General features: G+C 62.4%; 1 protein-coding gene across 1 annotated transcript; it reads left to right on the top strand.

The window, feature by feature from the left end:
- Nucleotides 1-24866: 24866 nt before the first annotated feature.
- LOC117645903 (alkaline phosphatase-like) lies at nt 24867-65608 on the top strand. The gene is made up of 11 exons (XM_034386456.1): nt 24867-25010; nt 30031-30205; nt 30279-30457; nt 48583-48779; nt 48852-48874; nt 59576-59716; nt 60949-61143; nt 63364-63608; nt 63694-63837; nt 64182-64308; nt 65601-65608. Exons 1-11 carry the CDS (start codon nt 24882-24884, stop codon nt 65606-65608), a joined length of 1563 nt encoding a protein of 520 aa, XP_034242347.1. The 5' UTR covers nt 24867-24881.
- Nucleotides 65609-69443: the final 3835 nt, after the last annotated feature.

Here is a 69443-nt window from a genome sequence, read left to right as displayed (position 1 = left end):
CAAACACACCTACGCGCCGACACGCACCCTTACGCTTTCTCTCTCTCTCTCTCTCTCTCTCTCTCTCTCTCTCTCTCTCTCTCTCTCTCTCTCTCTCACACACACACATACACACACACACACACACACGAAAAGTACATACAGGTACACACGGAGTGTCGCCAACATGCTCAGCCCATGTTTACGTGAGACGCCGTTGATATTAACCACTGTTCCAGAAACTGGCGCTGAAGACGCAAACTCTGACAAGAGCACAAGCATTCGTACGCACACACCTCTTCGCTCACAGACTGCCTGCAGTGGTGTCCTCTTTCAGAGTGCGAGTGGCTGCAAATGCACAGGGGCTTCTTTTGACCAACGAGCTATGAAGAGAGGGCAGCTACCTCACTGTGCAAAAACAGAGAGCAAGTTAGGATTTTCTCTCGAGCATTCATGGACTGGTGAAATTGGGCCGGTAACTGTCGCTATGTTGTGCTGCAGCAGCTGGAGGCGTCCACCGCATTGCAAGTCAAGACAGCTCCCCATCACTGCGCTGCAGTTATATGCTTTACATGTCAAAGACGACCCGACCAGCGTTAGGCGACGACGACACGCCTGCTGGGGCGTTATTTCCGGCTCGACCGGCTTGGCACGGCGTCGCTCACAGGGACGCACAGGGCATTCACATCCCGCCGCCCACGGCTGCAATCACCTCCGCAACTTCTTGAACTAAAGCCCCGTCCCCTATCCCTCGCTCTCTGGTGCCAGCCAGAGCCGCATGGTGGGCCGCACGGCATGGCAGTGCCACCAGGTGCTGAATAAACTGCACCACCGCCATGATGCCTGCATGTGCACTGCACCCACACCAACACGGAGCAGACAATACGCAAAGCGAGCTTTCTTTCAACAGGTGATATGTCATTGTCGCGCGGCGCGTTGGGCGAGGCTGGATAAATCACGGGGAAATAGGAGCGCGGTGTGAAAGAGAGATGGCTAGAGGGAGGGATGGCTGGGAGACAAAAGGTGGGAGGGAGAGAGCGCGGCGGGCGGGAGGGGTATCAGTCAGTACCGTACTCGCGTTACGTTTGTATTTATCTACCCAGCGACGGCACTTGCTTTGCACCTCGGCCGCTACACTGCGGGTCGCCGAGATCACTGCCGTCACGTCCAGGGCCGTCGTGAGTACGCCTGGCTGTGACACGCTCGGACATGTCCATATCGCTGCGTTGGTGGAGCCCACAAATAATGCCGTTGTCCAGAAGGGTAGCCCCGTCCGTCGTGTTACCTGCGGGCCCTGGTGGTGGTGGGAAAGGGGGAGCGCTCCCGGGTGACTGCTATTGCTAGGTGTGGGGAGCGCGACAGGCCCGGATGCGGTGCGGGCAGCAGGCGTGGAGGAAGGCTGCGGACAGTGATTAGACAAGCGGTACTCTCCCGCACTCTGCCCTGACAATAACTGTGGTCTTCCTTTCTGTTTGCAGGTGAGTTCTGTCGAGGCAGATGCGCAGACAGGCAAGTTTCGGGGCTTAGCAACGTCGTGAGACGCAGAGCGATAGCCAGTTATTGTTTTCTTCTTTTTTTGGTTTGACCGATTTTCACTGGAATTTCGCCGAAACGTGTTTCTTGCGAGGGGCACCTCAGTGGCGTTATCCCACGGACGTTGTCCCTCTCTGACGTCGCCAGTGCCCCCTTCCCACGCCTCCCAGCTGACGTTTCGGAGCCGCTCTAGATCGGGCCGTCCCCCTCGTCCATCTCGGGTTTGTGCCAGAAGGCCGCCCGGCCCGCAGTAGCGGCGCTCGGCCAGGGATATTATTTATCGGCGGATCCACTAATGGTTCCTGGATACGCCTGCAGGGCCGAGCCTACCCGCCGTGCCTGGAGTTCCAGGAAGAGGTTTGCGGCCAAGGCACAGCCGGGCCAGCAAAGCATCCCACTCGTGCAAATTATGTCAGAATGCCAGAAAAATGTCTGAAATCCTAATCAAAATTCGCGCACCTCTAAAAGCTTCTGAAAACTTACTCTGATATTGATGGCGTGAGTTGTGAGTTCTACAGAATGTGAGGAGATGTTTTCAGCTTTCAGAGGTGCGTGAATTTTGATCAGGTTTTCAGACAGGTTTCTGACATTCTGACAAGATTTACACAAGTGCCTCGGTCCTCTTTCCTGGAAGTGCTCTCTTGGAAGCGACATGCTAGCATCGGGCCAGGGCGAGTCGATTCAGGTGGGTGCCTGACCTGACAGTGAAGCTAGTTTTACTCAAGGCGAACGCGAGCTTATTTGTTTGGCCAACTTGTGTAACAGTTTCAGACCGGCCGCTCGCTCGCAACCAAGGCCCCATTTAACATTCGGGGTTCATACACCAAACTATCGATTCATACACCGCCAAGCCTCAACTTGTCCCGCCCCGCTCCGTAGGGCTGCTTTAGCCTATACATCAATGTCCGCACTATCGCCCCTCAATCGTGTGGCGCATGGCCAAAACAGAAGGCGGGCTGCCCCCCGCGGGCCCCCGCCCCAGCCACGCGGTCCTGGCCCTATGGCCGGCTCGGAGGACGCGCCTGGGTCTGCTCGCTCATCAGAACAGACACAACACGCCGAAACAATAAAACTTTGGGTAGAGTATGGAAACGACTCACTGGAGAACAGCTTATATCCCAGACAACGTCTGGTCACCCCGTCTGTCCGGCAGCGCTGCCGCTCGGCCACGTGCCATTTAACCGGCAAGTCACTCCCAACTTGTATCATTTCAATGCTTTCCAGTGAGGGCGAGGGAGGGAGAGAGGAATTCGCAGCCGTCCTGCTCCAGCGTTATCCACATTGCCGTCCCTCTCCCATTTGTCTCCCGGCCGGGTAGGCAGCACTGCGAGCACGGCTAGGCATGAGTAATGTCTCCATGTTCCCTGCTGCTCAGCTGTCCGCTGGGCCGTCGGCGGGGAAGCGCGGCCAGCGGGGCAACGGGGCAGCGCCCGAAGCCGTTTAATTCCCACCCCAAGGCTTTAATGGCGTGGTGTGTGGCGGGGCGGTCAGGGCGCCGGCCGTCAACACCTCATTGGCCCGCAGTCTCGCCACTCGTCGAATTGATATCTTGATCCGCCGGGAAAGGCCGTCCCCAGGGTTACGATTACCCCGCCCCTCGAGACGCAATGGCATGGTGGCCGCCCCGCCCGCCAGCGAGCCAGCTAGCCAGCCCGGAAGCGGTGCGTCCGGGGGCCGGGACCCTCCGAATGGCCGAATGGGTGGCCGGCTTGGCCATGGCTTGGCCAGGATGTCGCAGTGACCAGCAGCTGTTTACGGCCGTCGTGCTCGAGGAGGGAATGGGCCTCAACGCCGTGATGCCGCGCACGACCTGCACCGCCAAACACTCGGCGAGTGACGGGTTTCCTGCTGCTGGTGTGCTGCGGGTGTCACGCTGTGGGTGTCACGCTGCGGGTGTCACTCTGCAGGTGTGCTGCACGTGTCAGGCCCCCAGAGCCAGGTGCAACGACACCGAGTCCTCCCCCCCCTTCCCCCTCTCCACGCAGACTCCGCTCTGACCCGTGCGGCTGGCTCACTCTCGGCCCGCAGGCATTGTCTCAAATCCCTAGCTAATCCTCTGACGGCCCTGAAGTGCTCCGTCCTCCCCGCGTCCTCTCTCCATGGCGCGGCGCTACGAGGCCCTCCGCCTAGAAACAATGTGGCCCCTCGACTCGTCTTTCAATCAGTTCGAACCCCGTCGTTCCGATGCGGTCCGATGTGTCGAGGCTCCGGACTGGATGCGTCGGCCGGCAGAACGGCCCGTCGTAACTTCGTCTTAACATCGCCCAATTTAATTCAACAACCGACCCCTCGTCTTGCGACTTCAGGCCATCTACGAACCTTCCTACGATCTTCTAAACCGTGTTGGTGGCCTTGAATAACTAACAGCAATCAACAGAACACGGCACGGATGTTTTTCTAAGAACTTTGTTATGCCTTTGTGGCTGTGGGACTCTTCTGCTCCATTGCAGCGTTGCAGTTCAATGTGTGGCGTGTTAACGAGGTCTCAAAATTTTTTGATGACTGAAACACAGCTCGAGTTAACAAGGTAGCTGTCGTATGCACGCGGCTACACCATCATGCACTCTGTACTGTCACACAAAATTATAAAATCCACGACCTCGTCGCTTCCCGCCCGCCTCCGCAAGCTGCCTCTCGCGGCACACCTGGAAGTTATTATTGCGGTGGCCAGAGTTGCTGATATAGGGGAACTTGTCGCGAGGAAACTGCACCGCAGAGGAGCGGCCTGTCGCCACGTCCTGAGGAACCAATTAAAACTTATTTAACTGCCGGGATTAGCGGCGGCATTACGGGGATTACCACGGATCAGCGGGAGCGTGCCACGCGACGGTGTCGGGACATCGGGCGCGTCCGCGTCTTGAAGTCACCAGGTTCCCGATGCGTCGAGAAATCGAACCTCGTTGCTGACGCGCGCTGACGCGTCGACACGGTGTCGCCCAGACGCCGAGCGTTAAATCCTGTTTCGCGATGCCGGCGGATAAGCCGCGGCCTAACTTGTGCGCGCACCCACCCAGTGGGCCACCCACCCACTTTACCTTAAGCCCCTCGCCTCCTCGCCCTCCCGGACAAGTTTGCTTTGAGAGCCGATGTCGCGGTGGAGCGAACCGCTGGCGCCGCTGGCCTCGAACAAAGGCCCATCCTGGTCCCTCCAGATGCCCGCAAGGCCGCCAAGGACGCCCAAGGCCCTGGGCGTCTCGGACACCGCCGTCTCCGCCTCGAGTGCGGTCCGCACGACCGCATTCAGCAGCAGCCGGCCGTATTTGCATGTTACGTAGCGGGCTGATGTATTCCCCGTGGGTGCGCCGCGTGCGTGTGCGGTGCTCCATCGGCCACAACAGCCGGCCGGCCGTAACTCCGGGACGTATTGCCACTGCCTAATGCGACGCGCCCGGCTATCTCACGGACCACCTGTGCGGCGCAGTGCGGCGCGGTGCAGCGCGAGCCTCCCCCGCAGCGCGCACTGGATCGGCGTCAAAGTGCGCGTCGCCGCGTCGCGCGTTCGGGGCGGCAAGTGGCCGCCTTGGCCGCCGACGTCCCGAGTGGCGCGGGGCCGGCGGGGCCGGCTCGTAAACAAGACCGGTATAAAAGCCTGCGGGGGCCGAGGCCGGCCGAGGCCGGGACCCGCGTTTGCACACGCCGCGGCGCGCCGTCTCCAAGTTGGCGGAGTGGAGGCCGTAGATCCGGCGTTATGGGTGACGGGACGAGCGTGGTGGCATGCATGGGGCGGCCCCGGCCCCGGCCACGGCCCCCGCCACGGCGAGTAGCGCTGCCGAAACCGGGGGCCTTTGTTTGCGCCAATTTCTCCCGGACGGTATTTGCCTTCCAGAGTGCTGCACATTCCGCAGCCGAGCGGCGGCCATTTTCGCGCCCGCAGCGCCGCACCGCACCAAGTGCCCGCCGGCCTGCCCGCCCGCCTTCGCGTTCCCGACGAACTCACTCGGCGACCAAGTAAAACCGCGGCGGGTGCAACGCAGCGAACGCAGCGCAGTGACTGCACCGCACCGCGCTGCAGTGTTCCAATCCAAACTTGGACGGGGTGCCAAACAGCACTAGCTTGCCACCAAAGCAAACCCCGCCCGGCCGGGCCCGGGGCTGTAGGCTGGCTGGGTATACCAACAGCACGGGAATGGGGCCGGGAACTATATTGCCATAGTATAGAACATCAACTGGATCCGCCAGGGCGCGCCACGCCCCAGCCGGGCCCGCCGCCCCTGCCAGCCCCGCCGCCCCTGCCGGCCCCGCCAGCCCCGACAGCCTCGCAGCTCTGCCCGGCTCTGCCCATCCGGGATCCACCACAAGTTTTATGACGGCCACTGTCCGGAGCCGCGTCTGCGTTCCCGAAAAAGGCACGAGAAACTCGACGCGGCTCCGATCGGCATTTCGCCTGCCGGTCCCGCTCCCTGTGTTCGAGAACCTCACTTTCGCGTCCCCTTTATCAAGTGCCGGGAAATCGCCTAACCTAACCTTGGCAGTCTCCTTGAGGAGATAGTGACTTAATGGGGAGCAGGATGGAGGCTGAGGGTACGTGGCTCGAGTTATGGCATACGGCGGCCCTGCGGCAGCCCTGCGGCACCCAGCCTGCCGCCGCCGGCGAGATAGGTGATCGTGGACCCCCTGGCCCCGCACCCCTCGCCGCCCCGCCTAAATACTTAGCCGCTGATCCGGCGATCGGGCTAGGGGCGCTAGTTGCGAGATTTGATCTGCAGCAGCAGGGCCGGCCGGGGCTGCTTGACCTTGGGGGTGGTCTTATCGCAGGCTGCCGAGTCGGGGCCACTGTGGGGTCGCGTACTTAACTGCCCTGCCGGCCTGCCGCGCCAAAAGTAATCCTCGCACAAAGCACCTGCATGAGGCGACCCAGTTGCCGCCCCCTGCCAGGCCAGCCCCCCGGAGTCTGGCTTTTGAAAGCAATAAGAGTAAGCGGCTTGCTCGCGGCCCCGGGGTGCAAAAGGACGGCAAAGTCCCCTCCAAAGCTGCTCGGCCCCCAGTGTGTTCGACCCGTTGTCACATCATTTCACCTTTTCATTTCACTGTGCCGCCATTAAAACTTTGTCTTGCCCTGCAAACACTCGTCAACGCGTCAAAGTTTTTCAACTTTTGTGTGGTGGCGGCCAGTCGGCGGGGGCATGCGCTGCCGCTGCACACAGGGCCTACTTTTTTCTCCGGTTCGGCGCATCCTGTTTGATGGGACAGGCTTTGTCGCTGGGCCGTTAGCGTCGCTGCGCCGAAATGCCTGGCGGCGCGGGCAGGCCGAGCTGGCGGGCAGGCAGGACGACGAGCCTCGCGGGCAGGCCGAGCTGGCAGGCAGGCAGGACGACGAGCCTCGCGGGCAGGCCGAGCTGGCAGGCAGGCAGGACGACGAGCCTCGCGGGCAGGCCGAGCTGGCAGGCAGGCAGGACGACGAGCCTCGCGGGCAGGCCGAGCTGGCAGGCAGGCAGGACGACGAGCCTCGCGGGCAGGCCGAGCTGGCAGGCAGGCAGGACGACGAGCCTCGCGGGCAGGCCGGCAAGCTGGCAAGGCGCACGAAGGAGGGCGTCGGCATGCCGCCGGGGAGCCGGTCGCTGACGTATTCATGAGGTGGGCCGGAGTGTGCTCTGCGCCACCCGGCTCGGCTCCGCCTCCGGCCTGCCCTGCCCAAGGCCCTGCCGCACGCACTTAAGACTTGACGGCCGGAGACTCGGCCGACCAGGAGAGGCAAGCCTGACCGCACCGCGCGCACCGCGCACGACGTTATTCCCATCACCGTGGGAAGTGGGCTCATTGTCGGACTTTGAACGAATAGGATGGAGCAGGGGCTGTGATTCTGGGGCCAGGTGACGCGCCTCCAAACGGGGCCTGGCGAGACTGCGCGGTGCCGGTGGGCCCACCAAGACCGCCGGACTCCGGCCGGAGTGGCGGGGTGTGGCCCCGCGGGCTGTGGCTGCACACATGCCGCAGTTTATGGCCCGAGCTGCGTTTTGCCTGAGCCGCGACGCGTCGCGCACCCCCTGCTTATCCGTCGCCCCGCCCCAAATGCGGGCGGTGTGTGATCGTGTGTGTGTGTGTGTGTGTTGCGCTGTGGTGTGAGTGTGTTGACGCGTGTGCGTGCGTGTGGCTTGGAATGCATATGTCGTTCACGCTGGTGCGTGAGCGTCGGCTGAGCGGTAGTGCATGCGTGTCGAGGTGTGTGTGTGTGTGTGTGTGTGTGTGTGTGTGTGTGTGTGTGTGTGTGTGTGTGTTTGCGGGTGTGTGGGCTGGAAGTGGGTTAGAGGCGCGTGCGGGCGTGCGCTGATCGTCAGGGCAAGTTGACGGGGAAAACAAGGTGAGCCCTGCGGATGGAAGGGTTGACGGAGGGTGACGGACGGACGGAGGGGAGCGGGAGAAAGAAAGAGGAAAAGACCACGACGCGCGTGGAAAGGAACGGAGCGCGGGGAATTGTTCAAAAACTGCTGCGGGAGCGGCGCGCGGCGCACCGGGTGAACGATAAATTCTGGTTGCGTGGGGCGCGGCCAGGACGCGGCCAGGGCGCGGCCAGGGCGCGGGCCGCGAGTCGGCGCGTTGGAGATAATAACAACGTGTCGATGCGCCTCTGGAACTTCTCTCCGGCAGCCAGGCACAGCCAGGCACACACACAGCTTGTTGCTGAGGGAGAGAGAAAGGTAGGGAGGGAGTGGCAGCGCGGCCCGGTGACTTACTGGCTTACTTTCTGGCCGCCGCGCTGCAGTTTGTGGCGGAGTGATATTGTTTCCGGAGAGGCAAATGCCGCTCGCGCCGCTCGCGCGGGGTGAATCAGTTTGGCGTGTTTTCGCTGGCTTTCATAGCAGACCGTTATTGTTCTTACGCTGCGGCTCTTGTTTTTGTTTTGCCGCGAGAATAAACAACAGCAGCAAAAATCGGTGGCATTTGTGGCAGGCGTTGCGGATGTGGCTCCTCGATGAAATATGCCGATGACTATGCACGCGACCGAGCCGCGACGCCGCGACGCGCCCGGAATGCGTTGCCATTAGCGCCTCGGGCGGCTGCACCGCGTCGCGTCGCCTCGCACCGCATCGGAACGCCGATCACGAGCGCAAGTTATTCCATTAAAAGCAACGCGGACGACTCGCTGTAGTGGCGGGACCCGAGTGTGAAGCGGCCGAGCCGAGGGCAGAGCCGGCCTAGAGCGGCCCGGAGCGGCCCAGAGCGGCCTAGAGCGGCCTAGAGCGGCCTAGAGCGGCCTAGAGCGGCCCAGAGCGGCCTAGAGCGGCCTAGAGCGGCCTAGAGCGGCCTAGAGCGGCCTAGAGCGGCCTAGAGCGGCCTAGAGCGGCCTAGAGCGGCCTAGAGCGGCCTAGAGCGGCCTAGAGCGGCCTAGAGCGGCCTAGAGCGGCCTAGAGCGGCCTAGAGCGGCCTAGAGCGGCCTAGAGCCCCCAGGGACGACTTCTCGCGGCCGCTTTCCTCGCCCTCCGACCTGCTGTCGGTGTGTGTATGTGTGAGTGAGGGGGAGGTGTGGTGGGTGGCTGCGCTGCCGCGGCGTGTCCCTGACAGGACGTACAATCACGCTGCGTGTGCACATAGAACAACAAAAATGGAACGAAAAGGACAAAACGCATGGAGAGGGGGATTTTTCTATCTCCGCTGTGTAAACGGCATCGCACTCCTGGCCGACACGCACGCGCGCAGACAAAGGGAGCGCGATAGAAACAGAGATAGAAGAGGGCGGGTGGGGGCGCCGGGGTGGAGACGGCACAGCAGCTTTATAAGGGGGCCCACATACAAGGCTTGAAACATTTCACGGCAGAGTGCGGGGTCAGAGTGTTCTGTGGCGGGTAGTGCTTCGTCTGGCTGGGCCGGGCTGGGCCGGGCTGGGCGAAGATGTTCGCCAGCAGCAACGAACGAGCTCGTCACGAACCACCGCGGGACGCTGGAAAGACTCCAGTCTTTGAGTGTGACGCCGTACGGCTCACACCGCCCAGTGGCATGGCGGCCGCTGGCGGCCCGTCGCCGTGGGGGCCCTTGGGTGCCTGCAGGAGACAGCCCTCGCCGCGGGGAGCAAATTCGGGCCGGTAGGGCGCCCCGGATTGGGCCAAGAACAGCGCGGTTTGCGTATTTTTCAGAACCGTCCTCCCGATCGTTCTTTTGCTTGGCGACGTTGTCTCGGAAGGGCCTTGCCGTCCAGCTGCTTTCCATCCCCAGCCTGCGCAGCACTGCGCGCCCGCAGAGAGCCGCTTAGGCTGCCCGCCCGACTGCACTGTGCGGCGGGCCAGGCTGCCGCCGCTCATTACCATTACCATTAAGGGCTAGCTCAGCAGCAAGGAGCGCGCTGGGCGAGGCGCGCAATTTTATACTTTGAAACTCGTCTTGATTTCATCCACTTTGATTCGGGTTAGTCGAGGAAAAAGCGAAAGAAGGGCTGAGAGGTATTGTTTGCTCTGCTCCGTCTTCTTCCTTCGGCAGTGTACACACGTCCCTAGTGGCGCGGCGTGCTAATGAGGCGGGTCGGTCTTGGAGGGCTGCACTGCAAGGACCGGAGTACGGTCGGAGTACCCGCAGGCCTGGGCGGCCCGCCCGGGCCCGGCCCAGCCCCGCCCGGCCCTCCAAGGGCCGGGTCCCTCTGTCATTCTGTCGAACGCAGCGACGCGGCGGAGCCATGGGCGGAGCCATGGGCGGAGCCATGGCGAGGCGCTCCTCGCCCCGCCGCCCTCTCCGCCTCCCTAGTTGCCGCTCTCTCGTTCCCCGGCATGCAGCAGCAGTGCCGGCAGTGCCCCGAGCCGTCTCCGTTTCAAAGCGCTTGAACCGTCGGCCCCTCTCAAAGCCCGCCGCTCACCTCGGTGCGTGCGTGCGCAGTGTCGCAGCGCGGACAGGAAACACATTGATTGAGCTTTTGGAGCTGTTGGACTATCCGGCGTTCGTGCACTGCAAATCCAATTGTGGGACAGGCATGTCCAAGGTAGCCTGGGACAGTGTTTACCCCACCCACACTTGTTTGTCAAACCGAAAACAGCTCGTAAGATTTTCGAAGTGCTGTCAAGTCCTAAAGAAGGCGTTTGCGGAAATATTTGCCCCTGGTATTCATACTAAACCGATACAGGTTCTGAGCTGCGGGGTTAGCGTGAGGCCGTGAGGTATGCCTTGTTTCTCCAGGCCAGCCGTTATGATTCAATTAATGGGTGGGGATTACAGTGGTGCGATCGGTAGCGCGAGGCTGCGGGCGAGCCATCGTCTTGGGAGATTTGGAGCACTGTGGGGGGATTACCGTGGAGGCAAGGGGAGGGGAGGGGTTTCTCACCGCGATGACAGCTACTCCGATAATCGTGTACACTTTAAAAACAGTCGCGAAACCAGGTCCGAAATGACCTTTTCGAGGGGGAAACGAGTTGCATGCTTCAGTACGTTTTCCATTGAAACAACGGGAAATAACGTCAAAATAACGGGAAATAAATAACTTAAATTTAAATTAACGGTGTTCATTCAAAAATTCTTTGAAGTTGTGTGTCCTTTGGACCTTTCCTGTTCACAAAATCGCCTCACTGGCTCCCGAAATAAAATCTCGTGGTGAAAACCCTTACAAATAAATTCGTTATTCCCTTTTGTGACTACCAGGATTTCACGCAATCGTATCCTTTCTACTGGCCCCCTTGCTGGACGCGGCTACGACGAGCGACTCGCGGAACGCCGAAAGGACTGCCGGGAAGGTCATTCCGGACGGAACGGATCCGATCCGTGCGCTTATCTATGCAAAACGCCACCTGGGCACCAGGGGGCGCGGCGGTCGCGCTCTGCCAAGGTAGCCCCGCCGTCGCCCCGCCCGGACAACATGGAGCCTCAAGGTGGAGCCCCATGGTGGAGCCCTGGGCAGCAGCGTCCGTTTCCGGAGCACCTGAAGAATGCCTCTCATGTTTCATCTTGGAGGCGAGCTTCCGTAATCCGAACTAATTCGAAGACGCCAGCACAGGATCAGAATCAAAAACAATTTAGAAACCAAATTTGCTAATTACTTTAAGGCCACGGGAGTATTTCTAGCCGCCGCGCCACCCCCCGCTCGGTGAGCGGCGAGGCGAGGCGGTGCGTGGAGCCAGACCGCCGCGGGGACTCCTCCGGGCGGGACAGACAGCCGCGAGAAGCACGTCGCCGTCAAGCGCTGCGTTTTCTCGACGCGGCGGCAAACTTAGCGCGGCGCTGGCCGAGGCACGCGGTGTGCCCCGCCCGCGCCACAAGTTGTTGCCGCCAAGGCTGCATAGGCCGAGGGCGAGGGCCGGCCCGGCCAATGATTGCTCGTCGCGCTCCACCTACAACCACGCCGCGCCCGTCGAACAAAGGCCGCGCACACCGACCGACCCGGGGCCTGCGGATCGCCGAGTCATTAGCCGACCCTCGTTTCGCGTTTTACCAGTGGCCTGTGTTCGTGTTCCCCGCAGTGAAGGCACAGTGTAGTGGCTGGATGCGGCTTGAGTTTGCTGGCAGTGGCGGTGGCGCGCTCTGCGGCCAGCCGTTAGAACCAAGAGCCAAGCAGGGGGCCCGCCCACCCCGCCCTGCTCCTCCAGCGATACCCACTCTGGAGGTCTCTAGCAAGTTTTACTCAGAAGTACGCGTTTATCGTTCGTCTTCCTTTCGCCAGCAGCGAGTCGCCTTCATGGGTCGCCACTAACTGCCGAGGCGGCAAGGCTGTCTGTCTGTCTTGATACCTGTCTGTCTGTCTGCCTGACTGAGGGAGGACGGCCAGCGACACAGAGCACGCTGGTGGGCGACGTCCCAGCAGCGCCCTATAAATATTTAAACTGCATGAAATTGGAGATGCAAAGAAATGATAAGCAATGACGGAGGGACCGTGGCCGAGGGACGGCAAACAAAGCAGTCTCCAGACGGACGGGCAAACACGCGGACGGATCCGCACCACCGGCCCGCATGGCCTCCAGCGACAGCAGCGACAGCCCGGCGCAGCGCCCCCGTGCCGGACCGTGCCGGACCGTGCCGGACCGTGCCGGACCGTGCCGGACCGTGACGGACCGTGCCGGACCGTGCCGGACCGTGCCGGACCGTGCCGGACCGTGCCGGAGCAGCGGAACAATTCGCGCGTCCAGTCAGACTCTTTTTAACTCCACAAAGACCAAAATCCAATACGCTCCTCAAGTCTTGGAGCTCTGTATGTTTTAAGTCGCCTGTTAGATCCACTTCGCCCTGAGACGTCGATACTCCAGGTACTCCAATATCTTGTTAATTTTTATTTTTGCCGCATCGTCTGGCTACTGCTTTTGAGCGTGCTTCCCGGTTCCTCGCTCCCGGACATGGCGGGGAAAGTTGCGGGGCCGGTGGGCCGGCCGGCGGGCCAGTGTGGCGCGGATGATCGAGTTCTAATAACGGCGAGTTAGCACAAACTGAGCGGCGTCGCGCGGCGCGCGTGGCCGGCCTGTGTGGCGCGCAGAGCCGCGCCGCCCTCCGCCGCCTTAGGCTTCCTCCAAGGATGACGAAAAAATCACCAGCGGAGCAAAAAAAATGTTCGACGAAGAGGAGCAGAGCAGGTATAAATATGAAGAATCTATAAAGTTTTTAGAGGGGTCCTGCTGGCGCTAAACGCGGCGCTCTTTAGCTCTCTGGCTCGGGGCGCGCACCTCGCCGATAGCGGCGCTGGTGGAGCGCTGGCAATCTTGTTTCGGAGCACTGTAGCCGGCGCAGCCAGGGCCCCGCCAGGGCCCCGCCAGGGCGCAGCCTAGTTTGGGAGGGCCTTGTGCTGGAGCGGGCCGCGCGCCCCTCGGCCCGCCGGGTCCCGATAATGACTCCTTCGCGGGCACCACCACGACGACCACCAGGGCGACCGCCACCCCCCGCCTCGTCGTCGACCCGCGCCCCGCCGCGCCCCTCCCCGCCAAGGCCCCCATCGGCACCACAGCGCCGGCCCGTGCGACGTTTTTCGCCAAACCGCTTCCTTCTGCCTCATCTCCCCCACTGCGGCGTGGAGGGGCTTGACGGGGCGCAGCGTGCCCTGGGCACGGCGCGGCGTGGCCTTCGGAGGATGCAATCAACGGGCTCGCGCCATCGACATCGACCCACCTCGAGCCCTACGATGCGCCGCGTCACGCCGTGTGTGTGTGTGTGTGTGTGTGTGGCCGCGATGGCCATTTGCTTTCGAGCCATTGCCCACGAATGCCAGCCGGCCGGGCGGACGGCAGATTCGACCAAATCAATTACCGTGGTATTACGACCCCCGCAGCGCCGCCGCACCTTGGAGGCGAAAAAAAGTAGGTCAGTGGGCTAGGGTGCTGCTTGGGCACAGCTAGAGCCCTTCAGAGGCGAGGACGCCGTCAAAGGGGCGCGGAAGGACGGTGGCAGGAAGCTCCTGCTGCCAGCCCTGCGGCGACCACAGCGGTCACCAGGACCAGGCACTACGCGTTGGCTGCGGTGGGCTACTAGAAAACCGCCGAGACCTCGGCACTCGCAGACCCCGGCTAGTCGCTGCGACGCTCTGCGACGCTCCCCGACGCGCTGCCTCGCAGAGACGGAGACGCGACGCCTTCCTGATTACGCGTCGGACAAACACGGCTACAATCACAAAGAAAACTGGACCCTCTGCCGCGCGCTGAAACGCGCGCTCATCCGTGCTGGCAACATTCCCCTTAGCGCAGTGCTTGCGAAGGAAAAAATAAAAGACGCAAAGCGCCAACAAAGGAAGGAAATGCCTCGTCAACGCCAGTCGCCAAAGCTTGTCGCCACCGTGAACGACGAAATAAGGAAATTCCGTTGGCTGCAGCTCCCGTTCAAGGGGAGCTCTTTGGATTCTGGGCGGTACAATGTAACAAGAGCGCGGTGTTTGTGTGACGCCCAGCCGCCAGGCGGGGAGTTTCGATTCGACGCAACGGCACATGCAAGGGCACATGCGGAGAAAATGAAGGCAACAAACTGGGCGTCTTTGTGACTACTTGTCTTTCGGTATCGCTGGCCGAGCCGAGGGCGAGCCCTTGGCCGTGGCCGCTTCGGTCCAGATTACGACTGGCGCGCGACTCGGGATTGGATGCCCCCAACGCCCCCGCCCCATGCCTCCCTATGCCCCTCGCGGGGCCCTGAGATCCCACATGCCTGATAAACTAAACAGTCTCCATAAACAAAGAAAGCAAACAACCCAAGTTTGGAATTTTTTTATTGGACTGGACAATATAATTTGTCTCCGTCGAGCGCAAAAACAGGCGGACCATAAAAAGCAAGCAGAAAAACAGGGTGGGTTTCGAACCAGAGCTTATCCTATGTCTACGGTGCTGCTCGCAGGGCTGCTGGGAAGCTGTGGCACATTTCCGATCAGGTCGTTCACGTTAGTGTTTCTGTGTACCATGTAAAAATTGGTTCTTCACGACTGTTCTGATGTTTTATATGAATTTATAAAGGCCGTCAATTACATAAATATTGGTAGATGTTTATAAACGGAGATTGAAGCGCTTTGATATTTTCTGTCAAAAGGCTACACACTGTATTGAGCTTTAAACAAGTTTCTCAAGACAGTGTTATTTATAAAACTAAATGAAACCCCCCCCCCCTTTCGCACTTTTATAAAGACTTTGGAGTTTTATGGCATCATGTAAAGGTATATAATATTGAATGTTAAAATTTATATTAATCTTGAATAAATGTTCATAAATGTTTTACAATTTTACGTGCAACTTTATAAAACCTATTTTTACCTGGGACATTCCACCAGTGGCTCCAGACAGGCGAGACAGGCCCGTCATAAGCCGGCGTGCTGATGGCGCAGCGAAGACATGCGGTGTATCAGCAGGCACACCGCGGCGCTTGTCGACCCGTTCCTGGCAGCTCCGTGCCCTGATTGGCTTCGGTACAGGGCTGAGACACACGCACACACACACGCACACAGCCGCTTTAAAGACTGCCACAGGGCCAGGGGGAGGCGTCGCGAGGAGGCGGCAGCAGCAGCACCCCGGAAAATCGGGAAAGATAAAGGGAGTGTGGGGGGAGGGGGAGAAAAGAGAAGACAGCGTTGAGGATCTTCCATCCATCAGGCTTTGGATAAGCGACGGGGGCCGCAGCAAAAAGAGGAGGAGGGGGGCAAGGTAACGCGGCCCTCTCCGGCCCGGCCGGCCCTCCCCTACACCAGTACACTACTTCATCCTTGTCCCACTTCTTCCAATTGGCCATCTCCGCTGGAGTGGCAGAGAAAAATGTACACGCCTCACACGCGACTTCCTTGATGAAACGGGTAAACAAAGGGCCGTCTGCTGCTTTTTTGTTGTTTTTCTTTCTCGGGCTGGAACGGTGTCGCTTTTATTTACTGTGAAATTGGCCCATGATTTGTTGGTGTGGTGCTGCTGCCCCAGCGTGTGTGTGTGTGTACACCTGCATGTGCCTTATCGGCGACGTCATCGCTGGACAAGCTGTGTCTCATCGCCTGGCCGCGGGCGGCGCGGGCGGTACGGCCGGCACGGGGCAGCAGCCAGATAGCGGAGGTACTCGGAGGACGACTTTGTCGCGATAGCCGATATCGGGCGGCCCGCCGCGCCGCCGCCCCGGTGGCCCTGGTCCCACTAAAAGCTTCCGGGGCAACGCGCCTCCGACATCGGCATCCTGCCTGTGCACTCTACACTCCGCCGAATCCGCATTTTTTTTTCCACGATTAAAATTCATAATGTGTTTACGGAAGTAAACGAGATGGATGTCTGGTATCAACTCCTTGAGAGCGACGTATTCGATTGACTGATTGAGTTAGTTGAACAGTTAAAAATTTTGATTTCATGGTCGACTTTTAGAAGTCAATGTGAAAGAGCGGCGTTCAAGTCCCGTCGTTTCTTCGTTTTTTGATAACTGGTTTAGCAGTTTCTGATAGCTCTTCAACAAAATCATGACTTGCCCTTCGTCGCCACGTTCTGGTTTGCGGAGTGGGTCAGAGTTCGCCACTCGCTCGCCCACCACGACTCGGTCCACGCTGGCCGTGGTGTGGGTTCGAATCTCAAACGATCGGTACCTCCTATCAACAAACGCTCAGCTTGCCGAGTCCTGGACAGATCCGCTCATCTCAGGCTGCCGTGAAATGAAACCGCTCAGCTGCGGCATCTCGAAACAAACCGCTCATCTCGGAGCGCGCTGACAGACCGGGTACCGTCTCAAATACGGGCGGCGGCTGCCAAATTTACATTGTACTTTTTATGCATTGAGACTTTAGTAGTCCAAATAATATCACGTGTTATCGTCCGCATCAGAACTTTGTTATTCACTAAGGTTTGCTTCAAATGTGCTCCGCATGGGCTTGAATGAACGTAAATCGAGGGGCAACATAACCTATCCAGCGCTCGGCCGCGCGGCGATGAGCGGGTCTGTCTAGCGCGCTCCGAGATGAGCGGTATGTTTCGAGGCCGCAGCTAAGCGGTTCATTTCACGGCAGCCTGAGATGAGCGGATCTGTCCAGGACTCGGCAAGCTGAGCGTTTGTTGATAGGAGGTACCGCGATACTTTAATTTTCCCCGCGACCGCGTCCGGCGCCGCAGTTTACTCGAGTTGCCCAACTAACTTTCGGGCGCGGCGCGCGGCCCCGCAGTCGTTGCGCTGCGGCGCTACACGTAAGTCCTCATCTCCTTGATTGCGGCGTGAATGCTGGCCAGCCAGCTGTTGGCGCGGCGTGGCGCGGCGTGGCGCGGCGCGCGGCCGATGGCGATTGCGGCGGCTCGCTGCTCTTGCTTCGCTTCGACCCGTTCGTGTCCGCGCGCTGTGAGCATTCATTATTCGGACGGACAGAAGAAGCACGCGTCGGCGGAACTGCCGGACCGTTCGCCGAGCGGCCCAGCGGCCAGCAGCACCCTGTCCTGGACCACTCGCCGAAAAAAATATGGACGGAGATTAATTATCCGGCAGTTGTTTTTAAAAGCGTCGCGCGCTCCTTTGTCGGCACGAAAATAAAGGGGGAACATAATAACAAATGAAATAAGCCTTGACTCCCTGAAGGTAAGGTGAGACGGCAGTCCCGTGGGCAGTTGGCCCTAGGCGTGGCTGGCTTCCAGGCCGAGCTGGGACGACCCCGACGAGGGCGGCGCCGAGGCCCCGGCGTCCGACGCCCAACGCGAGCGCGTCCGGTGTCCGGGAGCCTACGCAGCTTGTCCGAGAATCGCAGGGCGCCAAGCAGGCCACTGGGCAGGCCGCCGACCAGGCCAACAAGCAGGTGGTCAGGATGATGACGTCGTTAGCGCGCGGCCGCGCATCTCAGCTGGCCACTGTGGCGTCCGCCGCGCCCGCCACTCCCCGGAATTGGAATCCGCCAACATGATTTATGGCGGCCTCTCCATGTAGTCCCAGGCGGCGGCCGGCCGGCGCGGCCCGACGGCGGGAAGCTCGGCTGGAAGGCGCTGGACGCCGTCAAGGTTCATCAGGCACGTGGTGGGGTCGGCGAGATGGACGGGCCGCCGCCTCTAGTCGCCTGGAAGGCCTGGAGGGCCTGGAAGCACGGCGAGGCACTGCCAAGCCGGATCAATTATGAAGAGGAATTAAAGGGAGCTAATTCGTTGGCAGGCCTACTTCCGCGTGGAGCCAGCGCGCTCCAGGGCGCGGTCTAGCGCCTGCGAGGTCGGCAGCGCGCACCACGCCGCACGCCGGCGTCGACCGCGTTGCCTACGCCGCGTCGCGCGGGCGCTACACTGGCTTTACACTCCACAGGCTGTGTGACGCGGCGTCCTGGAAGGCCGACGAACAAGGCGGCAAGGCGGAGAGGAGGGACAGGGAGGCGGAGGGTTGTTGCGTTTGATTGATGAGCGGCGTGCTTTGATGAAGTCGGCAGCCGTCTGGCCGGGGAAGCAGGCGAAGCAGGGCATGATGGTGCTCGTTCTATCATCTCGGTGCAAGTCAAGTTGCCGTCGCAGCGTCGCGTGGCGCCGGGGCGGCTCGGCTCGGCTCGGCTTGCAGGTCGGCGCGGCAAATATCCCTTTTGGCATGCGACCGCAAAACCGATGCCGGCGGTGGCAGCGTGTCTCAGTGCGCCGTCGTCGCCACGTCGGCGGGCTTGCCCAGGGGCTTGCCATTAGCAAATGGAACGCCGGGAGTCCTGGCCGCGCTGCCTTGGCGATGCCTTGGCGATGCCTTGGCGATGCCTTGGCGCCGCCGTCCGCAAGGTGACCGCTCCAAAGGGCCTGCCCATCTCTCACCGCCCTGAAGGCGGCCAGGGCGACCAGGGCGGCGGCCCCGAGGGACGCGCCGAGAACACGCCCGTCTTCGCGCCGTCGTCCTTCAGTCCCTTTCGCCAAGACGGCCTGTGCATTCCGGCCAGATGGAGTGTGTTTACCGAACGTGGTCATTCTGGACCGGGCCCTTGCGCCTCGGGCAAGTGCCTTGGGCAAGGTCAGTGGCGAGGCAGCAGAGGGCAGCCCGGCAGCCCAGGGCGTGGGAAGCGGGCATCGACGGAGTGCCTAGACCGCCAGCCGAACGGCTGCGTCTTGGGGCACATTTCAACCCAGTCCCATTTCAAGCAGGCCCGCCCCGCGACAGACCAAGTAAACTTTGCTGTGCTCTGTTCGATAGGCCGAATTCGGTAGCCACAATCGAAAACCCCATGCCTACAAATAAAGCAAAAATAAAGCTGGTTGTACGATCAGGCACTTGCACGACTACAAGAAACCCCAGCCTTGTCGTCCCACAAGTGTCGGCCAACTTTTGGTTGTGGCTAACGGATTTTCGATGGCAGCTATTGAATTCAGGCTATCAAACAGGGTCGATCGCCGGCATCGCCGCAACAAAGTCCTTCCCGCGCCTTGTCCGACCCGAACGTCCCCGCGAACGTCCCCGCGAGGGTCGGGAATGGAAGCGGCGAGCTGTTCCACTCGGCCTCGCCTCCCCGCCGCAGAGTCGGCCCGCCGGAATCTCATGAACGCAAAGAGGCTTGTGCCGTGGTCGCCGTGCTGGCCGCGCTGGCCGTGGTGTAGACTGATTCCGAGAGTCGCTTTCGCCGCCCTGCCCCTCTCTCACTCATGGGGCGCCCCGTGTAGGAGCGAGAGAGACAGAGCGACGAAAACGACTCTCGGAATCAGTGTGCTGGCGGCCCTGACGTCGTCGAGTCGCCGCGGCCGCAGCCCGGCCGGCCATCGCGTCGCCCCGCCCCGCCCCGCCCCCAGTGCCGTGGCCGCCCTGCCGCCGCCCTGCCGCCGCCCTGCCGCCCCGGCCGCTTTGCCGTAATCATAGAGACGCTGGCCTGCCTCCGGGCCGTTTGTCTTCATCGCCACGCGCGGCTCGCGCGGCCGGGCTCCGGGGCTCAAGCCGCTGGGCCGCCGGAAATGAAGGCCGGAAAGGCGCGGAAAAAAAGGGCGGGAACAGTTGAATGTGCGCGCAGTGCGCAGCCAGCACGCTGACCATCTGCGACTTTAATGAAGTTATTGCTTTTCTTTCCTGCCGACCCTTTGGTTTGATTTATGGTCGCCTCGGCCTTCTCAACAGTTTATATATAATATCCCCCTTCGGAAACGGGCGCTTACGACTCATAAAGTAGCCGGAACCGGGCGGGCGGCCACGTCGCGCGTTCGGCGGCGCGCGGCCGGCACCCTCCGTCTGTCCGACGCGGCGGCGCGCGGCGGCGCGTCCCTCTCCGGCCGCTTCCGGCCCGTCACGCGGACCAACACTTAATCCCCGGTCCGCGCGAATAATAAAAGGAATTTATGGCGCCAGCAACCGCCAGCCAGACGCAGATTCATCGTGTCAGATGACACCGAAGGAGCTTGCGCTTCCGCCGTCGTCGTCCGCACCACTTCGCCGTCGTCGTTATTCTTGTTTCCGCGCGCGTTTTTGAACTTTCCCGCGCGCGTGTCGCTGGAGCGACGCTGGAGGGGCGGAGAGTTATCGGCGGCCCGGCCTGCTTGCACTGCGCGGTGCCGCGGCCGCCGCAATGCAAGGCTGTTTGCACGTGTCGCCGCGGTTGGGGGGGGCAATGAATGAGACGGCGGACGGAAGCAGCGCTCATAGCTCAGCCGAGTCCGCGCCCGTGATTTACACATCACCGGCGAGATTTAAGGCCTGAAGATCGCGACGACTTAAACCCCTCCGCTCCGCGGTGGTGGCGGCGCGGCGCGGCGGAGCCCCTCCGGCTATCGCCCTCCCTCCCCAAATGGCGATGAGGGGCGGGGAGGGGGTCGTCTATTGCCGCGCCGACCCGGCAGGCAGGCGGATTGCAGGCCGTGGAATTCGCACTGACCGCAGCGATTAATTTAGTGTGCTGCCCCGCCCCGCCGGCCCACCCCGCCCCGCCGCACCTCACCCCGCCCCACCACGCTCCGCCACGCCCCCGCGCCGTCCATCCTGGGACGAGCAGGTGACCCGGGGGGCTGCAGGGCCTGCAGGGCCTGCTGGGCGACGCGACGGCGAGTTATACGGGCGGTGGATGTAGGAGGGTTGGCCGAGGTTGAGCAGGGGACCCGCTGCTTAAGTAAGCCGGGCCGTGTCGCTGCAGGCCGGCGGCTCCGACTCTGCCGCTCCAACCCACCTACCTCGGAATTGATTCTCTCGCCGACATCGGCGGGAGCGGTCCACATCTTTGTCATGGGCTTCGTCGTAGATTTGTTCCCCGAGCGTGCGGCAGCAGATTATTCAAACCATTGGACCGAGCCTTCCGTGTGTGGCGGCGAGTACCGTACTGGACCGCGGCCGCTGCAAGGCTGCTGCTCCAGCACTCGAGGCACGAGGCGCTGGCCTCAGCATGTCCCCGACGTCGTCGCCGACGCGGCCGAGGCCGCCAGTGACTGCCGCTGCACGCGCTGCACGCTGCGCCGCACCGCCGCACCGCCGCACCGCCCAGGGCGCCTCCAAGTCCCCGAGGACGTCCCACGGCCGCAGCAAGCCGCAGCAAGCAGGCCGCCGTCCTGGACGGTCCTGGAGGGCGACTCCATCAGCGCCTCGGAAGCCGCGGCCACTATCCGAGATGGCGCGGCCGCGTTTCGCGGCGGCTGCCCTGCAAAGCAGCAAAGCTCTGAAGGCTGTCGCTTCGGCCGCGCGCTCGCTTCACGTCACCATGACGTCACCCAGGCGTGGGATTGGCGGCTCAGCGACGCACAGTGGGCCAGAAGACCGGCGGAGGCGGCCAGAACTCTCGACGCGTTTTGAGCTCCAGAGTCGCTGAACAGGACTCGAACCAAACTTGTGACCCCACCAATGGTAAGCTCGTTCGGAGAGCAAGCCATTGGTGGGATCACACGTTCGGTTCGAGCGACTCCGGAGCTCAAAACGCGCCTAGAGTTTCGACCGCCTCCGCCGATCTTCTGGCCCACTGTGCGACGGCCGGGGCGACACGCCAGGGCGCCACGACGCCGCTGTATCGGGGGCCGTGTTGTCGGATTGGGACCGGTTGGAGGGGAGGGGGGGGCGGCTTCATTTCATGGAATCCCTCGCGTCGTTGCGGCGGCCCGGCCCTTGGCCCGGCCCTTGGCCCGGCCCCGGTGGGGCCGCAGCCGGCGCGCATCCTCAGCTGCGCGTGCGCCCAGGCTGCGCCCCCTCCACGCGCGCCGCCGCGGCCCGCGCCCACTTTGAAGCCCTTTGAGGCCCTCTTTGTGGCGGCCGGAGCAGCCATGCTGTTGCCGCTCTGCCGCACCTGATGAGGCCAAGCCCCACTAATTAATTGAGTCCTGCTGCACAACTTCCTGGAGCTGCTCGCGGCCATCGAGTTCTTTGTGTCTGTCCGCGAGCCCCGCCCCTTCCCGCCCGTTCCCACGACTGCCGCGGCCTCGGCGACAAGCCTCTTAGCATGGACGGGGTGTGATTAAAAATTGAACGCGGAGCCGGAGTCTCTGCCTCTCTCTCCCTCCCGCTCTCGGCGGGCATCCTTCGCGCTCCCTCCCCGTGGACCGCTTACTCCAGACCTTTCTTTTTCCTTCCGTCCGCAGCTGCTGTTGTTTGGCCGCGTCTTGGCGTCGTGGTTTGGGGCTTTACTTACCGAATGGAAATAATCCCTCTGTGAATCCATTCCCCGCGCACCATGCGCCTTTTTCCGACCGTTTTGTTGTGCAGAAATGATGGTTTCCCGGCGCCCTCGTCGCCCGGCGGCGGCAGCCCAGCCCAACCCGGCCTGCGAGCGAGCAGCGAAAGCAGCGAAAGCAGCGCCGCCTCGGCGGACAAAGCCTCGCTGCAGCCTGGCATTCCCTGCAGACTCATTCCGAGATTCGCTTCCGTCGCTCTGTCTCGCTCGCAGTCAAGGGGCGTCCCCTTTAGGAGCGAGAGAGACAGGAACGTGAGAGACGCAAACGACTCTCGGCATCAGTCTCAGGCTCCGCGCGCGCGGCGCACGCACTTTACTGCGTCGGCGGCTGGAGGCGGTCTCCAGAGGCGGTAGGCTGAAGGTCGAAAGGGTGTCACACTGTCACCTACCGAAAGTCAGGCGGCGTGCGGCGTAAGCCCGATCCGAAGTTCGGATAGTCCCGGCTTGAAACTTGCGGTAGTATCAGCTGCATCTCTCCCCTCTCCCTCCCTCTAGTTAAGCGCCGCCTTCCACACACCTCGCTCGGTCTGGGGGGCCACCTGCTGTTCAAGGCGCGGCGCCACCCGCGCCACGCGGGCACATGTAATGCCGCCAAGTTGGCGCGGGGGCGGCGCGGGGGCGGCGCGGGGGCGGCGCGGGGGCGGCGCGGGGGCGGCGCGGGGGCCGTGGCAGAGCCATCCGAAGGGACTTGGCGACAACTTCCAGCCGCGCGCTCCGCCGCTCGAACGTGCAGCGGCAAAAATGACTCGCCGACAACTTTTGCCGGGATACGAATGAAATGAACCAATTTTGGAAAACGCGTGCGTTATCGGCTAGAGGGGGGGAGCGAGAGAGAGACAGAGGTGTGTGTGTGTGTGTGTGTGTAGGTGTGTGTGTGTGTGTGTGTGTGTGTGTGTGTGTTCGCGCAACACGCCCTAATACCGCAAGGGGTGGAAGCCGTGGCCTTTTTTTTCTTCCTCAATAAATTCCAACTCAAATCCGCGCGCCGCGTCGCTCGAGCGTTTGCTCATCCACCCGTCCATCTCTCTCACTCTCCCCGCCCGTCCGTCTGCCCTCCTTGTTTCCGGCCTGAGTTACGAGGCCCATAACGACATTCAGACGGCCAGGCCCGGCCAGGCCGCCGTGTACTTGTTGAGGTTCGTTAACCTTCTATGTGTTCGGCGAATATGTCGGCGCATAACTCGCTCAGTCGCAGTGCGGGCATCTGCACCTCATGGCCCAGTGCGAGAGAGAAGGGGAGCGCCATCAAGTGCAAGCAGCATCGGCCCGAAACAAAGACAACGAATGACGGGCGCGCGTGGCCGTGGCGGCCGCGGCGGGCCGCGCGGGGCAAAAAGCACCCCTCCGCTGATACTCAACGACCCATTAAACGATTCGCGGGGCTGCCGGGCCGCCGCACTCGGCGACAATGAGGAGTAACTCAGTACCCAGTCAGCGTGGGGCGACAGAGAGGGAGGGAGGGGCTGGGCGCGCCGAGCCGATGACCGAATCTGACGGACTGGCACGCCCCTGGCACGCCCCTGGCACGCCCCTGGCACGCCCCTGGCACGCCCCTGGCACGCCCGGGCGGCCCAGCTGTTTGTTTTGCAAATTGATTTTCTGGAAAACAGGAGTCTCATTTAGTGACGCCACCGCAGCCTCATTCCCAGGCTGCCAGCGCGCTGAAAGTGCGGCGGCCTCGGAATGGGCATAGCGGCCGGCACGCCCCGCCCCGCCGGCTTCCTGGCCTCGCCGCCGCCGCGCCGTGAGTTCGGACTGCTCCTCGCGCTGCCGCCAGCGTCCCGGAAGGGTGCGACAGAGACAGGCTCTCGGAATCAGCCTGCTGGCGTCTGGTCTAATTGCCGAAGCGATTCCGGGCGCGTCGCAGCCGTGCGGCAGCCATACGGCAGCAAGGCGGCGAGGCACGAGTTGCCGGCGACGACTCCACGCAGCGCGAATCCGAATGCCCTGCATGCGGGCTGCTGCACTAGCACTCGGTGCCGCCTGCAGCGAGGCTGGCAGGGTAGAGGGGGCATGTATGCCTGAAACGCGACACCGAACACGTGCAGGCCGTGGCTCTTAAAGGGCACGCGTCGGCACGCGTTACATGCGACGTCTGATACACGGTGTGTGGCAACGGTCAAGAAGTGATGCTTGTGGGAACAGTGACGAAAATCCCTGCAGGATGTTGCGAGTGGCCCCAAGGGCCCCCAGGGCCGTGGTGCTGCTGGCTGTGCAGCAGGGGGCAATCATCGAGGTCAATACCCCATCATAGATCACTGCCTCCGTGGCGTCCTCCCGGCAGTTGCCCGCAGTTGGGCCACAAATTGCCACGTTGCCACGTCCGCCAGGCCGGCCGGCAGCGTCCTTCCTTTTGTTTGTCTGTACCGTTGTGTTTGTTGCAGACCGGGACTTCTGGTACGAGGAGGCCCGCGCGTCCCTGCGGCAGCGGCTCAGCCTGGCCGGGCAGACGCGGCCGGCGCCGCGCGCCAAGAACGTCATCCTGATGGTGGGCGACGGCATGGGCGTGTCCACGGTGACGGCGGCCAGGATCCTGCGCGGCCAGCGGCAGGGCCGGCCCGGCGAGGAGGCCACCCTGGCCTGGGACCGCTTCCCCACCGTGGGCCTGGCCAAGGTAAGGAAGGCCTATTTCCCGGACCAGAGATTACTCTCTTTGGCGGCCAGATCAATAGACCCCCGGGGCACGCGAAATACGCACCCGGCGCACACATTGAGAGCCGTTTTATTCTGTGTATGGCAGAAATAATTACACCGGAACGGACTTTTTTTTTCGTTTTGCGTGTTCTCATTTTTTTATTGCTTTATTGCTGAGCAGAATCGAGAAAATGCAGAAAATTGGACACGCCGCGTCGTGTAGCGCGAACCCCGGCCGATTCCAAAGAGTGTCGAGTTGGTGGGCGTCCGTGGCGTGTCGGCGTGGATTCGGCGCCTCCAGGCCACTCCAGCCAACTCGCCACCGAATAAGGCGGTGGCAATGGGGGAAACTAGGCCGGAAATAACGCGGTGGCAATGGGGGAAGCTAGGCCGAAAATAACGCGGGTCACGGCTCTTGCAGCGCATGGGGCTTAAATTAGAGAGGCATCATGCAATTACCGGTAGCCAGCTCGGCGATACTTCTTCTTCTGCTTCTTTTGTTTTGTTGCTTTGAGTCACCAGACAATGTGTTCGCATGTGTGTGTGTGTGTGTGTGTCCCAGGTGTTCGTGAGAGGCAGAGACGGTAATCCCCTAACCGCCGGTCTTTGTGGGAGGCGTGTGACTGCGTCGTTTTGTCACTCCTGGTCACCCCTTCCCCCCCCCCCCCCTTCCGGTTTTCCGTTCTCCTTCCCGCGCTCTTTTCCCTTTCTTCTCCAGCCGATTGATTCTCCGAATCAGTGCCTTCGCCGGGCTGCTCCGGGCCGCGCCCCGGCCGCGCCTCCTCGCTGCTGATTGGAACCGCGGTGGACAAATGGCGTGATTGGAATGGGGAACACATAGTGCGACAACATGTGCCCCAGATTAAAGGAGGCAGGCCGAGGCAGGCCGGCAGGCCCTCTTCTTTTATTTCCTGTTCCCCTCGCGCTTTTTTAAGGCACGAAGTGGCCTTGCAGCCTCATCATGGTTGTTTTTTGTTTGTTTGTTGTTTTTCTTTATTTTTAAGAATGGAAGGTGTATGCTGATAGGTCGGCCCCGTGGCAAATGCTCCAGGAGTGACATTACCACAGCTGGAGAAATGCTCTTGGCCTGGAGAAATGCTCTTGGGTGAAAAATGCTCCTGGCCGGTCGAAATGCTCTACGCGCCATCGACATTGTAATACGACCCCGACCAGACGCAGCAGTAGGCTAGAACTTGTCCAAAATGATGCTAGTCCGTCCGTGCGTTGTCCGTGCGTTGTCCGGGCGCTAGCGGAACTCCGGGGGTGCGACTCTACACTGTAAATGTCTTACGGTGAAAGGCTGCACCAACATATTATGGTAGGGATTTTCTCCATAATACCAACAAAATTCGTCAAAATATCTATAAGGTACAGTGAATTCTCAATGGTATGTTACAAGGTCAGCTACCACCATAATATGGAACATTTTCACCATAATATGGAGAATCTTCACTGTAGAACATTTAGAGTGTAGTGAACGCACCCCCCGGGCCTTGTGCCTGTTGAGGAGAAGCTGTCTCTGCCGGGCCGTGACTGTGCCCTGGCTGTGCCCTGGCTGTGCCCTGGCTGTGCCCCGGCGTAGCCCGGCCTGGTGATGGATTAGCTCGAGGAGGGGGCTCTAACCTCGTGAACCTGGTGCAGCCTGGGCACGTAGGGCCGGGGCGACACGCGGCGAGCACTCCGCTTTTATTGCAGACACACTCACACATGTAAGCGCGCGTGTGTGTGTGTGTGTGTGTGTGTGTGTGTGTGTGTGTGTGTGTGTGTAAAAAGAGCGCACACAAGCGCGACAGGGCTCCCTTCTTCCTCACGCACACACAGCAAACCGATGGGCAGTTTTCCTTACACAAAACAAACCTCGCCTCGCGAGGCGCGTGCACCGTAACCTAATTCGCCAAACTTTCTGCTAAGTAAGTGGTGGTGTGTGCGGCTTGGGGTCGCGCAGTGCTCCGTCTCCTCTGGCGGGGCGGGGCGGGGCGGGGCGGGGCGGGCGTCCCCCCTCAGGCTTCCACTTAGTCGATCGTAAGACAATTGGGGGGGGGGCTGCTCGTGTGCTGCTCGCAGCCCCCCACGGCCCCGCGGCCCCGCGGCCCACGCTATCTGTCCGGAGGCATCGCCAAGGCTTCGCCGTGCTGCGGTTCGCTCCCAATGTGTTCCCGTCTCTCTTTTTATTCTGGCCGCTCTGCCCGCTTTGTTCCTCGCCGCTGTCATTCCGCGTTCGCCCGACCGTTCCTCCCCTCGACCCGCGAGGGGTCCCGCGAGGGGGCGGCCAAACGGATACGACGCGCCGCGGAAAGTGTTTGCTGTTTTAGCCCAAATGTGCATCGCGCGCGCGTGGTCGAGGATTCGATCGCGGCGAAAAGGAGACCGCGGGATGAATAATTCCCCCCCCCCCCCTCTCTCTCTCTCTCTCTCTCTCTCTCTCTCTCTCTCTGTCTCTGTCTGTCTGTCTCTCTCTCTCTCCCGGGGGCTCCCAGGCTTCCACCCCTGGGTCGCCGCAACAAAAGGCGCCGCTGCTCCGGCGTGTTAAAATTCGCACGAACGCGCGCGGGGAGATATAAAACTTTGAGGCGCTCAGATATTTTTAATAAAGTCGCTCTTGATCGCTCGCTGCGCTGGCCGGGCCTTGGCGGGCTTGGCGGGGGCTTGCCCGGCGTTGCAGGCGCGGGCCGAGGCTGAGCCTCGCGAGCTTCGGCCGCGCGCTGCGTTGCTGCGCCGGCCGGCCCCACTAGGCCGGCCTCGGCGCCGCGGCGCGGCGTATAATAGACTTGTAAAACCGGCACTGCCGCGCCCTTCCGCGCCGTGCCGCCATGCTGTTTGCTTACTTTGGGAACGGCTGCCGCCAGCGCGGCCGCGGCCGGGTGAAACTGCACCAGGCGCCTCGGGGGTGGTGGCAGGCGCACCGACGGAGAGAGGGAGAGAGAGAGAGACAGAGGTGTGTGTGTGTAATGTGTGCGAATGTGTTCCTCGGGTAGTCTTTCTGATTCCCATGTGTGCGTTCGTATTTTGTCTGTGGTGTTTTTCGGTGGGGTTGTTTGTCCCCCGTTGGCGGCCGTGCCGCAGGCCGCGCCGCGGGCCCTGCACTTGTGCAGGCTTCGCCAGGCGAGGCGATGGATTACGGCCGCGCCGTCCGCGCCGTATTACGAACGACGCCCGAGGGAGGCGCGCGCCGCCCGGAAGGACCGCCCCGGGACCGAGCGGCCACCAGCAGACTGATTCCGAGAGTCGTCCTGGTCGCTCTGTCCCTCCCGCACCTCTACGGGACGCCCCATAAGTGCGAGGGAGGCAGAGCGACGACTCCGGCCGGACGGACGGACTGCCCTAACTGGCGGCCGGCCTGGCGGCCGCAGCGTTTGAGTCGGTTTGGCCGTCAGTTTAGCCGCGCTGGGCCGGGCCGGGCCTGCCGCCCCTATCCTGGTGCGAAAACCTGCGACCTGGTTTCAAAACTTGCGGCAAGGGGGGATGGTAGACGTCAATTGGGATTCGGATGGAAAAGCAGAAGCGGAACCCAAATACTGCTTATGAGATGGCTTGAATTTACAGTTGGTCTTATTATTTTTCGTAGAAATACTCAATAGTGGTGCTTAGAGGTACCTAAAGTTTAACAATTAAATATCATCAAGCGCTTTATAAAGCAGGAGTTCCTTACAGGATGTGCGGTTAGAAGGTTTTCACTCAATCATTTTAAAATTCCTGGGCAACGGGAAATTTTCTCCCCCAATGGGAATGTCAGGGAGCCGAGCAGTGCAGGGGCCGGTAGGGGCGAGGCTCCTACACTGGGGCGGCCAAGAAAGTGGCCTCCACGGACTGGCGCGGACTGGCCATGCCGGCGGCGAGGTCCGGCCCGAGGCCTGCCGCGGCCCCATAATGTAAGCGAGTTGTTGTCAAGTTTCCTGGGCGCTGTGAACGAGTCAATCTGACACAGGCGGCGGTGGTTTTACGCCCGTCCCTAACTTTTCCGGCCAATGGAAAAGTTGCGAGGGAAGACGCTCTGTGGTGCCTGGCCAGGGCCAGCCGGGGCGACTAGCGACTGCTAGCCTTGACGTATGCAGGGCGCGGGGGGAGCGGCAAACTTTCACAAAGGTCGAAGGGGGGGGGGGAGTGGGCAGCAGGGGCTGGAGAGAAATAAAGGGATGTAACCTTCCACACAAAACAACGCCTGGGGCATTAGGGCAGGAACAGAGATTTCGGACCACTCATCCCCTGGCTGCTTCCAAGGGCAACTTCTTCGGGAAATGAGCCGAAACGCCGTGCCCGGCCGTGCCGCCACCGCCGAGTGGCTGGCGGAGTGGCCCTCGTCTCCACGATCGGACATGAAAGTTGGCGGTAATTCCGACGGGACGTAGTACTCTCCTCCCAACCGCTCTCTCCTCCGGGGCCCTAATTAAAAACATAAAGACGGAGGAAAAACGAGGGAAGCTGCTTATAAAAGGGAAGTGGTATCGGTGCCGCGCCGCCGCCACCGCCGCGTGTAGGTTTTCCTGCCGAGACGAAGTGTGGACAGCTCTGTAATGCAAAGTGATTATGAAACTGTCTGTGGGCTGGAACGGGCGGAGTTCTCTGCGAACTTGCGAAAGCAGATTCCGGCACAGCCGTGTACACCTTGCTGCGGGGCGGCGAGGGGCGGGGCGGGCCACCCGCGTCGGTGTTACGAGTGTTGGTGGTGGCAAGACTGTTACGAATCCCACTTACCCCGCCGCCCTCACGGGGCCCTTCCCCGATCACTAGGCTCGGCACTTTCCAACTCGGATCCGCAGGGGCTTTCGGGCGCTCGGAGTCTGAAGGGGTCGCGTCGCGCCGCGTCGCGTCCCGCCCTCCCTGACCTCACTCTTGTTTTATCCCCGCCGCGTCGACATATTTGTGTTTTCTTGGGCCGATTCTTTGCTGATTGAATGCGGGCCCGGCAGACAGGAAAAACAGCGGTAGAGATGGATCGGAAAAGGAGTGGCGGGGCGAGAAGTTTGAAAATGAGCTTGAATGGTGTTTGTTTTCGGTTGCAGACGTACAACGCTGACGCGCAGGTGGGCGAGTCGTCGGCGTGCGCCACGGCCCTCATGTGCGGCGTCAAGGCCAACTTCGAGACGGTGGGGCTGGACGCGCGCGCGCGCTTCGAGAACTGCGGCTCGACGTACGCGTCGCGCGTGCCGTCACTGCTCTCGTGGGCCCAGCAGGAAGGTGCGTGACACGCGCGTGTCGTCCAACAAAAACAAACCAACGGACCCACGTCACATGTTGTTCTTTGGTGCAGGCAAGGCGACGGGCGTGGTGACCAACACGCGGCTCACGCACGCCACCCCGGCCGCGCTGTTCGCGCACGCGGCGTCGCGCTACTGGGAGGACGACGGCAAGGTGCCCTCCAGCAGCCGGCGCGTGTGCAAGGACATCGCGAGGCAGCTCGTGGAAGACGAGCCGGGCCGCTCCGTTAACGTGAGTCTCTCTCTCTTTGCCGTCCCGGCCATTTGGTCCCTTTTTCAGTCTTCCGGACACGCCATGATTAATTTCCGCGTCGCTCGCGGCGGTGCGACTGGCAGTACTGGTCTGACGCGCCCTGCCGCGCCCTGCCGCCCGGTGGGTCTTGCCGAAGCTCGGCCGAGGCAGTGATTAGGGGAAAATGAATGAATCATCCCTTGGCTCGCGAGACAGCGGCGCCCTCTGCAGGTGGGCCGTGAATAACGCGCCGCCATCGCACAGTGGGCCAGACGACCGGTGGAGGCGGACAAAACTCTAGAGGCGTTTTGAGCTTCAGAGTCGCTAAATGGGACCCCACCAATGGACTGCTTTCCGAACGAGGAATCCATTGGTGGGGTCACACGTTCGGTTCGAGTCCCATTTAGTGACTGGAGCTCAAAACGCGTCTAGAGTTTTGTCCTCCTCCACCGGCCTTCTGGCCCACTGTGCATCGGCCGGGACGAACCGAGACGGAAGGCGGAGTAATTGCTAATCGGGCTGGGGGCCGCAAAAACGGCCCGAGGCTTTCCACGCGGACTGGCATTCGTCTCGAACTTCAAACTCGGCCCGAATCCGACGCGTGAGGGTACCAATGGATCGCCCTTCGAACGAGGAATCCAGTGGTACCCTCCCGCGCGTTCGATTCGAGGCCATAGAGCTCCCAGCGTCGCTAGAGTTATGTCCGAGTAGGAGCGGGTCGGCCCAGTGTTAACACTGGGATTCTGCGGCGCGGGGCCGGCCAGCCAGCACGCCAGCCAGCACGCCAGCCAGCACGCCAGCCAGCACGCCAGCCAGCACGCCAGCCAGCACGCCAGCCAGCACGCCAGCCAGCACGCCAGCCAGCACGCCAGCCAGCACGCCAGCCAGCACGCCAGCCAGCACGCCAGCCTGCACGCCAGCCAGCACGCCAGCCAGCACGCCAGCCAGCACGCCAGCCAGCACGCCAGCCAGCACGCCAGCCTGCACGCCAGCCAGCACGCCAGCCAGCACGCCAGCCAGCACGCCAGCCAGCACGCCAGCCAGCACGCCAGCCAGCACGCCAGCCAGCACGCCAGCCTGCACGCCAGCCAGCACGCCAGCCAGCACGCCAGCCAGCACGCCAGCCAGCACGCCAGCCAGCACGCCAGCCAGCACGCCAGCCAGCACGCCAGCCTGCGCCATAAAATTGAAGGATCGGCTCGCCGCTGCCGCGGCTTGATGGCATGAAATGAAATTAATTATTCGTATTGTTCGGTGGGGATAATTTACAAACATGCGGACGTTACAATGGCCGTGGCCGCAGTGCCTGCAGTGCACCCAGCGCCGCTTCCTTACTCGCCGTGGCCACACCATCGGTGTGGGTAGGGCCGGATGACCCACAGTGGGCCCGAAGACCAGTGGAGGCGGTTGAAAACTCTAGACGCATTTTGAGCTCTAAATTCGCTAAGCAGGACTTGAACCAAGCCTGAGCCCCCACCCATGGATTCCTAGTTCGAAGAGCTATCCATTGGTATGGGGTCACACGTTTGGTTCGAGTGTCACTTGGCGACGCTGGAGCTCAAAGGCGTCTAGAATTTTTGCTGCCCCCACTGGCCCACTGTGCGACCCCTAGTGCTGCTGGAGGCTGTCACTTTCATTGGGATAATCAGTGTCCGCGTTTTGTTCCTCCGCCCTTCGGGCCTTGCGGGCCTTGCAGGCCCTGCGGGCCGGTAATCGGATATTGTACTACACTGGCCTGCCGGCCTGCCCGGCCCTCAGCGGCGTGGATTTGACACGGAGGGGAAAATGGCTAAAAGAAAGCGGGGAAAGAAATGAATGAAAAGGAAGGCAGAAGCCGCGCCGCAGAGCGTTCCATTTATCACAGTCCAAGTTTACATTAATTAGACTTCCTCTAACGCAATTGTTGAAGACTAATAGCACGATACGCGCGCCTTGATACTTTTAGTGCCCCCACCGCGCGCGCGCGCCGGGAGTTCAAGTGGGCGTTGAGGGCGGCGGGCGGCGAGCCCCTGCCAAGCGCAGGGTAGGCCGGCCCGCCACACACGGCTCCGCCCGCGCGGCCTACCCGCCGGGCGCTAACGCGATGCTCGGCTGGGCCGCTGTCTCCACTTGCCTCGCTAATGTCCCAGCGGAGAGGCAGGCGAAGGCAGGGCTAAGGCAGGCCCGGCGCGCACCCTCTCCGGTAAACGGGAAAGGGCTTTCTGAAAGGTTTCCCAGGTGCACGCCGCTGCTCTCGTGTTGCTCGCGGCGACACGAGACTGCCAGGCTGCAGTGCTGCCTCGGCGTCTAGTGTGTGCTGGCGGCGGTCCCCGCGGGCCGCCACGCGTGGCGCTGCTGCAGCACGACGTCGACGGCGTGCTCGCGCATGCTTATTGTCCTCGCGGAGGCCCGGCAGTGCACGCGGCAGTGCGCGCGGCATGTCGACGAGCCAATGCGCGCTTTGTCCCGCAGCCAATCACGACCCCGAGCACGCCGACGAGCGCCAGGTGCGCTCGGTGCGCGGTCGGCATGGCCTGCAGGGCCTGCATGGCTCTCGGTGCCAATTAACGACGCGCAGCGACCACGGCAAGCGCCGGGACAAAGAGGGCCGTTTGCGCCGCGCGACTGCCATACGCGGCGACCACTTTTACCCGCGCCGCCGGCAGGCTGTCTGTCTCTCTTGCTCCCTCGCACGACGCCCCCATGAGTGCGAGAGAGACAGAGAGCAACTCCGAACAACAGCCGCCGCCACCGCCGCGTCTCGCATGGCATGGCGCAGGTTGTGCCAGCGGCCGCACCGAGTGAAACACTCAAACACACACACTCAAACACACACGCACACACGCACACACGCACACACACACACACTCAAACACACACACGCACACACGCGCACGCACACACACACACACACACCACGCAGCAGGACGAGCACGGCGGCAGTAAAACGTAGCGCGCGCTCCGCCGTGGTGTCGCGGCGTGTCGCGGCGTGCAGCCAAGGCCGCTGCAGCGCGCATTGACTTCGGAGCCCCTCGACGCGGCGGCGCGGCGGCGCGGCCCTCCCCGTGGAGCTCGACGGCGTGCTACGTGACGACAGCCGAGGACGAGGGACAACGCCAGCAGCGGGCCGGGCCGGCGGCACTCTCACAGTGGCGGTGCATTCGTGGTTGTTGGCGGCGAAGGAAGAAGTCGGCGGCGTTGATGGCGTTCCATATTAGGGGCGCCGACGCGCGCTGACGGCCAAGTTGGTCCGCCACGTTGGCCGCGCTGCCGGCCACGCGGCGGCGTCGAGGGCGGCGGGCCGGGCACGCCGGCGGCGAGGTCCCTGCCTTTGGAAGATAAAGCCCAACTCGATACGGGCGGTGGCGGCGGTGCCGCTACGGGGAAGTCAGTCAACAAACAACCGACTTTTCATGTGTTTGCTCGGGGAACACTCGTGTATGGAACTTGCCGCCATCGACTCGACGACGTCGTCCAGGAGCGGCGCGCTGCTGCAGCATGCTGGCGCGCTGGGCCGGCCAAACTGTGACCGGGAAGAGAAAGAGAGTGCGGGGAACTGCCGCCGGCGCGCTGCGGACCTCGCCAGGACCAACGCGGGTGCTCAGCGGGAGCAACAACGCACACTGTGGGCCAGAAGACCGGTGGAGGTGGCCAAAACTCTAAGCGCATTTTGAGCTCCGGAGTCGCTTAATGGTGACTCGAACCGTACGTGTGACCCTACCAGTGGATTGCTCTCCGAACGAGAAATTCATTGGTGTGGTCACATGTTCGGCTCGAGTCCTATTTAGCAACTCTGGAGCTCATAACGCGTTCAGAATTTTGGCCGCCTCCACCGGTCTTCTGGCCCAACTGAGCACCGCAGGAACACTTGCAGGTGGGCGTAACTTCGCACAGGCCTTGACCCGAATCGTTCACACCGAAAGACGGCCGGCGGGACGTGAACGGAGACGCCCCCTCACAGTGGCGCGAGACGGTCACGGTGTAGAAACGCTACATCGTGCTGCCGGCATACCTGGCAAGTAATCAGCATCGCCGCCGCTCGCCTCGCCACCACACTGCCACACGTCCCCCCACTCCACCCGAAGAAGAGAGACAGCGCGGAGGCGCGGCTGGCAGGCAGGCAAGCTGCGGGGCCTGCGGAGCAAGCTGTGATGCTAATAAAAAGACGGGTGCGCTGACTGACAGACGGACGGATTTATTTTCTTCTTCTTTATATTCATAACGCCTGGGACTGTGGAGGAGGCTCTCCGCGGGGCGCGCCGAGTGGGTGGTGGCTGGGCAGCAGCGTGATGAGGAGCTGGATTAAATTAGGTGTGATGCACGCAACATAGTCTAGTCTGCCTGCAGGAAGCGCTGCTGGCGCTGCTGGAAGTGACGGCGCGCTCTCCGTGGCCAACAACAAGCAGGCCGTCGGGGAGGCACGACTGCGGGCACGACTGCGGGCACCGCGCCGCCCTGCCGTCCCGTTTGCCAATCGGCCGGACCGGACCGGCCGGCCGTTGGAACCAATGGCGCGCTTCTTATGGACCGCTAATAATTCAAGGCGGGGCCGGCTGGGCCGGCGGGGAAGAGGGTGGGGACGCGACACGGCCGACAAGCGCGCCGGCTTCCCCTTCATGGTGCTCCTCTCCTATTACGACTACAGCCGTCCGACACGGCGGCGGCCCGGGGAGGGGGAGGGGGGGGCGAAACAAGTCGAAAGGTCGACCCAGATTACGGCGGTCGACATAAACTATCGCGAGTTAAATACGAGTGTGTGTACCGTCCCGTTACGCCTTCACGGCCCATTAGAGCAGCCCGAAAAGGGTGGAGGGGATTGGCCGTGCATCGCACTGCAGTGTGCGCGCACAAAGGGGGCGGGGGCCCCACCGCGGGGCACTGGACGCCTCGCAGTGGCGTGCCTCGCGGTGTCGGCACTCGGGTGCCCTGCAAGCGTAATTTGGGGCTTTTCGAGCCGCCGCGCCGGGCGAGGTTGTTGTCGAGAGGCCCGGCCGGCACCGCGTGGATGATGCACGCGGACAGAACAATGTGTGCCCGTCGCCGCTAGGACGGCCGCGCTGTGGACGCTGTGCCACTGTTGTGCTCTCTTTGGCCGCGGCGACCGAGCCAGCGAAGGATAAATGAAGCGCCTCTGTTCCGGCGTGCCTGGCTGGCTGCCTGGCTGGCTGCCTGGCTACAACACGTCCAGCACACCATGGCCAGTCGGACAAGAAAAAGAAGGGGAGGATGGGGGCTATAATGCAGCACACTGTGCGCCAGTATGCATGCACTGGCCGACCTATTATTGGCCGCCAAAGCTCGGCACTTGCGCGATCCGGTCACCGAAGCCTTTGTCACGGCTACAATGGAACGGAATCGGAACCCGTTTTCGCTTCCCCCTCCCCTCCCCTCCCCTCTTTCCCGCCGCGCCGGGATGCACGGCAATATGCATGCAGGCGCGCCGCCGCCGCGCGTTCCCTGGAGTGCCGAAGAAAGGCCAAGTCTGGGCGGAAGGACGCGGCGGGACGCGGGCGGGGCTGGCCTGGTGGTAATCTGTTTGCCCCGCCCTCGCCGCGCCCTCGCCGCGCCGTCGTGTACGCCGGTGTACCGCCACACCGCCGCACCATGACGGCGGCCACCGTGACCACCAGCGCAATCCCACTACTCGCGAACCGCAAACAAACCTGCTGAGGGCCCCGGCGCGCCCCTTCTGGGGGGTGGAGGACGGGGCGTTGTGTCCCTCGGCCGGCACCTGGTGCGCGGTGGCGCGGCGCTCTCGGGGTGCTCGACCGCGGGTATGTTGTGCTGCTGCAGCACCGCGCGCCGCCCTAGCGACATCGTGCGGTAGTTGTTCAGCGCGGCGGGGCGGGGCGCCGCAAAAACCGTGTGCAAAACCCGACCCGACCCGGGGCCTGCCGGGTCGGCATGCCTGCCGTTCTGAGGGGTGGCGTGGCCGAGGGCCGAGGGCCGAGGGCCGAGGCACTGCGGCCGATTGCTGCGCCCCGTTCCGCCGTGCAGGCCGATCTGGAGAGTTGGCTCTCTACCCATAGGGTGACGCCCCATGAGTGCGGGAGAGACAGAGTGATGGAAACGACTCTCAGAATCGGGCCGCTGCTTGCCGTGCCGTGAGTGCCGTACGTTGCACGCAGCGGAACCAGGAACGGGGAAGCGACCAGGAACATTGGAAATTTCCCGGAATAGCACGCCAAACAAACGCGCAGTGGAGTTTTAGAAAAAAATCGCTACATATTGCGTTCCACGTGGCATTCTTGTCAAAAAAAAAACCAACAGTGAAGAATCGAGCAGTTTGGTTGCTATGAATGATGGTTGCTTGGCGACCTAATTCTCGCTTCTGTCCAGTTGGCCTCGGTTTGATTGTTTCGCGCAACTATATAAACGATTTGCCGCGACCATCAAACTCTCCGTTGACTGCGCTGCGCCGTGCTGCGCCGTGCTGCGCGCTCCCTCCCGGGCACCCCCCCCCCCCCCCCCCGCCCCGCCTCCAGTGCAGCGCCTGCAGCGAAGCGCCGCCAGGGGCGCGGCACAAAAGGCAGCCCCCATCGACGCGTCGCGACGCTCAAAAACGCCATCCAGATTTATAGCAAAGCGGTGATACATGTCGGCCGGGCGGCGCAGGCCGTGACATGGACCTGGCCGAGCAGGGCTCTCTAGTGCGCGGCGAGCCGCAGGAGCCGCAGGGGCCGCAGCCTCGTCGGCCTACGCCAACAACAATGAATATGTGGGAATGGGCCGCGGGGCCGCGAGGCACGGCCAGCCGCGCCGCGACCGCAGCGGGCGAGGCGAGGCGGGGCATTTTCGCCGGGCGCACACAACGGGGCAATCACGGGCCGTTTCCGGAGTCGATACATTACGAGCGGCCAAATTGATAATTGATGCCGCGCTGCCGAGAGGTGTGCGGGAGGCTGGGCCAGCCGGGGATAAAAATTAGGATAAAAGTCGCAATTCCCCCGAATTCCTCTGTTTGCTACCGTAAACGGCGACGGTACGGGCGTAGTGCGTGGGGTTACAAAAACTTCAATCACAGGTGGAAAATGAAGTAACGGCATGGTCATCTGGTTTCGGTGGCTGGTCCACGCCACGCGTGGATCGGTCCCGACGTGGACGCCACCTCCACGAGGCCGCCGATGACGCGGCAAGTTTTGTGTGTTTGGCAAGTTCGGGGACGCCGCGCCGGCCGCGGATTTGGCATGGAAATGGCCGCTGCTGTGCCGCGCCACCGGCAGCACGGGCAGCCTCGCATTCGGTTTATTGAGGGCCATTAAATAAATAAGACGCGACCGAAAGCGCGACGCAGTGACGGGGAGCGGCATGGCAGTCGCAGGGATGGCCTAGTTCAGTTCGGGCCGGCCGGCCCTTGGCCCATACACCGGCTTGTTATATATTCTTTGGCCCTCGATCAGCCTTTTGGACTCGGGCTCGTACATTATGACGGCCGGGGTGGGCAGGGGCAACCCCCACAGGGGGGGCCCGGCCCCGCACGAGCCCCACGCGGAGATGATGGCCCAGGTTGACCTTGCGAGGCGTGGCGGGGCGTGGCGGGGCGGGGCGAGGCGGGGCGCGCGGTTCATCAAGTTAGGCGGGCAGGTCCGGGCGCACCGCGGGGACGCGCTGCTGGCGCTGCCGGCCGTCATGAATATGCACTTCCGGCCGCGAAAGAACGACGTTAAAATTTCATCCGAGTGCCGCCGCGCTGCCGCCGCGCTGCCGCCATGGCCGCGTGCGGAGTGGCGCCGCAACGCCCTCGGCGCACCGGCCGGACCAGGGCCGGACCAGGGCCGGACGCGGACGACAAGATTGGCTTTGTCAGGCGCGCCTCCCCGCGGACCGCACCGCACCGCACCGCCGCACCGTGGGCCAGACCGGGGGAGCTGGTCAAAACCCCGGACGCGTTTTCAGCTCCAGAGTCACTAAATGGGATTCGAACCTAACGTGTGACCCCACCAATGGATTGCTCATCGAACGAGGAATCCATTGGTGGGGTTACGCGTTCGGTTCAAGTCCTGTTCAGCGACTCTGAAGCTCAAAACGCGAATTTTGGCCCCCTCCACCGGTCTTCTGGCCCACTGTGCGCCGTGTTTGGCCAGCCTCAACGGAAAGGAGAGGCCGTCGATGTCCACCGGCGCGCTGTCACTTGCGGTGCCACTTGCGGCGGCATCGCGCTTCGCGGCGGCTCTCGCGGCCGCACCCGCCGTGCCCGCCCACCAGCACGGCAGCCTCATGCATATGCAGACACAATCTCTCGGACGGCAATGTTACACGTCTAAGGAGGTGGGGCGGCGGCAACCGCGTCGTCTGCTGGCAATGTCGCGCCACCCCACCAATGTAGTAGTTGTAGTTGTTGTTGCTGCTGCGCCGATGTCCCGATGCAAACGAGGGTTGTTGCGGTGCGCCTCCCACACACTGCGGCAAAAGTGCAGGTGTGTGCGTGTAATGGCGTGCGTGTGTGAGTGTGTGATGAGACTGTGAGGGACATTTGCGCACCCCTCTGGCCGCCCTGGCCGCCTCTGGCCCCTGACGGAGATGAGGGTTCCGGAAACAATGGCAACATGGGCCGCTGGCGTCACCGTCCGTAACGAGCACGAGTCCGGATTCATTTGTATGGAGTGGCCCACTGTGGCCGAGCCGAGTACCGCGGCGGGGCGGGGGGTGGGGGGGTGGGGCACACCCTCGGCACTCCCTGGCCGCACCGAGCCATCTCATCAAACAGGCCGCGCCAGACTATAGAGCCCGCTGGAGCCCATTACAACCTGCCTGTCTCTTTATAATAATGTCTCCAGCTATCTCTCTCTTGCCCTCCATCTCTCCCAGCCCCAACCGGGCGCTAACTTTTGGCTGGGGACTCGCAATGCCGTACGTGTGTCGTCGTGTCGAGCGTGTCAAGGGCAAAGGGGACGGCATGGTTAGCGCAACAGTTTTCGCACCATGAGGTGCCTGGTTCGACTCCAATGCAAAGAACGGCTCTTGATTGTTTTGGTTTCGGCGCTCTGGCGTCACCGTTTCAGCGAGTGACAGGTCGGCTGACCGCGCGACCGCGCAGGCCCTTCAGGAACACAATCCAGCTGACTCGCCCGTCGCCTGGACCGCCCACTTAACGACCCGTGGCTCTTTTGTAAACTTTGACAAACCGCAGACCTTTGGGACTCCGCCTTTCCTTTCACGTCCCTATTGTAATTTCCTGAGGCGGTGCCGCGCGGTGCCGGCCGGCCTGCCTCCTGGCCGGCGACTCTCGAATGGCCTCTTTCCCGTCAGCGCGGCACTTTCCTCCTTTGGGACCGACGCGACGCGCCTTCTTTGCCGGCCCAATCTCCGCCTAGTGCCCCCCCCCCTCTCCCACGCCCCCCAAGGCGCGTGCGGGCCAGCGCCGCGAAGGCGCGCAACGCGTCGCAACGCGGCGCAACGCGCGGGCAGGCTCGCCGTCAAGCCCGCGCACTCTGGAAGGGCGTCCCGCCGCGGAGACTGGCCTTGGTGCGGCCCCGGCCCGCCGCGCCCCGCCGCGCCCCACCCCGCCCCGCCACGCCCCGCCACGCCCCGCCCCACCCCGCCCCGCCGCGCCCCACCCCACCCCGCCACGCCGCGCCCTACCCCGCCCTGCCACGCCGCGCCTCCCCATGCAGCCCCGGAGGATGTCGAGGCGCCACTCCGGGCCGCCGAGAGTGCTGGCGCGGCCCCATTTCCAGCTGCCAGGAAATGAGAGGTTTACACCGCTAACAAGGCGATCCACGCCGCCGCCGCCTCGGCCGGCACCACCGCGATGACGTGGCCGGGCTGCCGGCCGACCGCACGCCGCGTCGCCACGCCCACGCGGGCCGTCGCCAAGGAGACTGACTGGAAAAGCGGAAAGCAAGCCCCACTTTGATCGGCCCGCGGGTTGACGGGATCACGTTATTAAAAATGCGGGCTCTTTGATGTGCGCGCGGACAAGAGAGAAAGAAAAAGAACTTTTTTTTTCACCTCGGGCTCCTTGGCTGGAGAGGGCTTCCTTGAAGGACGGCGCGCCAGCCCCGCCAGAACCTACCCGACGACGTCTTCGCGGAAACACTGACGGGTCTCGAACAGCGGTGACCTAAAGAGGGACTCGGGCACAAGGGCCTTGGGAAAGGCTCCAGAACTAGAGGGAAGACACCCCCCCTGGCTGCTGTTCTGAGTATCGTAGTGAAAAGCGACGGCCCCGCGGAGTGAATGTGGTTTGCGGAGGGTCGCGCGGTAATTACCAGTGGAACGGGCTTCGCTGGAGCGACCCGCTGGAGCGACCCGCTGGAGCGACCTGCTGGAGCGACCCGCTGGAGCGACCCGCTGGAGCGACCCGCTGGAGCGACCCTCTGCAGCGACCTGCTGGAGCAACCCACAGGAGGAACCCTCTGGACCTTCCCGCTGGAGCAACACACAACGCGGAGCTCTTACATTAGCTAGATCTTCCATTCAGCCGTCGCACACGGGATCGGAGTACGTAATCCACTTATGTCAAACTCGACGACTCCGTCGCTGACATGGAGTTCCGAGAGCACAAGATGTATTCGTTCGCAGAAGTGCATAGGGTGTGCTATTTCCTCTGACTCACTAGAGTGCGGTGGGTGGGTCTCAGTGCGCGCCCCGCCCCCCGCCTCGCGGCCAAGAGCGCCCGGAGCGCGGCCCGGAGCGCCAGGTGAGCCCCGGTACGTGCAGGACACCCTTTCACCCCATCATGGCACTACGCTGCGCCGCGCTGCGGACCGGCTTGGCTTTGGTCGTAACCCCGGAATGCTCTTTTACTTCCCTTGCCCTGCTGGCTGCTAATTATGAAAGCCTTGTGAGGTGGAGGGGGGATTTCTGGAGAAGAAAAGTAGCGGGGCAGCGGCGGGGGCTCCCCGCCCCGCCCCGCCCGCTGGCGTGCAGTGCAGTGGGTCGTTTGCGCGTTCGCGGTCCGCAAAGCGGAAGCCGGCCTGGCGCAGATTCAGGCTCAAAGCCTGCCACGTTTTCTTTTTTTGTTTTTTCGCCTGTTTTTTACGCGCTGTTTTCTGTTTCTCCCTGAGTAGTGCCGGCGCTGTAGTTGCAAGGGCACAGCACAAGGGGGTGCGTCGAGGGGCGCGCACGGTGCGGCATGACTAGCGGTGTCGCGGATGCGGCCCGCGCCGACGCCGGCCGAAGGGGGAAAATGGAGAAACCGGACTGCTTTAGAAATTTGAGTTTGTTTAAAACTAGAGTGGTGTGGAGGCCGCTGCGCACTGCCGCTGCGCACTGCCGCTGCGCACTGTGCCCACGAGCCACGCGGCCCCGGGGCGCCACCACCTCGCATGGCGGCGTGCCAAAGCAGGGCGCAAACAGCAAGCACCCGCCACCACTCAGCGCGGCAAAAACAATCGCCCTGCCGCCGTGCCGCCGCGGTCGGTCTTCCCTTCCTTTTTTTTCTTTTTCCGTTTTTTCTCTCCTTTCCGCTTCTTTTTTTCATCCACCTCCTCTCCTTCCCTTTTAATTCAACGCTTTCCCGCTTTGGACGTCAATGAATAACGGCAGCAGCCATGGCCGCGGCGGCAGCGGCGGCGCGCACGGATGAAAAGTTTAACGTTTGCCCCGCGTGCCGCCAAATGGCTGCGCGCCGCGCCTTTGTGTGTGTGTGTGTGTGTGTGTGCGCGCGTGTGTGTGTGTGTGTGTGCCCGTCTGTCAGTCTGTCTGCGTCTGTGTGCGTGGGTGGTTTTGGAACGCCCCCGCCATTATCGAACGTGCCCTGGGTGCTGTACGGCCCCATGGCGGCTGTGATCCGTGGCGTGTCGCTGCGTGTCTCGGGGCGGGGCGGGGGGCGGCTGCTGCTCCAGCAGCACTACGTGTCGGGCGTAGGGATGCGAAGGCGGTAAATTACCCGGTAAACTTACGGTAAATTACGGTAAATAACCGTAATTTACCGAAGAGCCGAAAAATCGGTAATTAACGGTAAAATTCGAATTTTATCGGTATTTTGCAAAATACAGTTTCAATTCCCCATATTAAAGATAAAACGCTTATTTAGAAACGCTAAAGCACATTTTCTGAAAAGGGTGACGCACTTAGGTGACGCATTTAGGTAAGCAAACCTGCTACATACCTATTAAAGGTATCTTGCAAACGGCTGTAGATACGTAGTGTCGGCGACACTACCATTTGATCAGCGTCAAAAGTTCATTCAACAAAGCGTTTTTAATATTGTACATTGATCTTCAAGAGGTAAATGTTTTGAACACTTGAACACTCCGCGGCATGTCCCTTACCCAAAGGCCCTTTCGCGGCCCTTTGACAAGGGAACTGTCCCTACCCATAGGGACTGGCCATTTTATGGGGACCGTCCCTATACCAAGGGGCCGCGAAATATCCCTTAAGTTAGGGACGTTTGTGATTTTTTTCCCTTGGGAGCGTTTCTTTTGAACTTCCCAATAGATTTAATCATTTCTGACCCAAAAAAACCATGCTTACTATTTAGTTTCAACAAAATCACTGAAATATAGCACACCATTTAAAAGAAACGAATTTTACCGTTTTTTACCAAAATTACCGGTAATTTACGGTAATTTACCGTTTTTTACGTAATTTTGAAAATTACCGGTAATTTTGCATCCCTAGTCGGGCGTGGGCCGACGTATGATTCAGCACACAGCGGCGGCAGCGCCGAGGGCAGCGCGGTGCGACGGCACGGGGCAAGGACGGGGTCGCGCGGCCAAGCCGACCGCCCGGCCTCGGCCGCCAAGATGCGCCGCCCCGCGCGCCGCCCGGACCGGCTTCACCGTGCTTCCAGCGACTTCCAGTGGGTGCCTCTGGCAGCCAGAGGGAAGTCCTGCGAGAAAAGGAAGCAGGCCAAAGTGAAGGCAGCGGCCGGCAGCCGAGCAGCGGGCAGCCGAGCAGCCGGCAGCCGAGCAGCGGGCAGCCGAGCAGCGGGCAGGCGTCTGAGGGGAGAGATCGCGGCGAAATCCTTAGCCCGCGGCCGCCGTTACCCGCCCCGCCGGCCCCGCCGGCCCCGCCCCGCCAAGCCTGCTTCTTGGCCTGCTCGCCCTGCTCCCATTATGCCGCCGTCCCTTCCCTCGGCGCGGTCCAGTGCCCCTGATGCAAAGTCCCTGCGAGGGGCCGCCTGCCGCGCTGCCCCGCCAGAAGTAGTCCAAGTCCGCCCCGGGCTGCACGCTGCCGCGCTGCCCGTCGTCCGCTGGACTCGCTGGACTCCAGCGCGGTAATTTCCCCGGATATGGTGTCCAGCCGGACTGATAGCGCCTCGGGGCGCGTCCGGCCGGCCGGCCCGTCCAGAAAGCAGTGCACATCGCTCCAGTTGGAGGTCGGCCGGAGCCCTGGGCAGAGCCCTGGCGGCGGGGAGGGGTGGCCATTCCAGGCCTCCAGGCTGGAGTGTCCAGGCCGCCGGGCCCACCGCACTGCAGCCTCGAAACAAAAAGCTGGAACAAAAGTGTGCAGCCGAGGCCGCAGCGCCGTTTGTTAGGTAGTTTGTGAGCCGCCTTTAACTGTCTGTTTGCTGGCTGGAGAACGCTGGAAAAAGGGAGCGGCCCCAGGGCAGTCGGCCTGGAGGGGCCTGGATGGGAACGGCAGCAACGCCACATACGACGCCGTTCTGCGGGGCTGTAAGCCGCGAATCAGGGCCGGGCAGCCCTAGGCAGCCCTAGCCGGCCCCATGTTTGCACTTGTACGGCCGGCACGACCACTCGGACGACTCGGGCCAGGAAATGGCCGCCCCAAGTTCCGTACACAAACTTTGTACAACTCGACGTCAAAAACTTTATTAAGCAATATCGGACCGACCGGACCGACCACGCAGCCAAGGAAAATAAATAGAACGAGGTCGGATTCGAAGTCCAACTTCCGAGGAGATGACTTTCTAGAAAGCGCCGAATGTTGAAGTGCCGTCCCGTTGAGTACCAGGAAACGACTGTCCTGCGCGCTGATGACAGTGCGATGGCTACTCTCGGGACTTGAACCGAACGTGTGACCACACCAATGGATTGCTCTCCTGACGAGGATCCATAGGGGCGGTCACACGTTCGGTTCGAGTCCCGTTTAGCGACTCTGGAGCTCAAAACCCGTCCAGGATTTTGACCGCCTCCACCGGCTTTCTGGCCCACTGTTGGCTCCCTCCGCTTCATCTTACTCCCCATTACTCCGCGTTCATTCATTTGTCTTCGACGTGTCGGCTGCGGCAATAATAACCGTATCGGAAAAGGGCGGTAAAAACACGAGCTGGCTGCCGCGGCACGCCGGCCGGGGAGATGGCAAGGCCATGGCAAGGCCGGCAAGGCATACACAGTGTAGCGGATTGGCCAGTGTCAGGTGCACAGCAGCCAGCCAGGTATCGACAGGGCTGTAATAAATTAGCCCGCTGCCACTCACAGGGCTGGGGTGGCAGAGCGCCAACTCTCTCTCGCACTCGTGGGGCGCGCCGTAGAGCCACGAGAGAGACAGAGCGACGAAGCACCACGCGCGGATCAGACAGAAGGAATTACACTTTGTACGAGTGCAGTGGGAATGGTGCGGGTGGGGAGCGCAGAGCCGGGCGGCGCATATGTAGGGCGCTGGGGCCTCGCAATACGTCACGCACACGGGCACGGCGCACGGCCGGGCACGCCGTCTGTACGAATGCAGTGGAGCGGTTCTCATAACCGTGTAGGAACAGCCGCACCCTCTCTGCTGCAAGGCTGCAGATGCTGCACGCGCGCGGAAGGGTCGGGTCGCGCCGGAGCAAGAAAAGAAGGCTCTGTCCTTGTTCGAACCCCTTCGCTCCGCCACGCCACGCCACGCCACGCCCTGGCCGGCGCTCAATCCTCTCTCCGAGCGGCTCACGCCTCACACCCCAGCGACTCAGACAGACTGAGATCTTAGCGGGCAGTCGGGAGTAGTCGGGGACGCTGGAGTGGGCGTTAATACATTAACACCCCCTCCCCCAGCACACACACGCGTCCACACACGCGCGGGGCTTACAGCAGCTTTCCCGGCCCGTCCCGGCCGCGACACTGCCACCGCGCAGCGCTGCGCGCAACGGCAGCAGCATGTTTTCCCCGCACTCCATCTTCACCTCGGAGTCCGGGCCGGGGGCCTCGGCCGGCGATGGGCGCAGTCGGCGCAGTGCAGCATCTGCGCGGATCGAACGAGCGAGGCGCGCAGAGGGTGCGAAGAACGGGCGAGGCCCACCGCGCCGCGCCGCGCTGAGCGTCATTTGAACTGACTGCTTATTGATGACAGGAAGCACGTGTCGTGCCTCTTGGCTCTCTTGGCAGCGCCGCGGCGGGGCTGGCGGGGCGGAGTGGAGCGCCGAGACGGTAACCACTGATAATTAGTGTTGCCATGGCAACCGCGCCCCGCCACCGCAGCACTCGTCATGCTGTGCCTTGCTGTGCCTTGCTGTGCCTTGCTGTGCCTTGCTGTGGCGTGATGTGGCGTGATGTGCCTGCCGCGCAGGGAGGCTGCCGGAAGCCCTGGCAGTGCTGGCAGGCTGCAGCAGCGTGGAGCCGTGCGCAAGAAAGGCTCGTGCATCGATGTGCTCGTGCAAAGCGTGGGGAAATGAGGGTGAGGGCTTCGGCAGGCACGGGGGTAGTGGCGCGGCACCGACTTCCCCGCTACGCGTAGCGGCGCCGCCAAATCGACACAACCGTTTACCATTATCCGCGTCACGGTGCATTTGGCGCGACTTGCCGCTGCCGATGGCCGGACGGAGGTCGGGCTGACTGACACACTTTCATGAAGTTCTCGGCGAGGGGGTAAACACTTCACGAAATCGTGTACAGACTACTCGGTATTACGCTGTATTACGGGTGTATTACACGTGTATTACGGCCCTAAAATGCCAAAATTTGGCACATTTGACCCAAAAATGGTATTACGATCACGTGTATTACGCGTAATACACGGTTTTTGTGTACAGGGTATTACGCGAGTGGTTACCCCCTCGGTTCTCGGCGACTTGGCCGGCCGGGCGGCCGGCCGTCGCACAGTGGGCCAGAAGACCAGTGGAGGTGGTCAAAATCCCAGATGTGTTTTGAGCTCTAGAGTAGTTAAACAGGACTCCGACTCTGAACCAAACGTGTGACACCATCAATGGATTCCTCGTTCAAAGAGCAACCCATTGGTGGGTCGCACGCTCGGTTCGAGTCCCATTTAGCGACTCTGGAGCTCAAAACGCGTCCGGGATTTTGACCGCCTCCACCGGTCTTCTGGCCCACTGTGCGTCGCCGCCACCTCGTGTTCCCGCGCCCCTTGAAAGGCCGCTTTGATTGCGTCCACATCGGGGCGACGCAGCGCCGCGCAGCGCGGACACGACACGACAGCCGCCAGTAAAAACGAATTTCCCGCCGCTGTGTAAACTAAACTTCGCCATAAACCGGCGCGCGAAACGCGCCGGGATTTTTATTTCCCCGCGGGATTGTGGCGGTTGGTACACTAGGACCGCTCCGGCGGCAAGGCCGCCGCCGTCGTATGTTTTCGACTTGTATCTGGCCGCGCTGCGCCGCGCTGCGCTGCGTGGCGCTGCACCGCAAGTGCTGCCGCTGGTTGCGGCGGTCAGTGCGAGGCTGCAGCGCGTCGCGCCGTCCCGCTCCGTCCCGCTCCGCCAGGGCAGGCCCGCCAGCCCCAGCGCCGCCGGGCATTTGCATACGTGATTAGATGTCGCACTCCGGCCTGCGCCGCGGCCTGGGCGAGCTGGACCGGCGTGCTGGACCGGCGTGCCTGGTCGGTCGCCAGTCAAGGCACAGCGGACCATTCCGCAGCGCAGCCACTCCGCCCGGCTTTCCAGCGGCGGCGGCGTGGCTTACAGGCCTGGAGCCTCCAGCGTGGCGGCGTGGCTTACAGGCCTGGAGCCTCCAGCGTGGCGGCGTGGCTTACAGGCCTGGAGCCTCCAGCGTGGCGGCGTGGCTTACAGGCCTGGAGCCTCCAGCGGCGGCGGCGTGGCTTACAGGCCTGGAGCCTCCAGCGTGGCGGCGTGGCTTACAGGCCTGGAGCCTCCAGCGTGGCGGCGTGGCTTACAGGCCTGGAGCCTCCAGCGTGGCGGCGTGGCTTACAGGCCTGGAGCCTCCAGCGTGGCGGCGTGGCTTACAGGCCTGGAGCCTCCAGCGTGGCGGCGTGGCTTACAGGCCTGGAGCCTCCAGCGTGGCGGCGTGGCTTACAGGCCTGGAGCCTCCAGCGTGGCGGCGTGGCTTACAGGCCTGGAGCCTCCAGCGTGGCGGCGTGGCTTACAGGCCTGGAGCCTCCAGCGTGGCGGCGTGGCTTACAGGCCTGGAGCCTCCAGCGTGGCGGCGTGGCTTACAGGCCTGGAGCCTCCAGCGTGGCGGCGTGGCTTACAGGCCTGGAGCCTCCAGCGTGGCGGCGTGGCTTACAGGCCTGGAGCCTCCAGCGTGGCGGCGTGGCTTACAGGCCTGGAGCCTCCAGCGTGGCGGCGTGGCTTACAGGCCTGGAGCCTCCAGCGTGGCGGCGTGGCTTACAGGCCTGGAGCCTCCAGCGTGGCGGCGTGGCTTACAGGCCTGGAGCCTCCAGCGGCGGCGGCGTGGCTTACAGGCCTGGAGCCTCCAGCGTGGCGGCGTGGCTTACAGGCCTGGAGCCTCCAGCGTGGCGGCGTGGCTTACAGGCCTGGAGCCTCCAGCGTGGCGGCGTGGCTTACAGGCCTGGAGCCTCCAGCGTGGCGGCGTGGCTTACAGGCCTGGAGCCTCCAGCGTGGCGGCGTGGCTTACAGGCCTGGAGCCTCCAGCGTGGCGGCGTGGCTTACAGGCCTGGAGCCTCCAGCGTGGCGGCGTGGCTTACAGGCCTGGAGCCTCCAGCGTGGCGGCGTGGCTTACAGGCCTGGAGCCTCCAGCGTGGCGGCGTGGCTTACAGGCCTGGAGCCTCCAGCGTGGCGGCGTGGCTTACAGGCCTGGAGCCTCCAGCGTGGCGGCGTGGCTTACAGGCCTGGAGCCTCCAGCGTGGCGGCGTGGCTTACAGGCCTGGAGCCTCCAGCGTGGCGGCGTGGCTTACAGGCCTGGAGCCTCCAGCGTGGCGGCGTGGCTTACAGGCCTGGAGCCTCCAGCGTGGCGGCGTGGCTTACAGGCCTGGAGCCTCCAGCGTGGCGGCGTGGCTTACAGGCCTGGAGCCTCCAGCGTGGCGGCATGGCTTACAGGCCTGGAGCCTCCAGCGTGGCGGCGTCGCGGTGAACGGCTCCGCCTCAAAGCTCCCCCTCGCTGTTGCAGGTGCTGCTGGGCGGCGGCCGGCGCCACTTCCTGCCCAAGGTGGCGCGCGACCCCGAGGCGCCGCACGAGGAGGGCCGGCGCCTGGACGGCCGCAACATCGTGGACGACTGGGTGCGCGACAAGAAGAAGCGCGGCCTGCACGCGCAGTACGTGTGGACCAAGGCGCAGCTGCAGGCCGCGGCCGCCACCGCCGCGCCGTCCGCCGCCGACAACATCGCCGACCCGCAGGCCTTGCCGCCCAACGTGCCGCAGCCCGTGTCCACCAGCAGCCAGCGCCCCGACTACATCCTCGGTGAGTGCCCGCCCCGCCTCGCTCAATGAAACTAGAACCGAACGTGTCACCCCGCCAATGGATTGCGCACCGAACGAGGAATCCATTGGTGGGGTCACACCGGGTCACACGCTCGGTTCGAGTCCCATTTAGCGACTCTGGAGCTCAAAACGCGTCTAGAATTTTGACCGCCTCCACCGGTGTTCTGGCGTACTGTGCTCCTCTTTTATCGCAGTGGTGGATCCAGGTGCGTACCTTGGGTGGGGGGGGCACTTTTTGTCCATTACAGGGACAAGTATTTTTTTCTGCATGCCTTCCAGGTGGTTTTCTGGGTGACATCGCGGGGAGGGCGACAACCCGTTTGTCCCCATGCGCGTTTTGTTGCGTGATTTCCGCCGGGCGTGTCAGTCTGTTGACTTCGTTTTTCGTTTCGTAATTCCTCATCGACGCCAATGTATTGGCCGTCCAAAGCCGCGCTGCGTGCGCCAGCGTGCGCCAGCTCCGCCCTGCCCTAAAGGATTATCCAAGAGCGCACATTTTCCGTGTGCAGCGTTGTTTTCGAAAAAAAAAATTCAGGGAACGCGGCGTGTTTGCTGACGGCGCTGGGAATGAAACAACAGGAACGAAAAAGAAATGGCGGCATGCGGGGCAACATGGCGCTCGCGGTGCACGCCGTGCGCGCGCACTGTGAGATGTTGCTTAGCTCGCGGTCAAACTCGTCTTTGCAGCTTGTGTTTGATGATTTTTTTTTCAGTCTTTTTTGTTTTTTGTGCGCGCCTCTGCTTTAGGTGCTGCAGCAGCGCTGCGTCCCGGCCAATGCCGTCCCGCCCGTCTCCCTCATCCCTGGGCCACTTAGACCCCATCATGCACATTCACGTTATTTTTTATTTATTTTCTATTTTTTTCTCTCACACATTGGGGAGCGGATTTTTCACTCATCGCCTGGAAAATACAGGCAATCTCTGCGTCGCCCCCAGCCAGCCTCGCAGTCCTCCCACCACGGCGTGGCGAGTGCTTTTATTTTGGCAGTGGCCCGCCCCGCCCCTCCCGTAACCACTTGAGTCCTCCACGTGTCGTCGCTGCGAACGGATCCCAGAACGACGTGGAAACAATTACCTCACCGACACTGCAACGACGTTCGTCGGAGTGCGCGGTTTTTTTCTGTCGTTTTTATAGTTGTTGCCGTATTTTCTCTGGCGACATCAAAAAGAACGCCGCGCGCGCAGCATGCCGTGTCGGTGTGCACGCCGCACAACGGGGAAACAGGGAAACACCGCCACTCGCCACGACGCGGGCACTCACACACTCACTCACACACACATACGCACACACTCTCACACTCACTCACACACACACACTCACACACGGTCACACACACTCACTCTCACACTCACATGCGCACACAATAACCCGACACCACAGCGCCAGTGGGCGGCCCGACTCGGCCCGACTAGACAGCAAGACAGCCTACAAGCCCATCCAGCCCCATCTAGCGCCACGCTAGCGCCATCTCGGCCGCACAATACAATCGCCTGAGGAGGCTGCAGCGCCACGCTGCGCTGCCGGGGCCGCCAGGGCCGCCGGGGCCGCCGGGCCCAGGAGGCGCCGTCCTCTTATTGTCGACGTCATAATGATGTCGCCGTCGTGACTCCGGCCGGGAGGAGGGGGGATTTGCGACCCCCCGCCGCGCCCCGCCGGGCGGCCTTCCCGGCGATGAGAGTTTCCGGCCAGATTTACGTATCTCGCCGAGCTGCTAACGACCTAAAAGGTTCGATGGCGGCGGCGCGGCCAGGCACGCCGTCAACTTGGCTGGCGGCCGTCCCAAGGCGCAGTGCGGGGGGGGGGGGGGGGGGGGGGGGGCGTGTAAGGGCGTGTGAGACGTCAATAGCGGACTGCTTGAGGGGGGCGGGGGCCGAAATCGCGGCCAACCCCCTCCAGGACCCTCCGGGACCCTCACGGACCCGGAGAAGAAGGCGCTCTTGTAGTCGGGGACGGCGGCGCCGGGACGCGCGCGGCGCACCGCCGTGTATCCACCACGGATGGGATTGGCTGTCTTTATCAGGACGTGACGCGCCCGTCGGAGCAGCCAGTCCAAGCAGCCAGCCCAAGCAGCCAGCCCAAGCAGCCAGCCCAAGCAGCCAGTCCAAGCAGCCAGCCCAAGCAGCCAGCCCAAGCAGCCAGCCCAAGCAGCCAGCCCAAGCAGCCAGCCCAAGCAGCCAGCCCAAGCAGCCAGCCCAAGCAGCCAGCCCAAGCAGCCAGCCCAAGCAGCCAGCCCAAGCAGCCAGCCCAAGCAGCCAGCCCAAGCAGCCAGTCCAAGCAGCCAGCCCAAGCAGCCAGCCCAAGCAGCCAGTCCAAGCAGCCAGCCCAAGCAGCCAGCCCAAGCAGCCAGCCCAAGCAGCCAGCCCAAGCAGCCAGCCCAAGCAGCCAGTCCAAGCAGCCAGCCCAAGCAGCCAGCCCAAGCAGCCAGCCCAAGCAGCCAGCCCAAGCAGCCAGCCCAAGCAGCCAGCCCAAGCAGCCAGCCCAAGCAGCCAGCCCAAGCCCCCAGCCCAAGCAGCCAGCCCAAGCAGCCAGCCCAAGCCCCCAGGAGGTCCTGCGGCGCGTAAATGCAGGAGCGAGTCAAGCGGACGGAGGCGCGCCACGGAAGGGTGCACCGTCCGGCCAGTCCGGCCCTCGGCAAGCCCAGCCTGGCCGTCGGGCTGCGGCAGACCAATTGTCAGAAAGCTTTTAAGCGGCGCGGGGCGCGGAGCGCGGGGCAGTGGTCACTGCCAGTGGTGGCGGTGGCCGGGAGTCGGCCTTGGCTGCGGCAGGCTCTGCAGGGCGTCGCACGAGGGAGGCGCGGCAGCGCGGCAGCACGGAGGGGCTGCAGCCGAGCACACGCGAGCCTGAGTCCGGGCGGGAGGGGGCGTCCCGCCTGGGTGCGACAGAGACAGGCCGACGGAGCCCCCCTTCGGAGTCAGCCCGCTGTCTCGGCTGGTTTACGCCGCCCCTTCTCAAGCCGGCCGCGCCCGGCCGCGCCAGCCGACAGCGGGGAGGGCGGGCCGCACGCTAATGGCCGCGCACTAGAGTACAGTGTACACGCTGCGCGCTGCGCCCAAAGCGCGCTCCCCGAGTGTGATTTCGGACAGCCAGAACGGCCTTCTCACTAGCAAGGCCGCACGTGGAGATCAAAGCACACTGTGCCCGCCCCAGCTGCAGCCCGCCTGCAGCCTGCACAGCGCCGGCCCGCCGAGCGCGGCTGCCTTCCCGCTGCCTACCTGCCCGGCGCGCTCATGCGGCGCTTGGCGGCGTGGCGTGGCGGCGTGGCGTGCTTGATGTGCTCGCTGCTCGTTCGTGACGACGACGCGACGTCGTGCTGCCTTTGAATGCCTTTGCCGGTACCTTCCGGCTACGAACACGCCGCGCTGCCTGGAGCATGCTGGGAGGGCCGGGTCCACAGGTAGCTTTAGTCCTTTTCATGCTCTCCCACTCGCACTGCTCTGGAGCCTGGGGCGCACGCTTGGCCGCCTCTCCGACGACGACGACGACGACCATCCAATCCTGCTGGAAACCAATCTGCGACGCACGCGGGAAGGGAGGGGATGACCTGGACGACTCTCTCTCTCTCTCTCTCTCTCTCTCTCTCTCTCTCTCTCTCTCTCTCTCTCTCTCTCTCTCTCTCTCTCTCTCTCTCTCACACACCTACACACACACACACCCACAAACGCGCCCTTGGACGCTCATGGCCACACGCAACGCGCGTACACTCTCTCACACACACACACATCAGCCCATCTCTACTTTAATTAAAACTTTCCGCCGGCGCACCCTGGGCCGCTCTGTGAGGAGATGTCGGTGGTGAAGCTCTTCCTGTTGATGTGGGCATGCGGCGGCCATGCCTAGCACACGCCACCTCGCGGCCTGGACCTCGCCCACCGTCGCCACGAGCAGCACTCCCTCCTCAAACACTCACTCACACACGCTCACTCACACGCTCACACCGACACACACGTGCCGGCGAGGGCGCGCCGACGAATCCGCCACCGCCACTTTGCTGTTGACACGTTTTTGTGGCATGAAAACCTGTTTGCCTGGCATTGCTCTCGGCGTCCGGTTTGAAGCAGCGCGCCCTCTGCCGCCGCGCTGCCGCCGCCGCCCCGCTGACCCCACTGAGAGAAAGGGGGCGGGGGTTGGGGGCAAACGTATTACACGCCGCTGTCTGCCGCCATCCGCAAAGCGGTGTCTCTTTCGCGATAAATCACAAAATGCAACACCCTCCTGGTGGCGCGGCCCGGCCCGGCCCTGCGCCTCTCCCTGTGTGTACACGGGGCAGCGCGGCGTAATAAAAATCAAGGTGAAAAGTGTGGACGCTGGCGCCCCCTCCCCCTCCCCCCGCCCCGGGATTGAAAGCCCCGAAAACAAGACCGCCTCCCCGCGGTCGGGATTTATTCGTTATTCTTTAGCGTCGCCCCGCGGCCAGTCGTAAATAACGTCGAAGCTCGCTAAGCCGCGGCCAGCCCCGCCAGCCCCGCCACCGACTTGTGAGCGTCGCGCTTACTCGCACCCCTCTGAAAATATGGCCCCTTGCGTGGTTCAATCGACAGAAATAATACAATAAAATAATAATTAAAATACTAAATAAATAAAGAAGGCGGCGTCCTGCGGACTAGTAAACGACGGGTTCATCGACAACACTGAACGGATTGGACGGGCCGGCCGGCCCGCACTGCCGGGCACTGCCTTGTTGAATTAGCGCGGGTCGTTGTTTGCATAACTTGATGGCTCGGGTCCCCGCCGTCCCCGCCGCGGCGCCGCGGCCCCCCCTCCGCCCCCGCCGCCCGGCCTTGGTGCTGGCTGGCCAGGCTGGCCGATGACGTCACGGTGCATGGCGTCCATGGCGGTCGCTGCTGGCTTTTTGCGGCCGCTTCTTATGCAGCCGGGCACAGCGTTGCAGGCGCCTTGATTTGGCCTTCCCCGCCTCGCCCCGCCCCTCGCTCGGCGCGGCTCTGCGTCCCCGCCGGGAATCCCTCGGCCCAAGTCGAGGCGAGCCGAGCCGAGTCCCCGAGGCCAACAAGGCCCTCGCTGCGCCCCACCCCGCCGCGCCCTGGTGCCGTTATCGTCGCGGCCGCCGGATTGAAAGGATCATCGACGGTGACTTTCTCTCTCGCTCCAGTCCAGTTTATTCCAGCCAAAGGCGGCCAAAGGCCCCGGCGCGCCAAACCGAGAGGAATCCCCCGGCCCCGGGTTCAAATACGCGCTCCGGCTCCGTTTTCTCTTCCCCCGTCGGCCCCGCCGAGCGCAGGGCGGCGCAGGGCGGCGCAGGGCCCGAGGAACAAGGAACTCGCGGAGCGGGGTCGGCGGCAGCGCGGCAGATGGAATTCTCATCCCCCGCCGTCGAGTCCGTCGGAACAGCGTGAGGCAATTGGAGCATAAGTTTTCGGTCGCCCGATCGCTGCCGCCGCAAGGGCGTAACTGCGTGCGGGCCGGGCTGCGCGACTCTGCAGTGTCGTGGACCGGGCGCGTCCTGGCGAACTCGGGCGTCCGGGAGGGCGGGGGGCCGGCAAAAAGTTGGCCGCCCGCTTTTCCGCGCTCGCCCCGCTAGGCCGCCACCGCACTGTCAAGGGGCGGGGACGGGGGCGGCGCGGGGGCGGCGGTCACGGCCCAAGAACGGACCGCTTGACGCGAGCAGACTGCTGCTGTCCCCCAGCGCCACCAGCGTTTGACTCGGTGCACCGGTGTCCCATGCGTCACGCTGCTCTGTCCGATGAGCACCGCTCCGTTTCGGAACTTGGCCTGATAGTGTAGCCGCGCCCATCGACGGCGACATCTCCTTGGCGTCCCGCCGCGTCCCGGCGCAACGCGCTCCCGGGCGGGAGGGACGGAGAGAGCGCGCTCGCTCTCCGTTTCTCTTTCTCATCCGGGGCAATCAAGCCGTTAGTGTGTTAGTTAACAGTGGCGGCCCGGCAGCCAAACCGCGGCAAAGCCAACCCGGCGCGCTCTGCTCGCGCTGCTCGCGCTGGGCTAGGCCCCTATCCGACCGAGCAGAGCGAGTACGGATCCAATTCTCCTAATTTACTCAGCGAATCCAAACCCAACCGCCCCAATAAACTCGTCTCCGCGGGGCTTCGCGCCCAATTTTGTGCCTTTTGGCGTGAAAATGAGATGTGCCCCGCCGCGTCGCGGAGCCGGGAAACGGAAACACAGGCCGGTGGCCTTTTATCTGACGAGGGAATAAAAAGTAAAGACACCTTTACGTTCATTCCGCGCGCCTCGCCGCGCCGACTCTGGTGACCTCTACGTCACATTGCCGCGCCTCCCCCGGGAGGAGGGGCGAAAGTGCTCCCAATTGGGGCGGGGAGGGGGGATTGTTTTGTGATAGCGGACCGTTCCAGGATCATCCCGGCGCTTAATCGCACAAAATGCGGTCCAAGGGACGCTTTGGGCTGCTCTGGGCGGCGTGGAGGTGGGGGACGGGGCCGAAGGGAGTGCATTGAATGAACAGGTCCCGCGCCGACGACGCGAGAGACTTGGCGCTAGTCGCCGGCGCGCTCTGCCCTTCCCTTCCCTGTCCTGCAGGGCATGCCCGGCTCGATGCCCGGCTCGATGCCCGGACGGCTCCACGTGGCTCGGCTCGGCCGGTAGCACGCGTCGCTCCAGCCGCCCTGCGTTGGCTTGCTAGCCTCGCGCGGGGGATCTGGGATCTGGGACGGCCGAGATAAGGAAGCTATCCCGGAATGAAAACAAGGAGGCCAGCGCCGGCGTTTTTTCGATCGGCGCCGCGTGTAGTCGATTGTCGCCCCCAGTCCTTTCTCTAGCCCTGCCCCCACCCCTTCTCCCACCCCTACCACCACCCCTGCCCCCCTACCCCCACTCCTACCCCCACCCCGCCCTCAGCAGCAACCCCTTTCTGCCGATTACGCGTCGGTGACTCTGACATCCGTCGCACGGAAATGGATATCATATCCGCTTAGGAGTCCGCCGTTGGCTGCCGTTGGCGCGGCCCGGCCCGGCGGCCCCAAGGGCGGCCCGGCCCTCGGGCTTGCGCGTCGAGCGGGGCCCTGGCGGCCCCCCGGCCGGGTGGTGGGTCTCATGGGTACGGCATAAGGTGAGCAGGCTGCGCTGCCGCGAGTGGGGCACGGCTCTGGGACTCCACGCCGCCTCTCGCCGGCAATAGCGGCCTCTCAACTGATTGGCATTCTGGGACAACGCTCCGTGCCTCGCAGTGCCTCCCCTCTGCAATCTGATCAGTGCAGCGCCACGCAGCGCGTCCTCGAGCTCCCTCTGGGCTTCGGGACTCCGCTCCGATCCCCGCCCGCTAAAATCGACCCCGTCGTCGTCGTCGTCGTCGGCCGAGTGACAGCCAGGAGGCTGATCAAGAAAGCCAAGATGAACGAGTGCTGTCGTCGAGCCCGTCCCGTCGCCGTGCCGCGCTAGGCGTAGTGCTGCCGCTCCGGAACTCCGTCGAGGTTGGATGTCACCCCGTGGGCCACGTGGGCCCGCGTGTCTGGAGTGCAAAGCACGTGCACGGCGTGGCGCCTTCGGCACGCGGCTAGCAGGCACAGCACGCACGGCAGGCGGCGGCTAGAGACCTAGAGACTGACGGAGAAGCGCGGGCGCCGATAAGCGCACCAACAGTTTCTCATACTCCTCGCGCGCGGCCGGAGAGCTGTCTCATATTCCGGACAAAATATGGCGGCGCACGCACTTAACGGCTAGAGAAGGTTTTTCGGTCACAGCTTCCAAACCGTTCTAGATAGAGGGGTATAGTAAGCGAGCCGATTGTAGGTCTCTGTACAATCTACAATCGGCTCGCTTACTGTACCACTCTGACTTGAACGGTTTTCGAGCTGTGGCCGAAAAACTGTTCCGGTTGTCTGCTGCGCTCCGCCTCGCCCCACCTTACCGCACCGCTCTCCGCTCCGCTCCCTGTCCCCTCCCCGCTCCCCTCTGGGCCGGCCCAGACAAAATGGCCGCCAGCGCGCGACGGCGCCCGCGCTTCTCCGTCAGCCTCTAGGTCTCTAGCGGCGGCCACGCGTCGTCTTGAAGGACCTCGACTTTTCTCCGCGTCAAACTCATTAAAACGATGGCGCTGTACGTAGCACGCAGATAGCCGGCACAATTGGGGCTAGTGGGCGTCGTCGCTGTGTTGTCCGGGGCGTGTCCGGGGCGGGGGAGCCACTCTTACCGCGGCCTGCTGCTCTCGTTGCCCTCTTGCTCTCGCTTCATCCCCTCACGGCTATCTCGGGGCCCCGCGGCGCCCCGCGGCCAATGGTCATAACCCCTCGCTCCCCTCTCCCCTCGCCGTTGCTTCGGCCGGCGTGTGGCCCAGACTCCTCGGCGTCACGGCCTCGGACCGCCCGGACCGCCCCGTGGACCGCCCCGCCCCCACCTCGAGGCGGGCTCGACGATAAAGGATGCGCCGCAGCAGCGCGAGGCGCCTGCAAGGTGCGCTGCTGCCGCTGCTGCTGGGGCTCGGGTTCGAATCCCCCCCGCGCTGCTCCTGGTTTCTTTTTGTCGGCGGCTTGGTTCAGCCACACCGTCCGGAAGAGGTGCCAGTCCGCCAGACTCGCCGACTGCTTTACGATTCGCACTTGGCGTTACAGACTTTGCCATCATTTGTTGTCCGCGGCTCGCTTCCTCGTAAAACAAAGGGCCTGGCGTGGAGGCCCAGTCCGTCGGCCCTTCGCACCCTGCGGCTCGGCACGGTCCGGGCCCTTATTGCGCCGCGTGTAAACAGAGTCGCGATGGACCTCGGCCACGGCGGCACGGCACGGCCTCGCCGGGGAATGAGCTGGCCGTTAGGGCGGCGTCCCACACATTAAGGTTATGGCGTATTACAAACTCGGCCTCCTTGTCCTGGACGGCGGCCTCGGCGGCGGCGGCGTGGCCTCGGCGGCGGCAGAGCGGCCTCGGCGGCGGCAGAGCGGCCTCGGCGGCAGAGCGGCCTCGGCGGCGGCAGAGCGGCCTCGGCGGCGCGTACAATGGCCGCGCCGTAAACGCCGCCACAATGTTGCGAGGTGGTGCGGGTGGGCCGCGGATCAGGCGGAGGCAAAGCGATAGGTGGCCGGCGGGGCTACAAAGTCGAACAGAGCCTGGCAGCCTCGCATCGCGGCAGTTGATCTTGTTCGCGCAGTCCGTGGAACTGGTGGAACACGGCGCGGGCCCGGTCTCGGCTCGAGCGCGCGATCCTTCTTTAAGCGGACCAGCGACGCTAGCGACGCTACCCGCGCGGCCTCATTCGCCACGGAGGAGGTTCACTGCTCGGGAATGGGCGGGGTGGGTGGGCGAAGGGTTGAATGTCCTTCATAAATCGTTGCTCGGGACATTTGCGGCGGCAGAGTGTTATCCGAGGCGCAGGTGAAAAACCCGCGGCGCGACGCGCGCTGCGTCCCAGTGTCCCAGACCGCGCCCGGAACCCAACCCCGTCCGGCAGCGCCATCGGCCGGCCCGGCGATTAGGAGACTCGTTTCGCGGCTCTGTCGCTCTCACACGCATGGGGCATCCCGCACGAGGGCCAGAGAGACGGAGTGACTAAACTCACAACTTTTCGGAATCATGGCCTTGCCTCGGTGCCGCGGATCGGCGCGGATCGGGCTCCGCTGTTTTAACCCCAGCCCGGCCTGGCGGCATGCTGGCGGCGCGGGGCGAAGATACTTCGCGGAATCAGCGCGACCAGGCGGAGGGGAGGGGGATGAGGGGCGAACGCGCTCACACATCTCTGACAATGCGTGGAGTTTGAAAACTAAACTTTGACCAGAGCAGTACCGCTGTATCGCGCAGTGCGCGTGGGCTTGCCGCGTGCGACCTACACTCGCTAGTTCTATTCCCCCCCTCTCTCTTTCATTCTCTCTCTGCCCCAGCCACACTTTTTCGGGGCGTTCTGAAGCGGCCCGAAGTTAACTGCGGATTTATGTGGCCACTGTAATGTCGGCTCGGACTGGCCGCGCCGGCCGCGCACACAGAGTAATTAGGCCAATAAAAATAGATCTGGTACGTCCGCGCTCCGCCCGCTTTAGCCCATTTTCGTCGTGTCCACAGCCGCCAAGGACGACGCGGACGACGAGGGCGGCGAGCACCACGACGACGACGAGCACGCTCGGCGAGATGGCGCCGTGGCGCGCCGTGGCGTTCCTCAGCGTGCACAAGTCCTCCACGGCCTTTTAATTTTCTTTTTTTTCACAGTGGCGCCCGAATGTGAGCCTTTCTCGCAGCGCGGGCGTTTCTCTCTGCGGCCCGCGGCACGCTTCGCGCCCCACTTGTCCGCTGGCCAGGCTGTGCAGCCGCCTCGACCCGTCAGCATTACAGTATTACAGTGGACGCTCTCCCATTCCGCAGCGGACGCAGCGCCACCTGGCGACACGAGCTGCAATCGGCGCGCCGCCGTGCCACGGCCGTGCACTGGAGTGCTGCCGTCCGACAGTTTGTTGTTGTTGTTGGTGGCGGTAGTGGCGGTGGTGGTGCTGTAGGGGGTTGTGCCGGTTGTTGTTGTTGGGGTGCAGTCCGCCCGAGTCAGCAGCGAGATATGCGACGCACCGTGCCCCACTAAGACCCGCGAGTCGAAATGGAACCAAGGAAGCCAACGTCGCGTTTTTCTCCTTCCTCTCTCTCTCTCTCTCTCTCTCTCTCTCTCTCTCTCTCTCTCTCTCTCTCTCTCTCTCTCTCTCTCTCTCTCTCTCTCTCTCTCTCTCTCTCTCTCTCTTCTCTCTTGCTCTGTATCTTCAAGACGCTGTCCTCTTCTGGCCGCAGGTCTGTTCGCCTACTCGCACATGGACTTCGAGGCGGACCGCGACGCCGGCCCCGACGGCGACCCCTCCCTGGCGGACATGACCCGCGCCGCGCTGGCCGTACTCATGCGGAACCCGAGGGGCTTCTTCCTGTTCGTCGAGGGTGAGTAGAGCAGAGCCAAAGCGGTTCAAGCAAGGCCGGCAAGGCGCCTGACGACGGCCGCGGGCAACCCCGATGCAGCGGTGCGGCCGGGTTGCCTATTGCAGAGTCCGCGGGCGCTGAGCCGCTGCGCGTCTAGCTGCGCGTCTAGCTGCGCGTCTAGCTGCGCGTCTAGCTGCGCGTCTAGCTGCGCGTCTAGCTGCGCGTCTAGCTGCGCGTCTAGCTGCGCGTCTAGCTGCGCGTCTAGCTGCGCGTCTAGCTGCGCGTCTAGCTGCGCGTCTAGCTGCGCGTCTAGCTGCGCGTCTAGCTGCGCGTCTAGCTGCGCGTCTAGCTGCGCGTCTAGCTGCGCGTCTAGCTGCGCGTCTAGCTGCGCGTCTAGCTGCGCGTCTAGCTGCGCGTCTAGCTGCGCGTCTAGCTGCGCGTCTAGCTGCGCGTCTAGCTGCGCGTCTAGCTGCGCGTCTAGCTGCGCGTCTAGCTGCGCGTCTAGCTGCGCGTCTAGCTGCGCGTCTAGCTGCGCGTCTAGCTGCGCGTCTAGCTGCGCGTCTAGCTGCGCGTCTAGCTGCGCGTCTAGCTGCGCGTCTAGCTGCGCGTCTAGCTGCGCGTCTAGCTGCGCGTCTAGCTGCGCGTCTAGCTGCGCGTCTAGCTGCGCGTCTAGCTGCGCGTCTAGCTGCGCGTCTAGCTGCGCGTCTAGCTGCGCGTCTAGCTGCGCGTCTAGCTGCGCGTCTAGCTGCGCGTCTAGCTGCGCGTCTAGCTGCGCGTCTAGCTGCGCGTCTAGCTGCGCGTCTAGCTGCGCGTCTAGCTGCGCGTCTAGCTGCGCGTCTTTCGGGAAGTAGCAGTGGCTGGCAACCCGTTCGACACTGGGTTTCCGGCCTACTCGTGTGGCAACACTCTGCGACTCGGAATCGGGAGGCCTGGTTCGACGCACCGGGCCTGCCGCCTGCCAGCCTGGACTGCGACGTGCAGTGCAGTGTGCCGGGGAAAGGAAAAGCAGGGCGGGCTGATTGCTGCGGCACGCCGGGCACGGCACGCCCACCATGTGCGCAGGCTTGCACAAGCGCCCACACTGCGACAATCAGCAGACTGATTCCGAGAGTCGTTTTCGTAGCTCTGTCCCTCTCGCACTCATGGGGCGTCGCGTATAGCTGTGAGAGAGATAGAACGACGAAAACGACTCTGAATCCGTCTACAGGCCGTTCTGTACAGTCGTTCAATGCGGGTGTCTTCCTCTGTTGCAGGCGGCCGCATCGACCACGCCCACCACTACAACAACGCGTACCGCGCCCTGGACGAGACGCTGGCGCTCGAGTCGGCGCTGCTGGCCGCCATGGAGCTGGTGGACGTCACCGAGACCCTCATCGTGCTCACGGCCGACCACTCGCACGTGCTGACCCTGGGCGGGCTGGCCACGCCTCGGGGCAACCCTATCCTGGGTGAGGACCACGACGGCGGCGGAGAACCCGGCGACAAGACGTCGCGGAAATTGCGTCCCCGTCGCCGTTTGACGCGCTGCCCTGTGCGTCGCCTCGTCTCGGCGGCACGCGCCTCGCCTCGCGTTGCCGCGCAGTGACGCCGGGCTTGTAGGAATGCAGACGGCACGCCTCGCGCCTCGCCTCGTCCCGCGGCGCCGCCTCTTTCCCGACAACGGCGACGAATCGCGCGGAAAATGGGTTTCTGGACCGCGTCCTCGGACACTATGGGCTACAGCCTTGCCGCTGACGCGCGCGCTTCGCTCAGCCTTGCTCCAGGAACTTCCACGGCTACTTTCCGGCTCGTGAGATGTCGACCGGATTTTCCTCTTTCGTGCCCAGGAACCACCAGGGACTGTGGCTCGGTTCTGTAGGCGTTCGTCGTGGTACACTCGGTGGCGAGACGCGCCGCGCTGGGCGCCCTGGCCGCCCCCTCCAAGGCCCCCTCCCCTCCCTTCGGCAGGAGACACGGTCGCGCGCCAACAACGCACCTTTATATTGCACCTCGGCTGTCACACGGCTGGAAGCGGGCCGGCCACAGAAGAGGTCCGGGATAAAACGTCGTCTGGACGAAACCCAACCCTTTCTTCTCGTTTTCTTTCTTTTTTTTCCTCTCCCCCCACATTCCCACACACCTTGAACCTTTCCTGCTACTCTTGGGGCCGTGGCTTCGTTCTCCGTTCCCCCGCTGTGCCAGGAGAGCAGATTACTCGGTTGCCCTCAACAGGCAATAAAACGCCCTCTTGGCACCGCGACGCACACCGGGCTCTGGAAGGGAGGGGGAGGGGCATTTAGAGGAGGGCGTCGAGGTCAGGTCGTCGCGAGGCCGTGAGATGGAAAGGTAGATTGGAAAGCAGGATATGAGATTCTCAAGTGCCGCGCCTCTTCATCGCGACTCGGCGCCGGAAAGCGGGAAAATAGGAGGCCGTGCAAATAGACGCCGCACCGCCGCGGACATCGACGACCCACATCGCGGCGCCGCGTATGACTGTCAGTGCACGGGGACCGCGCCTCCTGCCGCCTTGTGGAATGTGGGTCGCCCCATATCGGTGCGAAAATTAAGGCTGAGGCAGGCAAAGTTGGAGGCAAGGCGGCAGCAGTGCGATTGCAGCGCCCCGGCGGGGGTCCGCGACGAGGAGGCAGGGCAGGCGGGGCCGGGCGGGGCGGCCGGCCGGGGCGGCGGCTGCAGGATGGATGCTCTACCGTGGCGCTACTTTAGCGCCAGATCACGCCCTCCCCCGCCCCGGTCCCCTCCCTCCCCCCTCCCTCCTCCCACTCTCCCCCACCCGCCTCTGTGCAAGCCGTCCTCCTCCCCGGGCGGGGCCGCCGCGCTGCGCTCCGCACCACGCGTTAGCATGAATTATGTTCCAAATGTAATTTATTTGGAGCCGCCGCAAAACGGCAGTTGGGAGGTCATGTTACAATGCCCCAAATCCATAAAACATACTCTTTCGCGATAGGTGCCAGCAGAGCCCGCCGCAGGCAGCCGCCGCAGCCGCCGCAGGTTGGCACTGGCCGCCCTGACAGCAAAAACAACAACGACGAAACAACGGCCAGACTGGCGGGGCGGGCCGGGGCGGGGGGTAGTTTTTCGGCAGCCCGGCGGCGAGTCGAGGCGGCGGGGCGTGCGGCGTACCGATGCGAGGAAGGTTAACGACGGCCGCTAAATCAATAGACGGTCCGATTCGCGGCCGCGATGGCGCGATGGCGTCGGGGACCGGGACTCCGGGGCGGCGGCCTGGATGGCGGCCTGGATGGCGGCCTGGATGGCCACTTGGAGGTGCGATAATGTCGCGGAGGACGGGGAGAATGGGCCGCGCTCCGCCAGGCGGCACGATGCACCGCCACGCCGGAAGCACTGTGGCAGTACGGCGTCGCTTGTCGCGGACGTTGCGATTCGTTTCGTCCGTCGCCCCGCGGCAATGCCGATGCAATGCCGACGCCCGCCGCGGCGAAGCGGGCGAAGCGATGACAAAGTGTGATGAATGTGTGAACGTCCGCGGCGGCGGCCAATCGATGGCGGCGATACCCCGTGCGCCGTGCGCGGTGCGCGGTGCGCCGTGCGCGGGGGAAGGCGTCGCTATAACGCCGAGTGTTTCCACGTCGCGGACGTGGCGTCTCCGCCATCGGTTTCCCTCGTGACAGGCCTGCTTGTGGGTGACCGCCTATTCTTCTCTGTTGCAGGCGTGGACTCGAAGGTGTCCGACGTGGACGGCATGCCCTACTCGACGCTGCTGTACGGCAACGGCCCCGGCTACAGCGTGCCCCGCACCGTCCCGGCCAACCTGACGGCGGGCACCCCGCACGCCGCGCCCGGCACCACCGCGGCCGCCGAGGAGGACGAGGAGGCCCGCAACCGCGTTCACGGCGCGGCCGTGCCCCGGCAGTGGGCCACGCACGGCGGCGAGGACGTGCCCGTCTACTCCCAGGTGGGTGCGGCCTCCTTGTGGGCGCGAGGGCGCGACCCTGGAGCTGGAGGCGCCTCTCCTCATGTTGTGTCCGCACTGTCCGCAGGGCCCACTGGCCGGCGCGCTGCTGGGCGGCGTCATGGACCAGACCTTCCTGCCGCACGCCATCGCCTACATCGCCTGCCTGGCCGAGTTCGCGGACCGCTGCAAAGGCGGCGGGGACAACTACACGGCGCCGCCCATGCCGCAGGTCAGGAACACGAACACGCCTTAAGCAGATTCGGGTTTGCGAGTTGAAAAGGAGTCTGGCTGCGGGCCCCTTCGCCCCCTCTCCTTTCTGCCTGCTTGTTCCGTTCCTCACATTATTTACAGCGATTCCTACGCGGGGCGTGGCCGCGGCGTCCGGCTGCCTGCTGAGCAGCCAGGCCCTCGGCCAGGCCCTCGGCCAGGCAGCCCCGACGGGGCTGGCAGCCTGAATTATGGCCAGGATGCGGCGGCTCCTAATATCTCCCCGCTGCGTGCCGCTAGTGCCTCCGCTTCGCGCTCCGCTTGCAGTGTCGCGGAGAGTCTAACGTTTTGTGCGTCCTGCCTCAGATGTGCGTGGCTCCGGAGGTGAGCAGCATCTCTTCCGGCGCGGGCAGCACGGGCCACTCGCCGGAAGTGGTGGCGTCCAGCGTGATGGCGGACCACGGCAAGACGATGCACAGCTCGGGCAGCAACGGCGGCCCCGCGCGCCTGCAGCTGCAGCGGCCGCTGAGGCTGCGCCTGGCCGCCACCTTCCTGGCCGCCGGCTCGGCCTACGCGCTGGGCGCCACCACGCTGGGCCGCGCCGCGTCCGCGAGCGTCGCGCAGAGCGCCGCCGCCGCCGTCCTCGCCGCCATCCTCGCCACCACCGCCGTCGGCGTCACGTAAGGCGCCGCGTCCGGGACGAGCCAGCACCGCCGTCAACGCGTGTGTCCAAGAACACTGTGAACTTTTCAGGCAGCCGTTTGGACTGGCCTTCTCGGAGTCGCTTGCCGAATTGCAGGCCTAGGTCAGTTTTGTACAGACGGTGGGAGGTCCATGCCTCCGGGAAACGCCTGAGAGCGTTCTCCATATCGTAAAAGTGAAACCTGCCTTTTCTGAGAGTGGAAGTATGGAGTGTCGTGCGGAGAAGGTGACAAAACTCGATTCTCGCGCGGGCGGTGCTCTGAGCCCGCCCCGCCCCGCCGCGCCCCATCCCGCACCGCCCACGCATCCGGCCCGACCGTGGTTCTCAAAGCGGAGCGCAGCGGCAACTTTACGGGGCGCACATGCGGGCCGAAATGCGACTGATTTAAACTTACGAGTGTCACGAAACGTTAACTTTGTAAACCACCGTCGTGGTGCGTACAGTGATGAGGCAGCCGTTTCGACCAATAGTATGTTTCACTGTGAAAGTGAAAGCACTTCATAGGTGAAACCGAGGTTGTTCTTACTTAAGATAAGCAGAAAAAAAATGTTCCCAGCAGAAGTGTTAAACAAAGTGTATCCAGAGGGCCGACAAGATTTTTTAATTTATTGTCTTTCTGTAACTTAAAACATACACCAAAAAAAATAGAGAATGCAGATGTCTGTCGGATATTGCTCTCCCAACAATGTACATAGGAAGAATTATTTTTCAAACGAAAATTTGTAAATATAATGAAAATATTGCGTAAGTCCAAAGTTGTTTAAAGTCTTAGAACGAAGGTGTTGAAATTTTTGTTTTTCGAAAGATCACCTTCCCACGAATTTAAGCTCTGCACAGAAAGATTCTCGAAAACCCTTGATTTAAGACGATACGAAACTTTTCACTTCCCACGTCCAAACCCGCAACTTACATTCTTCTGTCATACAAAGTAAATTATATCAGAGGTCGCTTAGGCTAGTAGAAAGTTTCTTTCGTGGTTAAGTGTTATTTTATGTACTTTAATGTTTGTGAATACCTATCCCTTCTTCTAAATAAATGACTACAAACTCAAATTCATATTTTAATTTTTTACATTTTTTCAGATGATTAGGTGAGTCTTTTGCGGAATGGAGAGAGAGACGACAAACGCTTTCACTTTGTTCCTCAAGCTTCACACAACTGCCTCCACTCGCTGTCCACGGTGCACAGGCGCCGCAGGAGGCGCCCTTGATGGGCGTACACCCGGGTGGAAAGAAGTTTAGTTTTGACTTAGTCTGGACTGTAGTCGTAGACTGTAGTGCCCAAACTGCAATTCTTATAGCAGTCAAAATAGAGAAAAACCAAAGATTTTATTTATATTTTGGACCGCAGTCTGGAAAGTAGTTAGGAATGCAGTTTGGATGTACTTTCCAAGAAGTTTCGTTTAGACTCCTCACTAGACTCCAAACGATGACTCAATTTTAAGTTTAACTTGCTTCTGTCTGCATTTCCGAAACGTAGTTTGGACGGGAAGCTATACAGTAGTTCTCATTTTAGAATTTTATCGGTTTGGCTGCAGTTTTATCTCTACGTTCCAAGCTCAGTCGCAACTGTGCTCTTCTCTGCATTAGTTTTTGCACATACCCAGTATACTTGAAAGGTGCTTTTTCGATTATTGATTGAATTGCAAAAATATTATTCGTAGGTTACAGTTTCGTATTGCGTACAAGATTTGCAGACTCAACGTTAGATGGGAACGTCAATCGACTGCAGTAGTTCTTTGGGGGTTCTTACGGGGTTTCCAATTTTGTCTTGTTTACCCGTGGAAACCAAAACAACCCCGCAGTGAGACAGAAATTAGCTACTCTGTCATTTTTCACCAACCCCTTTTTCGAAAAACTTCTGCCGGTAAAGCACACAGTGGACGTCACTTAAAGGATGACAATGGCGAAGAAAAACGATGTGGATAAGGATCGAGTGCAAATAATCTATTGTAAAACTGCAATGAAACTGCAGTTAAACTGCACCATCCGACCGGTGTGCCCCGAGAACAGGCCTTATGATGTGGTCCAGGTCGGATGCAGCAGCTCGCATGCCCGCTTGCCAGCGTAGTGGATAACACACCTGACTCGCAACCCAAAGGACCGACGATCGAGTACCGCCCAAGTCCAACAACTTCAACATCGAAAAACAGTTTCTCTACAGAATGAGAGGCGACGGGGTTCAAAAAAGCTTCCCAAAAAAGGAATTTTTTTTTTTTTTTAATTTTGCGATTGAAATTTGAACACTATACTCGCAACTACAGCTACCATTATAATTGTCGCATACACCTGCGACCCTACTTTTAATTAGGGTCGAAACTGCAACCGAAACTGCAGTGTTCGAAAATACTACCAGAATATCTGTATTCAAACTGCAGTCAAACTGTAGTTTCACTAAAAAAACTACACTCTAAGTGTAGTTTACTGTAGTTTAACTGCACTGAAACTGCATTGATCCATCTGCAGTCTGACTACCATTGTTTTGCAAACGGTTTAAACTTAGAAAGAATAGATTTACTTCACTTTATCTCGAGACGTTCAATAGTTGTCCTGCAGTCTTAAACTGAGTTAAGTTGCACTTTACAAGTACAGAAAAATTTACAGATCTTTCCACCCGGGCACTCGGTGGCGCCGTAACGAGTGTACCCGCCGTTCCATTGACGGCTCCATTTACCGTCTAACAGCGCACTGGATAAATCTCCATCGCCGGAACAAGCGTCTGTTCCGTGTTTCCGCCTGCGCTAACGACTGCCGAGCTTGCTGCCGAGCGCCGAACCGCGGCGGCGGCTCTCTGGGCGTCGCCATGGCGTCGCCACGCGGTCGCGCTGCGGCAGGGCAAACAGCGCGCCACCAAGCCAGCCAGCCAATTTAGCGCTCCCGGAGGACCGCCGCCCTCGGCCGCCCTCGTGCGCCTTGCCTGTTTAATCCGAGAATCCGGTCCGAATATTCGGATCGAGTCCCGCGGCGCGGCGGTGTGGTGATGGCGGAGATGAGCGGCCGACCGGCCTCAGCAGACTGATTCCGAGAGTCGTTTTCGTCGCTCTGTCTTGCCGGGTTGAAGTGTAATTTCACAGTGGCCTACCCGGCCACATCCACCTTGGGTCCCTTGCCAAAACGTGCTTGTCGAGTGCTTCGCCTTCCTCGGCGTCAGCGCGTCGGCTGGGCGCGCCGCTCTTCGGCGTGCCGCTCGTCGTCGACACGACGCGCTGCGAGCGGCGAGCGCAGCGTCCCGGCCAAAAATTTGTCGGGATTACGGTGGCAGCGCGCTGCGGCGGCGGAGAGCTGTGCGAGAAAGGAGTAAGTGCGAGTCGTCCTGATAGCGCGCGAGACAGAGAGAGAGGGCGCGAGCCACCAGATAACGCAGGAAATATTAGGCGGAGGTCCGGGCCGCGCGCGCGCGCGCCAGCAGACTGATTCCGAGCAGGCGCAGGCCCCTCTCTCTCGCACTCGCGGGGCGTCGCGTGGGGCGTGAGAGGGACACAGAGGGACACACGGACGCGCGCGCTGCTCCAAGGGCGGCGAGGAGTCGCTTGGCGCTGCTTGGCGCTGCCACTGTGTTCCCCGCTGGAGCGGAGCAGAGCGGAGCGCGGTCGGAATCCTGAAAACGGGCCGCAAGAAATAGTGGCCGTCCGGGCCAACGGCACCCTGCCTGCACCCTGCGCGCGATGCACCCAACGCGCGACCCGCAGGAGCCGATCGGCAACTCTGCACGCCAAGACGAAAAACCACTTCGCCATTCCATTGAGTTTTCCGGGTAGCGAAACAATGGCAATGCAAAACATGAAGAGAGCCAGCGTGCCGTGCCGTGGCATTTGCCCGAAAAAAAAGTACGGCCAACAGTCATTCCAGCGGCGAATTCCTGCCGGCTTATTCCTTTCTGAGGCTGTACACTGATTCCGAGAGTCGGTTTCGTCGCTCCGTCTCTCTTGCACCTGTCCAGGACGCCCAATGAATGAGAGTGACAGCGACGGAAGCGGCTCTCAGTGTGCTGGGTGAGGCGTTGGCGGTGGGCCTGACCCGCGCGCTGCCGCCGCTGTGCCGTCGCTGCGGGGGTCGGGAGTCCGGGGTCCACTACTCACGGTTAAGACCGCCGGGCAGCCACTGCGTCACGACGAGGCACTAAGTTGCACCGGGAGGCCAGACGCTTCGCCTCGGGAGAGCAGAGCTCAGAAGTGAAAGAATGGCCCACCCCCGAGGAAAAAAATCGGGAAAGTTGGGATTCGAACCTTGGAACGAGGCGGGCGGGAGTGCAGGGAGCCCTCTTTCACTTTTGGGGAGCGCCCTCTCCCATCTCGGCCTGGTGACACATCATCGAGACTCGAGGGGCAAACAACTTCGTCAAAATTTGTACACCGTTATTTCAAATTCACGTTATTTCACGTTATTTCATTGTTATTCCAACGTTATTTCAAGGGTATTTCAACGTTATTTCGCGTTATTTCGTGGTATTTCACGTTATTTCGCGCTATTTCACCGTTATTTCACGCTATTTCACGCTTATTTTGGCGTTATTTCAACGTTATTTCACCGTTATTTCACGTTATTTCACCGTTATTTCACGTTATTTCACGGAAAATGTACACCTAAATTCAAGTTGTTTGCCCCTCGTCGAGACTTGTGCCAATTTCCGCAGAAAATATTCCCCGGCGAGGGCAGGCTGGTGCAATCTGGAGACGAGCTGAGGAAAGGCGGGTGGGTGGCCGGCCGCCCCGAGGGCCGCCCGTTGCGCAGTCCGCGCGCGGCGCCTCGCTGCACGTTGGGTTGCCTGCCCTCCGCTCCACAGGCGTTTGCCCTCAGGGAGTCGTGGCGGGTGTCGAACCCCAGTCCCTGCAGTTGGAGTGCCGTGCCTTGATGAAATAGATGGGAACCGTCCGTGTTGTCGTTATCGAGAAACGTGTGTGTTGACAGACACACAGACACTCTCAG

This window comes from Thrips palmi, unplaced genomic scaffold (genome assembly GCF_012932325.1).
Source record: "Thrips palmi isolate BJ-2018 unplaced genomic scaffold, TpBJ-2018v1 HiC_scaffold_10, whole genome shotgun sequence".
NCBI lineage: Eukaryota > Metazoa > Arthropoda > Insecta > Thysanoptera > Thripidae > Thrips > Thrips palmi.
Note: the sequence above shows the minus strand (reverse complement) of the source record. Positions and strands in the feature narration are given on the sequence as shown.

Bases quoted from the DNA above. Each gene is read 5' to 3' on its own strand.
- LOC117645903 (XM_034386456.1), top strand. From the start codon at position 24,882: ATGGTGGGCGACGGCATGGGCGTGTCCACGGTGACGGCGGCCAGGATC. The intron at 59,717-60,948 runs GTGAGTAGAGCA...CCTCTGTTGCAG, and splicing joins CTTCTTCCTGTTCGTCGAGG to GCGGCCGCATCGACCACGCC. The intron at 63,609-63,693 runs GTGGGTGCGGCC...CACTGTCCGCAG, and splicing joins ACGTGCCCGTCTACTCCCAG to GGCCCACTGGCCGGCGCGCT.